The sequence below is a fragment of the Scardinius erythrophthalmus genome, assembly GCF_964197995.2.
Source record: "Scardinius erythrophthalmus genome assembly, chromosome: 5".
NCBI lineage: Eukaryota > Metazoa > Chordata > Actinopteri > Cypriniformes > Leuciscidae > Scardinius > Scardinius erythrophthalmus.
This window is the reverse complement of record NC_138225.1, coordinates 20178311-20250399: the sequence shown is the minus strand read 5'-3', so window position 1 is coordinate 20250399 and position 72089 is coordinate 20178311. Positions and strand designations below refer to the sequence as shown.

At 40.8% G+C, this 72089-nt stretch overlaps 1 protein-coding gene and 1 long non-coding RNA gene across 2 annotated transcripts; one reads left to right on the top strand and one right to left on the bottom strand.

Annotated features, from left to right (window-relative positions):
• Positions 1-30077: 30077 nt before the first annotated feature.
• Positions 30078-51466, top strand: LOC308691045 (myosin heavy chain, fast skeletal muscle-like). Its single transcript, XM_081365899.1, has 41 exons — positions 30078-30104; positions 30232-30267; positions 31428-31646; positions 31745-31888; positions 31972-32128; positions 32235-32262; positions 32432-32534; positions 32711-32803; positions 32927-32990; positions 33084-33182; positions 33263-33366; positions 33445-33583; positions 33810-33928; positions 34021-34170; positions 34258-34428; positions 34521-34821; positions 34921-34985; positions 35084-35171; positions 35268-35385; positions 35468-35591; positions 35697-35833; positions 35922-36177; positions 36268-36510; positions 36617-36793; positions 36881-37026; positions 37117-37207; positions 37290-37679; positions 41475-41601; positions 41840-41958; positions 42039-42235; positions 42319-42502; positions 42608-42773; positions 49226-49350; positions 49468-49776; positions 49907-50110; positions 50193-50318; positions 50410-50580; positions 50665-50769; positions 50893-50988; positions 51085-51216; positions 51437-51466. The coding sequence occupies exons 3-41, from the start codon at positions 31440-31442 to the stop codon at positions 51449-51451; spliced, it is 5790 nt and encodes a 1929-aa protein (XP_081222025.1). The 5' UTR covers positions 30078-30104; positions 30232-30267; positions 31428-31439; the 3' UTR covers positions 51452-51466.
• A 13488-nt stretch (positions 51467-64954) lies between these two features.
• On the bottom strand, positions 64955-66090 carry LOC308690773. Its single transcript, XR_014030192.1, has 3 exons — positions 66041-66090; positions 65896-65962; positions 64955-65288 (listed from the first exon to the last, which is right to left on the bottom strand). It is a non-coding gene; the product is annotated as an uncharacterized lncRNA (long non-coding RNA).
• Positions 66091-72089: the final 5999 nt, after the last annotated feature.

Genomic DNA, 72089 nt, shown 5'->3' with positions numbered 1-72089 from the left:
ATGAAAAACATGAATATTCCTTTTTTGATGGATTTAGCGTTCTCCAGGGGTCACAAAGATTTAAATCTTTCATAAACTGTTAAATTTTTTTCCTGCTTCGAGAGTGAGAGCATAGTTATTTATTTATATTTTTCATTATATTTTATTATGTGATATTGGTTTGAGACTGAGGGCCCTATCTTGCACCCAGCGCAATTGACTTTGTACACCGACGCATGTATCATTCCTATTTTGCACCCGCGCAAAGCGCGCTTTTCCCTCCACAGAAGCACGTCGCTAAACTAGCGAAATGAACTTGCGCTCCCTGGGCGGTTCAGCGCAAAAAAGGAGGCGTGTTCCAGCGCAAACGTTCCTTCATGCTATTTTGCAAGTTTAGAAAAAAATTGCGCTACTAACCAGGAAAATAATTGCTTAAAGTCAGTGGCGCGTTGCGCATGTTATTCATATGCTATTTTAAGGGCGCATGCTTGGCCATAATCAATGTAGCGTGTGCACAACGCGAATGCACTTTGATTCTCTCATCTACACAGAAGCAGCAGTTTTCATTTTTGCAAATCATACATTATTACGATAGATAGATAGATAGATAGATAGATAGATAGATAGATAGATAGATAGATAGATAGATAGATAGATAGATAGATAGATAGATAGATAGACAATTTATTATGAAAGCATACATCTAGCTTACACATTTACCCAAATTATCATACGCCTTTTTAATCGAAGTTAATTTGGGTGTGTTTCTCCATCCCCAACGTCCCTGACGAGAACGTCGGTCTCCTCGGCTGTGAACCGCTCCTGGCGCGCGCCTGGCAAATCCGCCGTTATAATAGGAATCCGCTTTAGAAAAAGGCGTCTGCTCTTAAAGGGAATGTGAGATGACGCTCTGATTGGTTTATTTCACGTTACGCCCAAACCACACCTATGAATAATGAAGCTACTTCAGACCAACCCATTTTAGATTTGCGCCTGGCGCAAGAGTCATTTATCCCGCCGGGAAAATAGCAACAGCGCCAAGACCCGCCCACAAAGTTACTTGCGCTTTGCGCTTTGACACTTGCGTTTCAGATCGTTAAAATAGGGCCCTGGGAGTATTTTATTTAGTGGAGAACTTTGCAGCAGTATTTTATTTCTTATTCTTTTTTTATTTTATATATATTTTATTATATTTTATTAAAAAGTGTTTAAAAAAGTGTAAACAAATTGTTAAAAAAAAGTTTATAGTAATAAACAACCTGCAGTTTAATGTTTGCATTTCTTTCCCTTACTGTACCGAAAATGAACCGAACCATGACTTTAAAACCGAGGTATGTACCGAACCGTGATTTTTAAGTACCATTACACCCCTAACGTTTTGTATTGAAAGCACCCTTGCTTGCAAAGTGGGAACTTCCAGGTTATAAAACCTCATAAATGTGGACGGCGAGGCCCAGTCGGCTGCCGCACAGATATCTTCAATGGATATTCCACTTGACCAAGCCCAAGACGAGGCCATACCTCTAGTGGAATGAGCTCTGACACCTAAAGGGCAATTAAGGCCCTTAGACTCGTAAGCCAGCGCGATAGCATCAACTATCCAGTGCGATAATCTTTGCTTTGAGGCGGCGAGCCCTTTGGTGCGGCTGCCAAAGCATACAAAAAACTGTTCCGAATGAGGTAGAATGCTCCAGATAAACTTTGAGAGCCCTGAGGGGACAGATTAAATTTGTCTCTCCTCAGCGGTATTGGCCACGGGGCTGATTCCAGCAGTTGTGTCAACTCGGAGAACCATAACTGGGTCTTCCAGAGAGGGGCTATTAGTAGCACTGCACACTTGCTTTCCCTGATCCGTTCGATGACCTGTGGTAGCATCGTGACCGGAGGAAATGCATATAGCGGACTGCTCAGACAGTCATGGGCTAGCGCGTCCTTGTTCTTTGAGAAAAATGTTCGGCAACGAGCATTGTCTTCTGAGGCGAAGAGGTCGACCTCTGCCTCGCCGAAGATGCTTCACTGTCTGCAGGACCATTCTCCTGGGGGAACATTGTCTCTGAATAACATATCCACACCCTGGTTCAGAATGCCTGGCACATGCGCTGCCCTCAGCGAGCTCAGATTGTGCTGAGCCCATAGAATGAGACTCCTTGCCATGGCATGCAGTTTGCTTGACCTGAGACTGCCATGGCGATTTATGTAGGACACCACTGCCATGTTTTCCGTTCAGACCAGGACATGGTGGCCTTTTAGATATGGGAGAAAAGCTTTCAGTGATAGAGCAACCGCTCTCATCTCTAGACAGTTTATATGTAGGCGCTTCTCCGGGCTTGACCATAGGCCAGAGACGGGTCTGCCCTTGTAAAGGGCCCCCCAACCTAGGTTGGAGGTGTCTGTCGAGATCACTTTTCTCCTTGAAACCACACCCATACTCACGCCTGACTGATACCAGCTCTGACGTAAGGCGTGCTTTCATTTGTACAGAGTCTATTACTGTACCCAGGAAAGAAATACTCTGGCTGGGAGACAGTGTGCTCTTGGAAGCATTGATCCTTAGACCCAGGCATTGAAAATGGCTGAGGAGACAGGATCTGTGAGTTATCAGCTGTTCCTCCGATTGGGCTAAAATCAGCCAATCGTCGAGGTAGTTTAACACTCGCACTCCCCACTGTGTCAGGGGGGAGAGTGCTGCGTCTATGCACTTCATAAATGTACAAGGTGCCAGTGATAGGCCGAACGGTAGTACTGTGTACTGGTAAGCCTGCCCCTCGAAGGCGAATCTCAGGAATGGCCTGTGATGGGGCTATATTTGGATGTGAAAATAGGCATCTTTCAGATCCACTGAGAAAAACCAATCTCTTGGACGAATTTGCACAAGGATATGTCTGGTTGTCAGCATCCTGAATGGGCGTATCATAAGCGCTTTGTTCAGGTGTCTGAGGTCTAGGATGGGCCTGAAACCGCCATCCTTTTTCGGAACAAGGAAGTAGTGACTGTAAAAGCCTGACTCGCTTGAAAGAGGAACTGGTTCGACAGCTCCCTTTTCTAACAGTTTCGACACTTCGGTGCAAAGGATGTGCGCCACATCTCTTCTCACTGTCGCCTCGACCATGGCTCGAAAGCGCGGGGGTCTGCGAGCAAACTGTAGCGAGTAGCCTTGTTTTATTATGTTCCACACCCATACTGATATACCGGGGATGGTCTCCCAGGCCTTGACCCGCATAGCTAGGGGTTGCATGAGAACTGGGGACGGGCCGCTCTGTGACAGGGACCCGGTCGCCCAGCCATCTTGCAATGCTGTGTGAACAGCGCTGTGTGCAGGGGCGCGTGCTTTACAGCGGGCACACCTTTCATCACATTTCCAGCTGGAGTGAGAGCTGAAACTGTGGGAACAGTTTTCATGTGTAGGGGTGCGCACTTCGTAGTGGGCACACAACCTGCATTTATTACATCTCCCGCACGAGCTGGGGGGAGAAATGGTACTGTGGTGGCAGTGCTTATGTGTAGGGGTGCATACTTCATGGTGGGCACACGTGCTACATTCATCACCTTTCCCGTGTGAGCTGGAGGAAAGTTTGAATACTGTGGGAACAGTGTTTGTGTGCAAGGGTGCGTTCTGTGTTGTGGGTACCTGGCCTGCATTTATTGCATCCCCAGTGTGAGCTGGAGGAAAGGTTAATACTGTGGGAACAGTGCTTGTGTGTAGGGGTGCATACTTCATAGTGGGCACGTGACCTACATATGACACAGACAGAAAAGAGCTCTTTTCGTGCTTTATTTGCGTCGCTGTAAAAACAGTGTTTGTTTGCAGGTGTGCATGTTTCATAACAGACCCATTTACTGCAACATCGGTATTTCCAGCCACCTGAAACGAGGGGACTGGGAAATGTGTGAGACGCTTTTTGGAGAGTGGTCCGGCCTCGGCGGGACTCTTTTCCTTCCTAAAGCTAGGAAGGCTTACGAGGCTCGGGGTCCAACACAATCCTGGGTCAGGGTCCCCGCCTCTCAGGGAACTGCTAGCGCTTTGCAGAGCGAGAGCGGTGACGGACTTCAGCCGCTGGACGGGGCTGGGAGACAGGAGGCGCTGATTTTACCTGCTGAGGAGTTGGCGCCTTCTTGTGTTGGCTTGAAGCAGAGCTGGAGCGTTTAGGGAGAAAGTGGAGCATAGCCTGCAACGCTTTCTGAGCCTCAGTTTAGCGCTCCGCGAACCCCTTGACTGCTAGGCCGAACAGACCGGTGGTGGAGATAGGGGAGTCTGCCCTATCTGCGTCCTTCATATCAGTCTAGTTAAGCCAAAGGTGCCGCTCGAGCACCGTCAAGCTGGCCATGCTTCGTCCAATCGCCTGGGCTGTTGACTTTGTTGCTCGCAGGGCCAGGTCTGTGGCTCTGCACAGATCCCTGAAAGCCTCCAGTTCAGGTCCAGACTCGTCCAAAGAGGAGAAGGAGGGCTTTAAGCAAGCTGAGTGTGGCACCTTCCACAACTTAGTCAGCCTGTCATGCACTTCTGGTAAGAAGGGGGCGGGTCTCTGCTGAGGGGCCTGGCGGCGCCCCTGCAGGAACCACTCATCAAGCCTGCTGCGTGTGGGCTCGTAGGGCGAAGACCACTCGAGCCCGAGGTCTTCAACGGCCTTGGTAAGCACACGGAGAAGCTCTGCGTCAATGCTCGTTCTCGTGCTGGCTTGTGTTGACGGTGCAGGGCCTGAAATGGAGCCCGCCGACTCGTCGCATTTGAATGCAGCGATGGAAAGGCCGTCATCCTTCTCGTCCTCCTCGTCCGATGCCCCAAAAGAGACGAGACCTGACGCCTGCATAGAGGGGCGCTGGTCTGCCTGAGTAAACAGGACTGGCGAGGGAGTTTCTCTAGGAGAGAGCGAGGCATGCTGGGACTGGGCCGGCGTGTGTTTCCTCGCATCCATCGGCTCAGGCATCCTTTGTGAACGACACTTCTTTTTGCGCGGCTCAAGCAAAGGGAGAGAGGTGGGAAGAGCGGGGTCATCGTCGGAGAATTCAGCCAGTCGAGCCCGCAGGGTTTATTGAGTTTGATAATATCATTTATTTCTTTTAATATCAGTCTACTGCATTAAGCCATGTTAGCGTTACAGATTGCCCCGAGGACGCGGGTTTCGTGACATCATTGTGTACAATTGAAGTCCCATTTCATTGGCTAGGCGCCAACCAATAACACAGCTCCTTTGAACACCCCCGCTCCTGCCCCCCCTTTCTCTCTCACCGCCACTGAGTTTCAATTTCACAAGTTAGTTTTGCTAGCCTGACGTCGTCATACTCAGATTCTAGTCAGAATATGAGTCTGATACTGCTCTATTGGGCTGTGATTATGTGGCGTGTTTCAAGAAAAGAAAAGGAAATTAAGAAAATGCCTCTGCACTCAATTGGATAGACCTACAACCAATAAAAGCAACGGAGTAAGTGACACATGTTCTTCATTCATCTTTCCGATCGACAAATATCTTGATCGCGATTCTCTGTTCCTCTTTTAAAATTAATGCGTTGTCGATATATTCTATAACAGACGCGATGGCGGAATCTACACATCTCAATTCTCCAGCAACAGACGTCTTTGTTGTAAACGAATTCAGCCCAATTATGTTACTGTTGATCATCTGTCCATCATCGTATAAAGCCCGCCCTGACAATTTGATTGGTCCGAACAGATCTGGTTTGAGCATAGTTGCTCCACAACGGATCAAGTCCAGACCGAACTTCCCGACCTCAAATGTTGTGGGCAGGGCTAATTTCAGCTGGCATCTAGGCTATAGTTTTGCACCTAATATATCGTGAAAAGAGTAGCAAAAGTCAAGGCACGAAATTTGAAATTGCAGCTACAGATTTGAGAAGTTGCAAGTGCCTAATTGAGGTTGTACTGCGAATGTGAATGTAAGATTAAATGCAAATATATATTACAAGTTTGTGTCTGTCATTGTATTTCTGTGAATGGCATTTTACACATTTGTGACTACTTGTCTGCAGCTTCAAAATCAGAATACAGGTTTGTGACTATTGTCTGCGAGTGCAAATTTCAACATTCAACTTCAGAATTTTATTTTACAGGTTTTCACATTGGAGCTGTGAGTGTAAATGTTCACGTACAAGTATGAATATTTATTGAACAAGTTCTCAAATTCACATCTACGTGCTCTTGATTTTTGATACTCTTTTACCTTCATACATCAGAGCCAGCGGCAAACGTCAGAAGGACTAGCCGAGGTAAGGCTGTTCCAGGCAGGGTACATGAGTGCTGAGCGCCCGGTGATCGCCTCGATCTCACAACTCCGAAAACGTCAGATCAAATTTTTAAATAGGCGCTATAAATAAACCACAGATTTGAGCTTTAAACAACTATATTCTCGACTGAAAAACTCTTAAAACTACAATAACAGTAGTAGCCTATTTTTTTATTTTGTGGCCTTTCTCCTCTGCTATTGACGCAACTGTAAGAATTGTGAAATTAGAAAATGCCGGACAGTCTGGTTGAGGAGCGACCAGACCCTGAGAAGACAGGATTTTACTGGAAATTACCATTTGAACTCACCATTTGAGACAAAAGTCTCACCTCAGAATACATCTCTTTCCCTCATCCCCCACTCCTCCCCCATGCGAAGATCACCAAAAACTCACCCAAGAATTTAAATGGTTTAATGTGAATGATTATCATCAAGTATTATACATGTTTAGTATCATTTGAAATGTTTCAGTGCAACTGGTACAAATGTCTCATTTCCAAATAAGTAAAACAAAAGGTAATACGGTTTTTAAGAGTTTAGAGACAACTGGCACACAAAGGAAGGTGGTTTCCTGGCAAATGGTCTCATACCCCCAAAAGGTGTAACCTCTGAATGCAAATTTCCATTGTTAGCACATGTTTCCATGTGAAAGAGGTTCTGTCCATATAATGGAATGCAGCAAAGGGCTCTGCGCCTTTTTGTAATTCAAGTTGGCCCATGATGCTAAGAGTGACCAAAAACTCTTAGCATTATGTATTTTAATGTCAGGTTCGCATCTCTTCTCTTTATTCCAGAGCATTTGATGTTTTGTATCGATTATCTTTGAATTGATTATGAAATTGGCATGATACATTTACCAGGCATAATAAATTATTACATTTGATTATTCTACTGACTTTGACATTATTTTCATTAAAGAGTTAAAAGAATAGTCAAACATTCGCTTACATTTAATGATGCACAGATATCATTAAAACCTTTTCATTTATGGAGTCAGATAAAATAACGAGAGAATACATATTCAAATGTATTGCATTTAATCAAAAAATACTTTGCCACGAGAAAAGACAGGAACACGTAAAGACCTTCCACGCTAGTCGGATGCCTGACTTTGGGCCGATCGAGCGCGAGCTTACACAATCTACTATGAAAAGTTATAGAAAATATATATTTGTACTAATTGGAAGTCAATTTTTAATATTTATCTAACTCTACTTACTGGAGTGGACTTCCATTAATATGTCTTGTCTCAGTTCTTACTGGTTGTATATAGGGCCTACATTGTGTAGGAATTATTATAGGATTTAAAGTATTACAATTCAGTGTAGTAATGTTTCCGAGACAAACAACCTCCTGATATTTGTATCGAGATTCGAGAATGTTGCTATTTAAGCTCCCATTACACCCCTTGGCAGAATACTACTTTGTCTGTCTTCCCATTAGAAATGGTTGCTTGAGAGTAACATTTGCCATCCAGTTACACTAGTTGACCATGCACACGCAGGGATGGGCAGTATTTCAGATACATGTATTTAAAATACGTATTTGAAATACAAAATACTATTTTGTATTTTAAAGCCTTTGGAAAAAATCAAATGTAATTTGTATTTAAATGCATTTAAGATGAGTATTTTTGTATTTTTAAAATACATAAAACATTTTTTACCAGTCAACCTCTTTATCAGGGTACTGATTTTGTTCATCAACTAGTTCTGACATTCACTAGCTCAGCATTGGATCAGCGATTTTTATAAGGTGAGAATGTCATGATCAATTCTACTTGTTGATTAAAGTTAAAATAGTGCATTATTCACTTCAGTTAACATGAAAGAATAAAAGAGCAATTAGTCTTGACTGGTTGTTGATTTTTGTTCAAGTAGCTTGTCAAATGTGTTTAAAGCATTACTGCATGTTAGGGCTGGATGATATGACACTACATATCATAGCGATGATTTAAAGTTTGAATTGATGGAACTTTTTCTAAATCGTTTACATAGATGGGCCTATTTGTGGGGTAAGCAAATTTATCCGTGCAGCTTTTAGTGGGCAGGAATTATTGGAACGTTGGATTGGAGAAAGAAGCACTGATAAATGATACACCACAAAAATCTTTAGCTTTTAGTTTTATTGTACATAAAAAAATAATAATCAAAAAGGGGTAAACAGTGTCAAATGAATCTAAATTCTAATTTAAAATTTTAGATACACTTTCTAATTTTAATAAACTTATAGAAACAAATAAACTTTACATAAAATAAACATAAAATTACTTAAAAAGCATTCGACTACCTGAGAAAAAAAAAAAGAGTTTGAAATTCAGTTTATGCTGTGGAATCAAAAATGATATTGAGAATTGTGAAACCATGATATTGTTACTGTGAAGTAAAATTTAGATTTTGGCCATACCGCCCATCCATATTCTTTGCTAGATAGCAGGAAAGGTTCCCACAGTTTTACATACAGTATGAATTTTTTAATAGTGTTTACCACAAGTAATAGACTACATTGTAACCAGAAATAAGTAGCCTATGTAAATGGCTGCTATTTTGCATAAGTTTATTTTTAATTGCCAGAAAGAAAGAAAGAAAGAAAGAAAGAAAGAAAGAAAGAAAGAAAGAAAGAAAGAAAGAAAGAAAGAAAGAAAGAAAGAAAGAAAGAAAGAAAGAAAGAAAGAAAGAAGGCAGAGATGAGGTTAGGAATGAAAAGTCAGTAGGCCTATGTAGTTTCTTCATTCACTGTGACCTATACCTGCACTGGATGGCTAATTTCACATGTATTTTGTGCATTTTCAAAATACAAAATATGTATTTTTATTTAAATAAAAAAATTTCACACAGTATTTTGTATTTGTATTTAAATATTTTTTTCCCCACAGTATTTTTTATTTGTATTTTAAATACATTTCCATGTATTTATGCCCATCTCTGACCACACGAGGGAGCACGCTAAGATTTCTAAATAAAGAATGTGTATATTTTTGAGTCTCTTTTACAGTTCCAGCCAAAAGTTCTGATACACTGCATGTTTGAAATAATCTGACCCTTTACTTCAGTGCTTGAAATTTAGAATTATTACAAATATAAAATTAATTTAAGTAATAATTAAATAGTTAATTTGGACAAGAATGAAGAAAAAGCACTCATAACTGACCCATTACTTTAAAGAATCTAGTTTTGTGATTTTAATACACTGCATAATAGCCTTCTATTTTTTTTCTTTTTTGTCTTTACTATTATTCTAAAATGTGGTCTAAATGTATCAGTCAACAGGATGTATGAAATCAAAATTGCATTCAAAATATAGAATAATAGTCTAAAATATAGACTGACATTTGTTATGAATTCATACACCCTTGTTATTTAAAAAATCATATGACCCATGAGTCATAATAAGTAATTCATTTACACAGCAGTAAAGACACTATGAAAAGAAGAGTAATCTTTAAAGTCCTCCATTAGAGAGGTTTACTCTTAAGCAATTCAGCAACATATGATTCTGATTAATTCAATACACACACAAAAAAAAAAGCTACAATTAAATTAAACGTTACCTTTAGGTTGGTTATCAAGAAAGTGAATTTATGAAGGCCTCAGACCTAATTTGCCATAACATGTGTTGCTATTAATAATTTATTTGAAATAAAATATTTAATATACAAATATACAAAGCTCGAGACTGCAGTTAACTAAATTATGCCAGGTAATTAGTTGGTGCTGATGCTGATCTAAGCTTGCAGCTGTTTGTTCGAACTCCTTATGGTCCATGTTAGCAGTTGGCATGGTCAGAAATAAATGTAGCTTTGACAGCGGAAACCAGATAGATGAATGTGGGTGTCCAGTTTAGACGCTTTTCACGTCTCAGGACAGGAGTCTTTTGAATGGGGTCACTGCAGCCAAGTGTCATAATTCAGGACCTTGTATGGAACAAGATGACTTGATAAAAAAGTATTAAACATTTTTCCTTCATACATGATAAACAAAATAATCAAACATTTCTGGCTTAAAGAAAATGTAGATTGAAAAGATTGTTCTTTCTATTGCAACCTTATGCAGCTGAGTTATTCAGTTTGTGGATAATTTAAAATGTTAACTTTGGTTAAAAAAGTTAGAAATCATAACAAAGCAAAATGGTTTATATTTATCAAGTCTAAATGAGGGTAGATCAATGAGTTTTGACATTTCACGTGTTAAAACATTTAATGCACTTTAATTTGTAAAATGTATTTTTTAGAACTCAATATACAGAATATATACAATATACAATATATAGAACACAATATATGCTGTGTGTAAATCATGTTCTGCTTTATCTGTTTATTTCTGAGCTTGTAAGAATTGAGAAATTAGAAAATTCCGGACAGTCTGGTTGAGGAGCGACCAGACCCTGAGAAGAGAGGATCTTGCTGGAAATTACCATTTGAACTCACCATTTGAGACGCAAAGTCTCACCTCAGAATATATCTCTCCCCGTCTTCCCCACTCCCCCTCTCTCACGCTGAGACCACATGAAAATTACCAAAAAATACATATGGTTTAATGTGAATAATTATCATCGAGTATTATACATGTTTGGTATCATTTGAAATGTTTCAGTGCGACTGGTACAAATGTCTCATTTCCAAATAAGTAAAACAAAAGGTAATAAGGTTTTTAAGAGTTTAGAGATAACTGGCACACAAATGAAAGTGGTCTTCTGGCAAATGGTCTCATACCCCCAAAAGGTGTAACCTCTGAATGCAAATTTCCATTGTTAGCACATGTTTCCATGTGAAAGAGGTTCTGTCTATGGAATGCAGCAAAGGGCTCTGCGCCTTTTTGTAACTCAAGTTGGCCCATGATGTTAAGAGCGACCAAAACTCTTAGCACCATGTATTTCTTAATGTTGGGTTCGCATCTCTTCTCTTTATTCCAGAGCATTTAATGTTTTGTATCGATTATCTGAAATTGATTATGAAATTGGCATGATACATTTACCTGACATAATAAATTGTTACATTTGATTATTCCAACTGACTTTGACATTATTTTCATCAAAGAGTTAAAAGAATAGTCAAACATTCGCTCACATTTAATGATGCACAGATATCATTAAAACCTTTGGTAACACTTTATAATAACGTTCAGTTGTAAGTCATTTATAGTAGTTAATGATGAACTAATCATTTACAGAACATTCATAAATGATTAGAAAGTGATATACTAACATTTTATGTTTGTTTTGTAAATTCCGTTACAAGTCATTTACTAGTGATTAGTAAATGATTATTTAATTATTAACGAAACATGACTATGCGTTCATAAATGATTAATAAGTGATATGTTCATTATTGTATGTATGTTTTGTAGATTCAGTTAGAAGTAATTTACAATTGATTAGTAAATGATTAACTAATCATATACAAATGTTTAATAAATATACAAATGTTTAATAAATAATGTATTTTTTGTATGTATGTATGTACCAATTAGATGGTGCAAAAAGTGTTGTAAATGCCTTGAATACATGTACAGATCATTTGTAACATATTTACGAGTGATGAATAGTTTACACTTTAGATTAGGGGATGCAGAAAGTGTTGTAAATGATTTATAACACATTCTGCATCCCCTAATCTAAAGTGTAAACTATCCATCACTTGTAAATGTGTTACATATACATTCGTAGATAACATTCGTTGATCTTATGCCTTTTTGATTCTTGAAGTGGTAATCTACGAATGAAGTGTAAGACATTTACAAGTGATGAATAGTTTACACTTTAGATTAGGGGATGCAGAAAGGGTTGTAAATGATGTATTCATGCGTTTACACATCTATAACACCTGTGTTGAACACTGTAGTGTGTAGTGTAGTGTAGTGTGTACTGCAGTGTAAGTGCTTACTGGTGAGGGTATAGACAGCTGTCTTCTGTAGTGTGTAGTGTAGTGTAGTGTAGTGTAGTGTAGTGTAGTGAACTGTGTACTGCAGTGTAAGTGCTGACTGGTGAGGGTATAGACAGCTGTCTTCTGTAGAGTGTAGTGTAGTGTGCACTGCAGTGTAAGTGCTTACTGGTGAGGGTATAGACAGCTGTCTTCTGTAGTGTGTAGTGTAGTGTGTACTGCAGTGTAAGTGCTTACTGGTGAGGGTATAGACAGCTGTCTTCTGTAGTGTGTAGTGTAGTGTGTACTGCAGTGTAAGTGCTTACTGGTGAGGGTATAGACAGCTGTCTTCTGTAGTGTGTAGTGTAGTGTAGTGTGTACTGCAGTGTAAGTGCTGACTGGTGAGGGTATAGACAGCTGTCTTCTGTAGTGTGTAGTGTAGTGTGTACTGCAGTGTAAGTGCTTACTGGTGAGGGTATAGACAGCTGTCTTCTGTAGTGTGTAGTGTAGTGTAGTGTAGTGTAGTGTGTACTGCAGTGTAAGTGCTGACTGGTGAGGGTATAGACAGCTGTCTTCTGTAGTGTGTAGTGTAGTGTGTAGTGTAGTGTAGTGTGTACTGCAGTGTAAGTGCTTACTGGTGAGGGTATAGACAGCTGTCTTCTGTAGTGTGTAGTGTAGTGTAGTGTAGTGTGTACTGCAGTGTAAGTGCTGACTGGTGAGGGTATAGACAGCTGTCTTCTGTAGTGTGTAGTGTAGTGTGTACTGCAGTGTAAGTGCTGACTGGTGAGGGTATAGACACCTGTCTTCTGTAGTGTGTAGTGTAGTGTGTACTGCAGTGTAAGTGCTGACTGGTGAGGGTATAGACAGCTGTCCTCTGTAGTGTGTAGTGTAGTGTGTACTGCAGTGTAAGTATAATAGTGCATAATAGTCTTTTTTTTAGTCTTTACTGTTATTCTAAAATGTGGTCTAAATGTATCAGTCAACAGTATGACTGTTGTTTTAGTCTACATTAAATTTTCTTAAACATTTTCATGTTAAAGTGAAAAATTTAAATGATAGCATTCTAAAATATAGACATTTGTGAGGAATTCATGCACCCTTGTTATATAAAAAAATCATATGACCCATGAGTCATAATAAGTAATTAATTTACACTGCAGTAGTAAAGAAACTATGAAAAGAAGAGTAATCTTTAAAGTCCTCCATTAGAGAGGTTTACTCTTAGCAATTCAGCAACATATGATTCTGATTAATTCAATACACACACACACACAAAAAGCTACCATTAAATTAAACTATATGTTACCTTTAGGTTGGTTATCAAGAAAGTGAATTTATGAAGGCATCAGACCTAATTTGTCATAACATGTGTTGCTATTAATAATTTATTTGAAATAAATTATTTAATATACAAATATACAAAGCTCAAGACTGCAGTTAACTAAATTATGCCAGGTAATTAGTTGGTGCTGATGCTGATCTAAGCTTGCAGCTGTTTGTTTGAACTCCTTATGGTCCATGTTAGCAGTTGGCATGATCAGAAATAAATGTAGCTTTGACAGCGGAAACCAGATAGAGGAATGTGGGTGTCCGGTTTAGACGCTTTTCACGTGTCACGACAGGAGTCGTTTGAATGGGGTCACTGCAGCCAAGTATCATAATTCAGGACCTTGTATGGAACACGACCAATAAGCAAACGGATGTCTTGATGACTGTCTTGATAAAAAAAAGTATTAAACATTTTTCCTTCAAACATGATAAACAAAGTAATCAAACATTTATGGCTTAATGAAAATGTAGATTGAAAAGATTGTTCTTTCTATTGCAACCTTATGCAGCTGAATTATTCAGTTTGTGGATAATTTAAAATGTTAACTTTGATTTAAAAAGCTCGAAATGGTAACAAAGCAAAATAATTTATATGTATCAACTCATAATTTATATGAGTTTTGACATTTAACATGTTAAAACATTGAATGCATTTTTCTTTAATTTGTAAAATGTATTTTTTTTAGAAATCAAACACAATAAATGCTTTATGTCATGCTTTATGTCATGCTTTTAATCATGTTCTGCTTTATCTGTTTATTTCTGAGCTAAACACTATATCCCCTGAAGGTATTTAGGGCTGTGAGTGATGAGAAGCTTTATAGTTGTTGGCTGTTTGTGGCTATCAATTATTGCTGTAGAGAAGCCTTTATGAGCTGCTGAACTCAAACTATTTACACAATGAGAGCTATTCCAAAACAGTTTAAAACACAGCAGGTGTGAAGTTGTCAACCTCTCATCTTAATGTGTTTTAAATGTTAAAGAGTCTATGAAGCCAAGCTGCATTACTGCATACTTCTCTAATGTTTTGGCACGTAACTGACAGTACTTTCATACAGTTCATTCACTCTGAGGGCATTGCAATGTAGGCCTGAATATACTTTACATACACAACTATGTACAGGTCATTCAAAATACTGTCCCTTACAAACATGTTGCCACTACCATACACTGAGAATGTCTCATATATTTCTCCACTTTTTGTCTCATATAAAGAAAAAAAGTGCCTTTTAATTTAGTTTCAGGCAGGGTTGTAACCATTACTGACATAAACAACATTCAGAATAGCATTTGATTTTTAAACATATGTTTTTCCTTTTATTTTTCTATAGGATTATTTACCATAATTGAACAAGGATTGACCCCACCCTCTGAATTCCTTTTTAGCCACTTACATCACACAGACATATATAACACGTCCTGTAGGAGAAATGACCAAGAGAGCAAGTATATATATATATAGTACATGTTTCTGTAGACTGTTTGGCTCGGACAAGACTGAGCTGCAGGGCACAACAGGGCAGTCGTCACGGTTGGCATTTGGCAATATTTGCAGGAACGTGCAAATAGGATGCCAAGCAAGTTTTGAAACATTAAGGAAATGGCTTTGAATGCGGTAAAGACCTTAAAGCATAGCAGATTTAATTTCTTCAATAACATCCGACTTTTGCATGGAATGACAAATCTAATTTATTACTCAAAGCCAATTAGTATTGAATGCATGATGGAAATTGGCTACTAAAAATGTACGACTACTAATTGGCAGTAAATATTGAACATTTATCTAACTGTACATATATATATATATATATATATATATATATACATGCATATACATATACATATATATATATACATACATATATACATTGTATATTATACATAATAGCTTTTAAGTGGTGTATGGGGAATGTTGACACAGCAAACTTTTTTTTAATGTTTTTTATTTATGAAAGGTTTTAGCAATATTTTATTTATTTATTAAGTCTATTGTGGAAATATATTTAGTAAAAGCTCAAAAATGGAAAAAGTATCAAAATGTCAGTGGTGCATGCCCATGCAAACTTGTTCTGGGTGCTTGCAATAGTGTTACTATCCAGTTGCTAATGTGTCTTCAGTGGTTGTTAGCATATTGCTATGCTGTTTCTAGAGTGTGCTGGGTGATTGCTATGTGATGAAGTACTGGCCCAAGTCAAATGAGCCCAGCCCAAAGTCTCTATGAGATTCATTAGATCTTGCTCTGACCCCTCCTTCATTGCAAATTTATGGGGTAGGGCCTATATTGTACTGTTTTATTTATTTTGAAAAGTTTTAAATATGAGCCATTGTTGTGAACACTGAAAAAAATAAATCTGAGTGGATGTAAATGTTAAGTAATTAAAATGTGTGATATCAACAATAAAAGGTTAAGTTTGTATATTTACATTAATATATCTAGTTTTGAATTAATCTGCATTTGTTCAAAACACAAGACAATGTGCATTTTTTCCTTTACAAAATTAATCTAAGTAATCCCAGCCAAACTTTTTAGGTACACACGCACAACAAACAATACCTTGTTTTATTTACTCGGTACAAAAAACCCTCCCCTTCCTGATTCGTTGGTCTGGAAACCCCTTGCAAGTTGCAATTCCAAACGAAGACGAAGACGCGGACTGAACTTAAGGTAAGAATAAAGTTAGCAAATTAACAGTTAATGTTACTTGGGTTGGTACATTCTTTAGTTTACAGTTTTCAAATTGTTGTACAAAAACGAGGTTTCAAATGTAATTTGAAGATTGTTGTATGTGGATTTTCTAATTAGCATTAGCCTAGGCCTAACTTACCATGTGGTTACGCTGATAGGTTGCTTTACTTGTAGCTTAACGGTAGGCCTAATTGAAACTTTGCAAGTGGTGATAATAAAATAGTTTGTTCTAGTGTAATTTGAAGCTCACATTAGAATACACAGCCATGAAATAAGGGATGTAAGTTAGTGTAAGCACGTGGATTTTCAAAACATCCATGAATAATGTAAGGTAACGTCATTTCTTTTCAATCTGGGTCTTATTAAAAAAAAAATGTTTTTGTGTTTAAGTGACTGATGGGAACAACAATCTTTGTTGGCAGTTTGCAGAGGCGAAAAAAATAACAGTTGGCCTACGTTAATGGGCAATTGCGTATCTTTAATTTACATCCACAAAACCTGCTTATTCGCCACTGACATGCTCAGATTATTATTCTAAGACTGTCTGACAACATTATGGAACGGATCCCTACAGAAGTCGACATACATGTTTGTTATGATCCTTTTTATTTAACCCGTTTACGTAGGAAGATTATTGTTCAATATTCACTGCACCTTAAAACATTTACCTGATCGTACTCCAGATATTTGGACACTATTTATGATAAAAGTTGTAGTGACATTAATTTATTAATTTGTCAAATATTGCAAATAATCCATTTATTTGTTCAAAAGATACAATTGACAGCGTCCATTAGGACTCTTCCAAGCGTGCGCGCATTTGTAGAAATATCGATTTAGTTTTCAAACGATTTCGTCATACAGAATGCATACTCCATTTACCACTGAACTACGCGAGCTGAAAGAGCGCTTACAATTGTCAATCATCTTACGTGACCATAATCCTGCCTTCTGCATGACGCATTCCCTGTACTCTTTTCTCATAGCTCTGAGAGAAAACAAACACAAAGAAACATTTGATATGAAACTAAAGACAATTAACTGTCTGATCGGCAGGTCAACTACCTGCAGTGTTTGTGGAGAGAAAAAAACGTGAAACTATTTTTTTAATTCTAGTTATAGTTAAATGATTTGCTACGATTTGGGTTTCTTGCATTGTTCAGTTACTAACCATAACACTGTGTCCTTACCAGGTTATTCTACTGACAAGTTGACTACATTGGATAAAGGTATGTAACTTTCAATATATTATATTTAAATTCTATAATAAATGTAGTGAGGAAACTAGGGGTGAAGTTATAACTCAGTTAGCTCATGGGCCAGACAAATTTTTTCATTTCAAATGGCAAAGTTCCAGTTGTCCTGTTTGTTCTTTTTTTTTTTTTTTTTTTTTTTTTTTTTTTTGCATTTCACAGAACAAATTTATAGTCCTGTCAAATTTCGTCAAAAAAGTGACTTATTAACGTGTATGCACCATATGTTGATGGCTGCTCAAAGTCTGCCATTGCATTAGTTGCATTGCATTGCATGGTAATCTATTTTTGTCTTTCCAGACATCAGGCCACCTAAATGTTGTTCCTAGTGTTTTTCTAGGGTTACTTTTTCTAGTTGGTATTCTGTTTCTGTTTCTTTTTCACTGTGTCTCTAATTCTTTCAGTATCTCATGATGTCTCTCCATCTCTCTTGGTCTCTTTCTCAGATCGAGGAGGAATTCCGGAGGATCACACTGAAGCCACTACAGTCCACATTCTTTGGGAAGTTGGACGAATACACGCCTAAATTGTTGAGACTCTACAGGGGGACGGGAGGAGCTGTAGGGAAGAAACTTGATGAGACCCTTGAAATCATGAATGAGGCATGTACTTTTAAAATTGTAGGAGTTACTTTAATGTTGTAGCATTCCGATATCTGTACTTAAAGGGTCAAACAAAAAATGAATTTCTGTCATTAATTTCTTACCCTCATTTCGTTCCAAAATCGTAAGACCTTTTTTCATCTTCGGAACACAAATTAAGTTATTTTTGATAAAAATCGGACAACTTTCTGACCCTCCATAGACCGCAACGTCATTGCAACTTTTAAAGTCCAGAAAGGCGGTCAAAACATCGTTAAAATAGTCTATGTGACTCCAGTGGCTCAACCTTAATGCCATGAAGAGGCGAGAATACTTTTTGTGCACACAAAAATAATGACATTATTCAACTATTTAATCTCTTCTATGTCAGTCTCCTACGCTGTTCACGTAGTAAACACAGCGTTGCCTTTCCGTGTTCTACTTCAAAACGCCGGCTCAGTATTGGCCTCTGGTTGGCCAGCTCCTGCGTCAGCATCACATGCATTTATCATTGTGCTTACGTGAACAGCATCGGCCAGTATACTCGTCACTTCATCATATTAAGGTTGAGCCACAGTAGTCACATGAACTATTTTAATGATACTTCCTTTCTGGGACTTGAAAGTGGTTATGACGTTGCTGTATATGAAGGACTGAGACAGCTCTCAGATTTCATCAGAAATATCTTCATTTGTGTAATCTTACGGGTTTAGAGCAATGAGGATGAGTAATTGACAGAATTTTAACTTAAAGGGTTAGTTCACCTGGAAATGAAAATTCTGTCAGTAATTACTCACCCTCATGTCGTTCCAAACCTGTAAGACTTTCGTTCTTCGGAACACAAATTAAGATATTTCTGATGAAATCTGAGAGCTGTCTCACTCCTCCATAGGCTGATTGGTAATTGCATCTATCAAGGCCCAGAAAGTTAGTAAAGACATTGTTAAAATAGTCCAAGTGACTACAATGGCTCAACCTTAACTTTTTGAAGCGACAAGAATACTTTTTGTGTGAAAAAACCCCCACAAAAATAACATCTATATTCAGCTATTTATTTTCTTCCGTGTGGGACTCTGATGTTCACGAAAGCCCCACGACGCATGCGCGAGAACGTAGATGACGTCCTGACATAGCCGGAAGCACTTCACTGTCTGTTTACAAGCAGGGGACATACTGTGTATGTAAGCTATTTGAATTCGACATTGATTATGCTTTAGGTCTCGATGTAGTGTATAAAATGGTTTTTAAGAGTTTGAAATCTGCAGACATATTTACAAAGACAAAGTTACAAAGTTTTATGTACAGTGCGCATCATCCTCTGCTTGTAAACAGACAGTGAAGCGCTTCTGGCTATGAGGACGTTATCTTCAGCATCTTCTCAGTTCTTGCACATGCGTTGTGATGCTCTCATGAACTCACGTCAGAGTCCCACACGGAAGAAAATAAATAGCTGAATAAGGTCATTTGTTTTTGTTTGTTTTAGCGCACAAAACGTATTCTCAACGCTTCATAAAGTTAAGGTTGAGCCACTGTAGTCACTTGGACTATTTTAACAATCTCTTCCTTTCTGGGCCTTGAAAGTGGTCATGATGAGCTCTCAGATTTCATCAAAAATATCTTAATTTGTGTTCCGAAGATGAACGAAAGTCTTGCGTTCAAATCAATGTGAAAAAAATTGGGCTGCTCAAAACTACCACAGCAACCACGTAATCCCACCCAAATCCTGACAACATGCAGCAATATTCTTCAAGTGACTTTCGTTCTTCGAGTGACTTTCATGCACAATTTTTACATAAGTATATGGATCAAAACTACCACAGCAACCACGTAATTCCACCCAGATTTCTGTTCAGAGGGAGAGCAAAGAGCTAAATGCATTCTTCACATTAGCAAACAAAAAGTAGGTAAAATTCTCTCTGGTATATTTCACAGGTTTGTGATGACGACGATGCTGCAGCCTTCCAAGAGGCCATCACTTCATTTTTGCTCGACATCTTTGTGATCAGCAAAGCCAGAGATGGTGGTCTTGAGAAGCCAGAAGATTGTGTGAGCGTGTTGTTTTAAAGTCTTAGAGTATGTTACTGTACAGGACTGAAAAACACATCTTTATAGAAAATATTATGTAAATGTTTATTTTTCTGAAGACAATAAAGCCTTGTGAACTTTCACATAATGAGTTTTCCTCTAGCACCACCATGAAGCACAATTTTCTGTTGTACACAATGTCTCAACCTGTGAGATGAATATATTTTATTATACTTTTTTTATTGTCAGTTTTTACTATCAAATGGCCACATGTCAGCTTTATGTAATGTAATAACTAGATTTTCATATTTGATGAGTACATTCCACATTCATACATTCCAAGTACCAGTGTTGAACTTACTATAGTAGTAAAAAATGTACTATTTGCATTTATACTTTCAGTAGAAATACTCGTAACACTCGTACTTGTAACTTTAAAATACACTAACAAATTTTGAAAACAGTAGATCCCACTTGAAATTTGTAATCTGGAAATGTAAAAATTAAGTTGGATTCAATCAAAAGTAAACATTTAGAACTCTTAAAGTTATGTAGATCACACACACAAAAATGACTAGAGCAATGCTAAAATTAAGTTAACTTTATGTACAAATTTTAAGTTAATTAAATAAAAAAATTAAGTTAACTTTATGTACAAATTTTATTTTAACAAACAGAAAAGTTAAGTAGTTTGTACAAAGACTAGTCTTGTTGGATCTACGTAATAAAATTATGCAAAAGAATTCATCATATTTTTTAAGTAAATCAAGCAGAGAATTTTTATCAGTGAACTTGAACATTTTTAGTTATTGATTTGTATAAAAATACAACATGTACAACAGAAACAATCGATGTGACGTAAGAACAAATTTTCAGTTAAACTTTTCAGGTCACTGATATAGTTGAGCATTGCCTTAAGTTGCGTGTCCTTTTGATTTACTCTAATTTACTCAATGACTGATACAAAAAAATCATAAAGAGATGTTTAAATGTGACAAAAAGGTGTTTGAAACCAACATAGATAACATTGCTAGACAAAAAGCTTTTATGCAGAAGGGCTTGTCCTCTGTCCCATGAAAAGTTTGCTCTGTGAATGCAATAATATGCATTTTCAAAAACTGGGTACAATGAGATGATATTATTCTACTCACCCTTCAACCATCAAACATTAAAAGTAAATTTTAAAATATTTCAATAATAAAATATTTCATTGTAGTAATATATGTATTATGTAACATATGTTGCCTTTATCAAAAATGTTCATTAACTGGAACATTAAGTGATAATATTTCAGTGATTTCTGTAATTTTGACAGACAATAAATATTGTGTTTCCTGCTTTAGAAGCATCAGTTTTAATAAACTGATTACAAATTATCATTGTGTCATTCCCTCCAAATCATAACTAAACTTTTAATTTAGGAAAGCTAATTAATTTCCCTGATCATGTTCACAGTGTGTATATCTATTGGTTGTATAAGCTGAAGTTTGTTCAGCAATGTACATAACATCCTAAAGCCTTCTTTTGCCTTATAAAACAACCGTTAAAAACAATGTAGGCCTATAAGAAAATGAAACACCAACATGAGTATATTCCTGTATGTGTCTAAAGAACAGAAAGTGTTTTCCAGGCACATGTTTTTGCTAGAGTGGTAGATGAACTAAAATCACTTTACCCCCCTTTACCATTTACCCTGGCCTCAAGTAACATCAGGTCATTTTTACCATCATGCAAGTCCATCATTATGCAAGTCCAATGTCCCCTTAATAGTCCTACTGGTTACATTTCTTTCACATGTCATGTCCAGACTCTCACTTGATGCTTGTTGATTTAGCTATTAAAAGACCCACTGAATATTTACATGACCCTTGATATTGTAATTACGAACAATAACTTAGAATTGATATTAAAATACTTATTTTGTGTGGGTCCCATTATATTGTTAGTCTTAGCCTTGCAGTTCAGTGCAAACTCACTAAGGGTCTGTGTGCAGGGTTATTTACACCATGCGTATTCCTTGTCGCATTCAGCATTTGTGCAGGAAGGTACCTCACAAAACTGGCATCATAATGGTTTGGTGATCTACAACAGTATAGAGAGAGCTTTGGTGATAACTAAGCAAATATTTGATTACTACAATTCTAATTTCTCGCTAGAAATGACAAGAAGTAGACAACATACATTTACACACAAACTGACCACCAACTGCGACTTTCAGACATTATTTTCATTTTTTAGCTCAACTGTCACAGAATGGAACACACAGAATTGTGGGATATCAAAGGCAGAGAAGGATACATCTATGGTGCAGTTCAAAAATCGATCAGATGAAAGTATCCATTACAGTTCCCCTGTACTTTCCCAAGTGTTCTGTTGCCATGGTTACTAATTACCTGCACCTGGTCCTCACCAAGACACTAATCAGCTCCCCTCCTAAAGGTACACACACTCACTCAGTCTTATAGTATAGGTATGTCAGAAATGAGTATTTTAGAAAAGAAAATGAAGACTCAAAAATATTATGAGTATTGTCTATTATAAAAAATAAAAATAAAACTATGCAGAAAATATGATATATAAACTTTCTTTTAGTTTATGTAATACACAGACAGGTATATAGGCTAGCACTATACCAAATCAAACCCGAGTGTGCATTTTATTTTATTTTTTTATCCGCAGAATTTGCTGTCTTGTAAACATATCGAAACATATCGACTAAAACAACATGATCGGAAATGTTTTTTTGGCTGTGTTTGTTGTTTATAATTTACATGCAAATGTTGTACACCTCCCCCAAATGACCAACTTCTAAAAACAAATTTATAGTTGTCTTTATAAAAAAATGCTCGCTTATATGTAGCCTTGGAGCCGCTGCATGACACAAACACTTCCAGTGTGAAAATCTTGCAGTGTGAAATGGCCGTTAGGCTACGTTTACACTGTTAGTAAAAATCAGATTATTTGTGTGTCCGATTGGAATCTTATCTAAAATTACTTATGTCCACACTGTGTATCGCAACAGTTCAAATCTTATTTGTGTGTCCATGACGCTCTTTCATTTTCCGGATTATCTGAATTGGTTTCTATGGCAATGAAGTTTTTAGGTAGGCATACGGCAACAACAACCGCAACATGGAGGGGTTTGCAATACAGATGTTGTCTGATTTACAACATGGCAATGTGTTGCTACCGCACTGGACTACTGTCTTCTGAGGCAGCGGCAGAACCGTAGGAGGCTAGTATGAGTGGCTTTATTCCGTGCTGTCATCTCCACCGTTTTCAAAAAAATCTCTGTTATATTGTCATTTTCTGCTCGTCCTGCACTTTAAAACAACACAACCTTGTTTCTGCAGTGACTTTCAGCATGTTTCCTATAACAACATCTGACATTTGCATTTTACGTAACGTGAGAAAGTTACATTAACCACGCGAAATCCGTTCAGAACGGTCTGACTGAAACGGATTTCCAGAAATGCGATTTTAATAGTATTTCAAACCAAATATGAATGTAGCTCGAAACTGATTTGTAAAAAATGTGTGTGATTTTTGGCCGATCACACTTATCATCTTATCATCTAATCGGATTTCAAACGATATGCACAAAAATCGGATTTGGACTGACAGTCTGAACGTAGCCTTATTTCTGGCCTCATCAAGCACTCAGACTTCCTTACTTGCAAACTTACAGTAACTTGTGGATTTATCTCCTGTGTAGCATATATATTGTCCTGCGATCCCCTGTGTGGATCTGTAATCCTGTGTCTGTGCATGCTGCTCGGGACCTAGTAAGATAATAAATCGCAAGTTATTTATCTGAATATTACATTGAACTGTTCTTCTTCAAGATTACTTGCCTGTTTCACCTGTTCCTGCACATACTGTTCAATAAATTAAAAATTAATGACCTGAAACTGAGTTATACCACTCCTTGTCTCTTGAGCATGGTAAATACTGACTGAAGGCCAGAACTCTTAAAACAAGTACTTTGCAGGAACCGGTATGACTCCAAACCGCCCAGCCGACCTGTTGTTCTCCCTTTCCCAAAATGGCCACCAGATAGAGGAGAATGCATTAGAATTCTGAGAACTGTCTTCAGCTGTGTATTTTAATGATGTGACATTAATGGCTCTTTTCCATGAGGGCTTGGATGAGCCTTTGTTTCCACAGATGTCCTAGGAGACAAACAACTGCACACTGGATCAGTATATCCTCCATTCCCTCCTAAGTGGATCCAATTCTGTGAAATCACTCCTCACGCCTGCCCCTGAGTCTCCAGAGTCCGTTTCAGCCCCGGAGCTCAGCCTAGAGTCTGTTACAGTCCCAGAGCTCAGCCTAGAGTTCTCTTCATCCTCCAGTTTGGACACCAAATTGACTCCAGCACAGAGAGGGAGGCATTTGGGGCTGGCATCCAAGTTGGCGGATGTCGGTTTGTGCGTCTATGAAAATGTTACTGGTGGTCCCAGAGCTCCCCAGTCAGGTGGTCCCAAAGCTCCCCAGTCCAGTGATCCCAGAGCTCTCCAGTCCAGTAATCCCTAGTCTAGTGATCCCAAGTCCAGTTGTCCTGGTGGTCACGAGTCAGGTTGTCCCGAGTCTGGTGGTCCCGAGTTCGGTGGTCACAGACGTACTTCCACCGTTGGCTGTTCTTCCTGTGATGGCAACTGCCTTCTCCTACTCCTCTCGAGGTGACAGCAACACTACAGCTCCTGCCAAGGTGGTTATCAACTCTCAGAAAAGTTATTTTCGTGGCAACAGAAAAATATCTTTCTTACGGGGTACAGTTACTACTCATAGGATGTAGCTGTGATCGCATTGTCAAAGGGACTTTGTTTTGCAAGCAGTGACCAAAGTATCATTACAAAGGTGAATGTTCACAAAAGTTTTATTCAACTTAATCATGAACATTAATTTAATTTAATTAATCTTAATTTAAAGCACCCTGTTATCAAGGGGTCTGCCACTTAGACTAAACCTCTGTTAAACCTTAGTTAAATGTGGGATACTTGCAATGCCTTAGTTGTTGAACCAGCATCCAGATGCTGTCTTGGAGGAAAGTCATCATGGTTTATTACTTCGATGGTGGTGAAGTTGCAATGGAACATGGAACATGTTCTTAATGTGTTGAGGCCCTCCATGAGGAGTCCCACGGTGTTGCAGAGTCCCAAAGTGAGGTCCCACGGCATTGCGGTTGGACCGGGTGTCTCCACTCTTTTCCAACACTCATTAAATGGTTTTACTTCAAGTTTACTTGCATGTTTCTGTTTCTGCACATACTGTTCAACAAATTATCTGAAACACTTTACACCTTTTTTTAATTTCTTGAGTCTGGTAAATCCTGACAGTATCTCAGGAGACACAAAGTGAAGCTAATATTGGAATTGAACGTGGCTTGATTCCTTCCCACCTTGGAATGCAACTTCCAAAGGCAGCGTTTTTATGATTTAATTCGCAGCCACTGACTATGCTCCTGTCTTTTGGATTAGGCAGGATTTCCACACGATTATTTTTGGTCAATATTGAAATCACGATTATTTAACATGATTATCGGTGGGCGATATGATCAAAGGCTTATTATGAGTAATCCTAAATATCAGTGAAATTTCACAAAACAATTACATTAGACAAGTAAACATTCAGCAATTCAAAAATAACAAAGAAGCTAATTACAAACAAAACAGACAACTAAATATAATGGAACAAAAATACAAATGAAATAGTGTTTTAAGTATTTCAGGAATATGTACTAATGATGGTATTCAGTTAAGTAATAGCCTACAACAACAAAAAATGAATATTCAAAAAAAGTAAAATAACACTGCATAGTCTCATTGTACACATTAAATATAGATGAAGCCTTATTAAAGCTAATTAAGTTATTCAGTCAAGATCAGTGATTGATTTTCCTTTGTCATTTGTTGTTTGATTATCATTAATGACAGACTGCAGCAGGTATATTAGGCTGCTGTCAAATTAAGAACTAATGTACGGATCCAATATACTGTTACACATGTGTTTTCTTTCTCAGCTGTGAACGTTTACTTAAGACATAACCCCTTGTGTTTACTTGAATACTCTCAAAAATAAATTTTTACATTTTTGTGTATACGTATTTAGGCTCGTATCCGAAGCCATTTGCTTATCCGTGTTGAGCTCCGACTCTGAGCGCGCACAATGAAATGCGCTTTTTAATGTGTTTTTAATAACACTGTTTAATATCAAACATGTAATAATAATAATAATAATAATAATAATAATTCGTTATATTTATATAGCGCTTTTCTGGGTACTTTACATGGAAGGGGGAATCTCCTCAACCCCCACCAATGTGCAGCATCCACCTGGATGATGCGACGGCAGCCATACTGCGCCAGAACGCCCACCACACACCAGCTTATTGGTGGAGAGGAGACAGGGTGATGAAGCCAATCAGTATATGGGGATGATTAGGAGGCCATGATGGCAAATTTGGCCAGGATGCCGGGGTTACACCCATACTCTTTTTCGAAGGACATTCTGGGATTTTTAATGACCACAGAGAGTCAGGACCTCGGTTTAACGTCTCATCCGAAGGATGGACGTACCGCAGTTTAGTAAGAGTAGACAGCATTTTACAACACAAACTTATCTGGCTAATTTGGGTGTTAAGTTTGGGCTTTTAGAGAGAAATGCAAGTGCACCACAGTGAAAGATTTGAACTAGTTTAAATACAATCCAATTATTAGGGTCCATGTAAAAGCAGCTTCTGTCTCCACCTTAAAAGGGATGATTATCAGCCCATGACCTAGACACACATGAAAGACAATACTTATTACACTCAAGAGAACCGCCAAAGAGAAAATGTCAACAAAACTACTTCTCACTGGCAACAACCTTTGTGGTAACATACAAATCTGTTTAATCTACTTGGGAAAACAATTTCAGAGTCAGTCGGAATAAATCAAATGTAACAATTTATTATGTCAGGTAAATGTATCATGCCAATTTCATAATCAGTACAAAGATAATAAATAGAAAACATCAAATTCTCTGGAATAAAGAGAGAAGATGCGAACCTGACATTATAAAATGCATGATGCGAAGTGCTTTGCATACACTTAGTATCACGCGCTAATTTGAATTACAAATCGCCCCGAGCCTCTTGTTGCAATTCATTATATACCCAGACCAAGACAGAAACTTCTTTCACATGGAAAGATTTGCTAACAATGGGAATTTGCATTCAGAGTTTATACCTTTTGAGAGCAGGAGGCCATTTGCCTGGAAGACACAACCTCCTCTGTGTGCAAGCTATCTCTAAACTCTTAAAACCGTTCTTTGGGAATGAGACATTTGTATCAGTTGCACTGAGACATTTCAAATGATACCAAACATGTATAATTACTTATTGTACACATTTAACATTGCATAGGTTTTTAGTGAGTTTTAGGTGAGGAGGAGAAGAGTGGGAGCAGGGGGAGATGATGAGACTGTAAAAGTGAGGTGTGAGCTGCACTGTGTGGTGCATCTCGGATGTTGCTGTTACATATGCAAGAGAGAGTTCAAATGTTAATTCTCAGGAGAGCCTTTTGCTTTCTCGCGTGGTAGCCCAGACTTACTGGCACCCGCCTTACGATAGGTTGTCTTGATGACACCCAGATCAGTACAACCATCCCTTGTCTTTGCTCATAAATACTTTTCATATACACAGTTGCACAACATTAAACTTCAGGTTAAATGATGAAACTTGGGTGTAAAAATAAATAACCTACAGTATATATATGGCACACATACAGTACGTGGCATACAGCTGATAACATATGTTAAAGCAGAGATAATCTCTCTTGAATTTTTTATTAGGTTAAAGGGCATACTATGGGTTAGATCAGTCCAAAATGACCATGTGTGTTTCACAGGCTGGAATAGAAATAAGATTTTCCAGCATCAAAACTCATGTTGCCATTTAAGAAAGTCCTAATAGAAAATAACTAAAAAGATTTAATTACCAGATATGCATCTTGAGATGTGGAAAACTTGTTGAGGAGGCTGAAATTACAGCTTGGTTAACTGAAAGGTCAGGCTAAGGGGAATGACACTGAGTATTTGTATAAGGTAAGCTTGCCAGCAGGATCAGGGGAAGGTACTGTATCTTTTGGTATAGAGTGTTATAAGTGTACATTTTTGTTATGAAAAGCAGTTTAGATCAGTTCATAAAATGAATATATGATCATCATCGTTATTCATATATGCTTAAATGATTGGAAAATCTGGTAACACTTTATTTTACATTGTCATTGTTACACATGTTGTAATAACTATAAATTATGCATACATGCAACTAACCCTACACCAAACCCTTATTCCTAACCCTAATTACATGTAGTTAATTAGTATTACTCTTTACTTAAATATATAATTATAGCCTACTGTAACAAGGACACCTTAAAATAAAATGTAACTGACAATCCTCCTCTAGTAGGCTTTTAGCTGTGTCCAGAAATGACATCACTCATAGTTCTGTCATGACAACTCTCTGGAGATTGGCATGGTAATGGATATAGCAATGTTAATGTATTTGGTCTTGGCGGAAAATATCTGCTACGCTGCTGCAGCAGAGCAAGTACTGAGACTTGCTACTGCGAACACCTTCACAGACATTTCTGTGAGCATTTAAGACATGCTGCTGCTGCACATGTAACATGAATTAACCCCGTAGCAGATCTATGCAGGTGGAGCTGGGGAAGGTGGAGGGTTCTAAAAGTGCGCTGCAGACTTTAACAGCAAACAATGCCAACTATTTGAATGTTTGAGCAGCAAGCTCATTGGCCGCTGATGCAACACTATCTGTGCTATTTAGATAACAACATGATTGCTACCAATAAGTTAAAGACCTATCAGCCTGCACCATTCAGAGTTTCATGCCAGAGCTATGTAATTAGAAGTCACAGAGGAAGGCAAAGAGTGCTGCCAGTGAGAGGATGGTTGTAGTCACACCTTTGACCATTGGCACTTTTAATTAAGTCTAGTGGGCTTCTGGGTGTTTAAATTAGAATTTTTGTCAGTTGGAGTTTAAACAGTCTATGGGACTTTTCCGAGTTTTGATCATCATTTTAGGAAAACCGAAAGTCCAATAGAAAAGATATAGCAACCCGAGTCAGAACAGTCTGAAGGTCTGAGCCAAGTTTGGTGGATGTAGCTTTAAACCTCTAGAAGGAAGCTTTAAGGCCACCTAAGCACTGCAGCTAAATTCAGCTGTCAGTTCACCTTTTAGTGCTCAATCCTGTTCTGTACACACACAGTTGAGTAATTTAAGATAGTGACAACTGCATTTACAAAAAAATTACAAAAACTGAACATCTAGTTGTTAATGACGTACAACGAGAGATATGAGAGACGACAGACAAGATATTCTGTTTACTGCATGGTAATTAGCATTATTTGCTGGCTTTGACCACTTAAGTGTGAACATGTGGCTGAGGCTTAGACTGTAGCTATTGAAGACCAAGAAATGTCTACAATCTTTGAATATTTGCAGAAATTATAACAAAGGGATTTTTGCAGGATGGGAATGTGCCATTTTAATCAGTACTGGCTTTCTTCTACAAAGAAAAACTGACACTTGTTGTGTGTTTTCACTGTATTAGACATATTTTACAGTGTTTTTCTATATTCTTCTATATTCTTGAACAATATATATTGTCAGATCTGTAACATATTTTATTGTTTAGCCCAATTGCTGCCATATTAGCCTTCTACAAGAACTTCCAAGGGTGAAAAGGTGAAATGTTTTCTGATTCAAAAAAAGGGGAGGGGGAGGGGTGGCTGAATGTACCCTCATCCCAAAAAAGGATTTATTTACTCCAGTGTGTGTCATATGTCAAAGTAAGATATTAATAGACTAAAAATAAATAATTATAATACACAAGAACTTTGAAATGGAAGTTGTGATCTATATAGTTTTGAGCAATAAAGGTTTGACTTATAACTGATTTCATCAGGTAGGATGTCTGTCAGTCTGTCCATACATTTCTTATAAAATGGGTCAAGAAAGCTCATCATATATCAAAATATATGAGGTTGCCCATGTATAGATTCTGCTTAGTGTGCATGATCAACTTCTATAAAAGCCAAGAGGGTAGACCAGAAGAGATGCAGAGAAGACCTCAGAAGTTCCATCAAGTGGTAAGAGCTTGTGCTGACTGTGACTGAAAGGAATTTAACATCATCACTTATGCGTCTGTACTCAAAATAATTGTGTTTTTTATTTATATTAATACATTGTAATGATTTTTTTACATTTTTATCCAAGGGTAGTGAACATTTCATCTGGTCTCAAGGACAAAAGGCAAGTGAGTTTATAATTCAGTGTGTGGATTAGGGTAGAGGAAAACAGTTGTTATAGTCTGTATTATAGACGGAAACTGGTGAAGCATGCTGTTTTTAAAAACCTGTAATTTATTTACAAAGAATTGTGTTTGAATTTAAGGAAGGGGTCCCATTGACCCTTTATTTTGGGGCCAAATATACCAACTATTGTATTCGCTTTTATTGTGTTGTATTGTATTATGTTTTTCTTCTTCCACTTTTGAGACTATGAGAGCCCATAGAACCCCTTGTGGGAAAGTTATACAAATTTGGCCCAAATGCAGAGGACATTTGACACATTTATGTGCAGACTCAGTCTGAGGAAACAGAAAAAGAAGCGGGAAAGGGCCAATTGATGATGCTATATAGAGCAAAACATGAAATTGGTTCAAACTACAGAACTGATGGTCTGATTAAATTCAAACTTGGGATGCAGTGTTGCTATCATAATCCATCATGAGATTTGCATACATATAAATCATTAGAATAGTTAATATAATGAAAACAAATCTGTGACATAAATTTCTTAATATTTGTCAGGAAATATTTGTCTGTTTCATACATACTCATAGCAGGAGGATGCACTCAGGCAGAGAGACCACAAGTGAGACTCATAGTCGGCAGTGAAAATCTCTGTATTGTCCTGAAACTTCATATACACTCTCAGAAAAAAAGGTACAAAAGCTGTCACTGGGACAGTACCCTTCAAAAGGGTTCTAATATGTACCATTTAGGTACTAATATGTACACTTTTGGTACCAATGTGTACCTTTGAGGGACTAATATGCACTCTTTAGGTACCACCACAGTGACAGCTTTTGTACCTTTTTTTCTGAGAGTGTATGCCACAATTCATATTGTACTGTATGTGCCATCCCCTGACACCAGCATTTCAATTTCATCACCAGAAAGACATATTCAATCGACATTTTTCCCATTAATGGGCCCCTTACCTGCTTTTTGCTTGCTATTTAAATGTTTATCTAGTATCTTTTTATGTGTCTGTATTCATGTGTAAGCCTACACTTAGGAATATGCCTCTTTCCTAACACAATTCATGTGTTTTATATTTTATGTGTCTTGCCTTTGTCAAATATTTATGAAATTTGTAATGGATAAGTTTATATTTTCTCTCTTTAGTAAGCCGCCACCATGAGTACAGACGCGGAGATGGCCGCTTATGGCAAAGCTGCCATTTACCTTCGTAAGCCTGAGAGGGAGAGAATGGAGGCTCAGGCCAAACCGTTTGATGCCAAGGCTGCCTGCTATGTGGCTGATGTCAAAGAGTTGTACCTCAAGGGAACAATCAAGAGCAAAGACGGTGGCAAAGTCACAGTTGTGTTGCTTGACACTAAGGAGGTAAATTTGAATTTCCATTTCATGTAGATGCTCATTAAATTACTTATTACATTGTTTTCTTTTATATCAAATAAAAATCTAATATATCAAATTTATAGGAGAGAGTTGCTAAGGAAGAAGATGTCTACCCAATGAATCCTCCCAAGTATGACAAGATTGAGGACATGGCCATGATGACCCATCTCAATGAAGCCTCTGTGCTGTATAACCTCAAAGAGCGTTATGCTGCATGGATGATCTACGTAAATTCTGAAATGACATATAAAGCATTTAACTTATTTTTTTCTGTGTTGTTGCAATCTGACCACGTCTCTGCTCATTTCAGACCTACTCTGGACTCTTCTGCGCAACTGTGAACCCCTACAAGTGGCTCCCAGTGTATGATGCAGAAGTGGTGTCTGCCTACAGAGGCAAAAAGCGTATGGAGGCCCCACCCCACATCTTCTCTGTCTCTGACAACGCATATCAGTTCATGCAGTGTGGTAAGACATTATGGAATTAAATTCTACAGAATTAATTAAGATGAAGTAGATGTTGCTGTTAATATAATAAATATTAACTGGATATTTTACAAATTTCAATCAACAGATAGAGAAAACCAGTCTGTCTTAATTACGTAAGTATTTTAATTTAATTTCAGACCATGACACAAATGAAAAGTATAACAGATGGAAAATTTATGGAGATATTTACAAAACAGAATTTAAGACTGAACAAAGATTGAATATACTTTGAAAAGTCTACATGTCTTTCAATCTTCTGTCTTCTAATCTCTCATAAACCAGTGGAGAATCTGGTGCTGGAAAGACTGTGAACACGAAACGTGTCATCCAGTACTTTGCCACAGTTGCAGTGTCAGGTGTCAAGAAAGAGGCCAGTAAAATAAAGGTACGAGATATAAAACTATGTCATATTATTTTAAAAGATGATGATTTACACTCATCTCACAAACTATATGATTTGTGGATTTGTGAATTTGTGAAATGCCTATAAATTGTGTTTAGTCATGAAATAGAAAAACATAAAAAAAATAATAATAATTGAAAACCCTTCAAACCTCACAGGGCTCTCTTGAGGACCAGATCATTGCTGCCAACCCTCTGCTTGAGTCTTATGGTAATGCCAAGACTGTGAGAAATGACAACTCCTCTCGTTTTGTAAGTTAACCACTGTTTATTTACAGTACAGATGGTCAGTTTTGTTCAGTTTTACTGTACAGTTTTCTATAAAGAGATTATAATAATTATTATTTATGTATTATACTGTTATGATTTAAACAGGGTAAATTCATCAGAATTCATTTCGGCACCACTGGAAAACTGGCTAGTGCTGACATTGAGACATGTAGGTGGACATGATTTAATTGATCCATCCTGAACAGTTGTCTTTATCTGTCACTCTTCAGATGATTGTGACTCAACTACATTCTCTCAACAGATCTGCTGGAGAAGTCTAGAGTGTCATTCCAGCTTCCAGATGAGAGAGGCTACCACATCTTCTTCCAGATGATGACCAACCATAAGCCTGAGATTGTTGGTAGGTGCACATATTTCATTAATTCAATGTTTCAGATAATATTGTAAGATGCTCTTTCATAAATGTTGTGTATTTTACAGAAATGTCGCTCATCACCACCAACCCCTATGACTTCCCCATGTGCAGTCAGGGTCAGATCACAGTGGCCAGCATTGATGATAAAGTTGAGCTGGATGCTACTGATGTGAGTCATTGCTTGAATACTGAAATATTCTATTTAAATAGGGTAATCATATATTTTATTATTCTCTGTAATTTACAGGATGCTATTGACATTCTTGGTTTCTCAAGTGACGATAAAATGGGCATCTACAAGTTCACTGGAGCGGTGCTTCATCATGGCAACATGAAGTTCAAGCAGAAGCAGCGTGAGGAGCAGGCTGAGCCTGATGGCACAGATGGTGAGGCTTGTGTTATCCTGGGCTTTAAAATAGTAACCATTGCACCGACTTAGCTGATAACAGAAACTGTGTATAAAATGTTTAGTGTAAATATAAACTAGAAGTTGCGTGCACATCAATAAATCTAAAAATGAAAGGGAAAGGGAAAGTAGTGCCTGATTTATTATAATTTTACACAAAAGACTCTATAGAGCAAAGATAATTTATTTATAAATGTATTTAACAGAGGCTGACAAAATCGCCTACCTTCTGGGTTTGAACTCTGCTGATATGCTGAAGGGTTTGTGCTACCCCAGAGTCAAGGTCGGAAATGAGTATGTGACCAAAGGCCAGACCGTACCACAGGTATAGTAACATTAATACATATGTGTTTAACCTAAAATTCTGGCTAATTATTGCAGAAGCAGAATAAAATATCCACTCTATTCTACTTACAGGTGTACAACTCTGTTAGCGCCTTGGCCAAATCTATCTATGAGAGGATGTTCTTGTGGATGGTCATTCGTATCAACCAGATGTTGGACACAAAACAACAAAGAAATTTCTACATTGGTGTGCTGGATATTGCTGGCTTTGAGATCTTTGATGTAAGAATGATTCTTTTATCTCTTTTTATGTCAAAATGAATGATATTCAGAAGGTAGTAAATGTTTCTGTCATTTTTTGCCCTCCAGTACAACAGCATGGAGCAGCTGTGTATCAACTTCACCAATGAGAAACTGCAACAGTTTTTCAACCACACCATGTTTGTGCTGGAGCAAGAGGAGTACAAGAAGGAGGGCATTGTTTGGGAGTTCATTGACTTCGGCATGGACTTGGCTTCTTGCATTGAGCTCATTGAGAAGGTTATCAATGGTTTATGAATTTATTAATTTCCATTGATCCTATTCTCCAAATCTCAAATTTTTGATAATAAACAAATTTTTTTTATAAACAGCCGATGGGTATCTTCTCCATCCTTGAAGAGGAGTGCATGTTCCCCAAGGCTTCAGATGCTTCCTTCAAGAACAAGCTATATGATCAGCATCTTGGCAAGAACAAAGCTTTCGAGAAACCAAAGCCTGCCAAAGGCAAGGCTGAAGCCCACTTCTCCCTGGTTCACTACGCTGGAACTGTGGACTACAATGTCACTGGCTGGCTGGACAAGAACAAGGATCCACTGAATGATTCTGTTCTGCTGCTATACCAGAAGTCTTCTGTCAAACTGCTGGCTACTCTCTACCCACCTGTTGTTGAGGGTAAAGAAAAAATGTATTTAACAAAACTTTGATTCAGTTTTGAACTTTCTTTCTTGTTTTTGCATTTATACATGTTACTTTGTATTTTTATCTCAATAGATACTACTAAAAAGGGAGGCAAGAAGAAGGGTGGCTCCATGCAGACTGTGTCCTCCCAGTTCAGGGTATGTATAGAGATGACATCACAGCAATATTGCTTTATTTTAGAAAAAAAGAAAATAAAGAAATACAAAGCATGCCAAACTTTTTCTATTCTCCACAGGAGAACTTGGGCAAACTCATGACCAACTTGAGGGCCACTCACCCTCACTTTGTGCGTTGCCTGATTCCTAATGAGTCCAAGACTCCAGGTAAAGTATTTTTTTTAAAAAGTACAGATATTTCGGTTCTCAATATATATGATGAAGTTAATTTACCAAGTTCATGATGTAAACTGTTCGTTTTAGGTCTCATGGAGAACTTCCTGGTTATCCACCAGCTGAGGTGTAACGGTGTTCTGGAGGGCATCAGAATCTGCACAAAGGGCTTCCCCAGCAGAATCCAATATGGTGACTTTAAGCAGAGGTAAATGGGACCACATGAAAACAGCATTTCCTAGGAGGCTCCTAATTAAAAGATATGAAGTATTTTGATAAATTTTCCACAGATACAAGGTGCTGAATGCCGGTGTTATCCCAGAGGGACAGTTTATGGATAACAAGAAGGCCAGTGAGAAACTCCTGGGATCCATCGACATTAATCATGACGATTACAGATTTGGACATACAAAGGTTTATTATTTAGCTTTACAAATTTCAAAGCTTCATTGATCATGGTCATTTAGCTTATACAGTTTAAATCAATATATTTTGATTTACTGTTTTACATAAATTCAGGTGTTCTTCAAAGCTGGTCTTTTGGGTGTTCTTGAGGAGATGCGTGATGAGAAACTGGCTGCTCTGGTCACAATGACTCAGGCTCTCTGCCGTGGCTACGTGATGAGGAGGGAGTATGTGAAAATGACGGAGAGGAGGTGAGTATTGTCATGAGTAAAGATGACATCAATGATAACTGTGCAAACTTAATAATGATTATGCCATTTAATGATGAATTATTCATAGGGAGTCGATTTACACCATCCAATACAACATCCGTTCATTCATGAATGTCAAACACTGGCCATGGATGAAGGTTTATTACAAGATTAAGCCTCTGCTTCAGAGTGCAGAGACTGAGAAGGAGCTGGCAAACATGAAAGAGGACTATACAAAATGCAAAGAGGCTTTGGTTAAGGCTGAAGCCAAAAAGAAGGAGCTTGAAGAGAAGATGGTAGCACTGTTGCAAGAGAAAAATGATCTGCAGCTGCAAGTAGCATCTGTGAGTATATTTTATAATTAACTGAATTTTGCCTACATTAAAAATGAGCAAGGTTGTTTCCTATGAAATAGCAATCTATTTTACTAACAGGAATCTGAGGGTCTCTCAGATGCTGAGGAGAGGTGTGAGGGTCTGATTAAAAGCAAAATCCAGCTTGAAGCTAAACTCAAAGAGACAACTGAGAGACTGGAGGATGAGGAAGAAATCAATGCTGAACTGACAGCCAAGAAAAGGAAACTGGAGGATGAGTGCTCTGAGCTGAAGAAAGACATTGATGACCTGGAGCTCACCTTGGCTAAAGTGGAGAAGGAGAAACATGCCACTGAGAATAAGGTTGGAGATTGAGTTGGTTTAAGATTAGATTTAATCTCTATTTTATATATTGATATAGAATATGAATTGTAATATTTAAGCTTATTTGGAACAAAAAATCCTACAGGTCAAGAACTTGACTGAGGAAATGGCAGCTCAGGATGAGAGCATTGCTAAGGTTACGAAGGAGAAGAAAGCCCTCCAAGAGGCACATCAGCAGACACTGGATGATCTTCAGGCCGAGGAGGACAAAGTCAACACCCTGACCAAATCCAAGACAAAGCTTGAGCAGCAAGTTGATGATGTGAGTTGATTATGTAAATTGATTATATTAATCATCAAATCAACTGTTTTCTGCTGTGAACATATTTTATATATCATTGTCCTGTAGCTTGAGGGTTCCCTTGAACAAGAGAAGAAGCTCCGCATGGACCTGGAGAGAACCAAGAGAAAGCTTGAAGGAGACCTGAAATTATCCCAAGAGTCCGTAATGGACCTGGAGAATGACAAGCAGCAATCTGATGAGAAAATAAAAAAGTAATTAAAGCAGGAAATCTTTGAAAACATTGACATTTTTTATTGTTGTGTTATGTTTTTTTTTTTTTACATCTACTTATTGTTGAACAGGAAAGACTTTGAAATAAGTCAGCTGCTCAGCAAGATTGAAGATGAACAATCTCTAGGTGCTCAACTCCAGAAGAAAATCAAGGAGCTTCAGGTATTTTGAGATTTTTCAAACATTACATCATTATGATCAAATACAGATATCCAAAAATCTAATTAACTACTTACCACCATAGGCCCGCATTGAGGAACTGGAGGAAGAGATCGAGGCTGAGCGCGCTGCTCGTGCCAAGGTTGAGAAGCAGAGAGCTGATCTCTCCAGGGAACTTGAGGAGATCAGTGAGAGGCTTGAGGAGGCTGGAGGAGCCACTTCTGCTCAGATCGAGATGAATAAGAAGCGTGAAGCTGAATTCCAGAAGCTGCGTCGTGATCTTGAAGAGTCCACCCTCCAGCATGAAGCTACTGCTGGTGCCCTCCGCAAGAAGCAGGCAGACAGTGTGGCCGAGCTGGGAGAGCAAATCGACAACCTGCAGCGTGTCAAGCAGAAACTTGAGAAAGAGAAGAGCGAATTCAAAATGGAGATTGATGATCTTTCCAGCAACATGGAAGCTGTTGCCAAAGCAAAGGTTGGGAAATATTTTAAAGAATATATGTGACCCATGCTGGCAAAATGAGTCGGAATACGCATGTGCTAATTATGAGCTACAGGCAAATGTAAATTTTGGTCGAATTTCATTTTCATTCACAAAAAATGGTTCATTAAGCCCTCTTCTAGCGATCCCAATGCTCCAAATAGTAATGAAACATCTAAAATGATCTTTATGTTTACGTTTTTGAGAGGTGTACCTTCCTAAATCTTTCCCTTGTTTTAATAATCCATGAAAAATTGCCATTTTTCTTTACTCGCAACAACTGCACAAGTTTTAATATTCATAGCGAATTCTCGATGGCGTAAGCCTGAACCAATGAAATATGATTTTTAAACTCATGCTGATGTAAACAAAACTATCATACTCGGACTGACTGACAGATCAACACAAAGCACAAAGCGCAAACCTTATCTGTTATGCCTTAAGTGAACGTTTGGTTAACTGTTGGGGAAAAACATCTGATATGTAACATTATATTAGATTATGTGCATTATAGTAGGTCTCAATATACAGGCTGCTGTCTCATTAATGTTAATCAAACAATTGTGGTATCATGGAAAAAAAAAATATATATATATTTTTCCTATAGATATTTGGTTTTGATTTGGTGTGTGCCAAATTTGGTGGTATTACCAGGGATTTTAAGGTATGGTTGCAAGGTGATTTTGTTTTGGATCCTTCAGAAAACTTTAACTAGATTTTTCTCAAAATATACTTTGCACAGTCCTTGTCACGAATATACACAGGAATCAGGAGATCCAAGAGCAGTATGAAAGTGGTGTTTATTAAAGGGTAATCCAACTCATAGTCGTCCAGGCAAGGTCAAAATCCAAGTTAGCAATCCAATACAAATAAACAAAACAAGAAACAAGCAAGAAAGACAGACCTCAGAAGTGTGGTGACCATATACAACGACTCCGTGACCAACACTAAAACAGACAGGGTATATATACACAAGTGCTGACAAGGTGACGAGAAACAGCTGAAAGACAATGAACAATCAGTGACAGACAGGAATTGTGGGAAATGCAGTTCAGAATAGTGACAGACACCGTGGGGAAGGAGGACATCTAGTGGTGACCCAGGGAACATAAACCAGACACTGTGACATAACCCCCCCTCTACGAAGCGGCTACCAGACGCTCCAAGACCCACAAAAAACAAACAAAACAAGAGCTCAGGAGGGAGGTGGAACGGTGGAGGATCAGGGGGAGGGATGGGGGGCCAGGTCCATGAAGGGGAACAGGAACAGAGGATGACGGTTTAGCCAGCTGCCAGGGCGAAACAGACAGTCCATCGGACGGCCAGGATGAAGCAGACGGCCCATCGGGCGGCCAGGGCGGAGACTTTCCTTCAGGCGGCCAAGGCAGAGCAGATCGTCCATCGGGCGGCCAGGGTGGAGACTTTCCCTCGGGCGGCCACGGCGGTGAAGACCCCACTCGGGCGGCCACGGCGGTGAAGACCCCTCGGGCGGCCACGGCGGTGAAGACCCCTCGGGCGGCCACGGCGGTGAAGACCCCTCGGGCGGCCACGGCGGTGAAGACCCCTCGGGCGGCCACGGCGGTGAAGACCCCTCGGGCGGCCACGGCGGTGAAGACCCCTCGGGCGGCCAGGGCGGTGAAGACCCCTCGGGCGGCCAGGGCGGTGAAGACCCCTCGGGCGGCCACGGCACAGGAACTGGAACAGACACCAATGGCTCAGGAACTGGAACTGGCACCAACGGCTCAGGCACTGGAACTGGCACTGGAACTGGTACCACCCGCTCAGGCACTGGAACTGGCACCACCGGCTCAGGCACTGGAACTACTGGAACTGGCACCACCGGCTCGGGCGGTGAAGACCCCTCGGGCGGCCACGGCACAGGAACTGGAACAGACACCAATGGCTCAGGAACTGGAACTGGCACCAACGGCTCAGGCACTGGAACTGGCACTGGAACTGGTACCACCCGCTCAGGCACTGGAACTGGCACCACCGGCTCAGGCACTGGAACTACTGGAACTGGCACCACCGGCTCGGGCGGTGAAGACCCCTCGGGCGGCCACGGCACAGGAACTGGAACAGACACCAATGGCTCAGGAACTGGAACTGGCACCAACGGCTCAGGCACTGGAACTGGCACTGGAACTGGTACCACCCGCTCAGGCACTGGAACTGGCACCACCGGCTCAGGCACTGGAACTACTGGAACTGGCACCACCGGCTCGGGCACTGGAACTGGCACCACCGGCTCGGGCACTGGAACTGGCACCACCGGCTCGGGCACTGGAACTGGCACCACCGGCTCGGGCACTGGAACTGGCACCACCGGCCTGGGCACTGGAACTGGCACCACCGGCTCAGGCACTGGAACTGGCACCACAGGCTCAGGTTCAGGAACAGACACAGACACAAACACAGACACAGACACAGACACAGGCTCAGGCTCAGGAACAGACACAGGCTCAGGCTCAGGAACAGACACAGACACAGACACAGACACAGACACAAACACAGACACAGACACAGACACAGGAACAGACACAGGCTCAGGAACAGACACAGGCTCAGGAACAGACACAGGCTCAGGAACAGACACAGGCTCAGGAACAGACACAGGCTCAGGAACAGACACAGGCTCAGGAACAGACACAGGCTCAGGAACAGACACTGGCTCCGGCTCAGGAACAGACACTGGCTCCGGCTCAGGAACAGACACTGGCTCCGGCTCAGGAACAGACACTGGCTCCGGCTCAGGAACAGACACTGGCTCCGGCTCGGCAGCGGCCATCTTGTCCAAAGACCCAGGCTCAGCGGTGGCCATCTTGTCCAAAGACCCAGGCTCAGCGGCGGCCATCTTGTCCGAAGACACAGGCTCGGAAAATGTGACGTGAACAGGCTCGGCGGCGGCCATCTTGTCCGAAGACACAGGCTCGGCGGCGGCCATCTTGTCCGAAGACACAGGCTCACCAGCGGCCATCTTGTCCCCTCTCCGTCTGCGACGGCGAGACGGTGGCACCACTTGATCCTCCACCATCCCAGAGTCGAAGGGGGGCCATGGTGGAGAGCGGTGCTGGACTCCCCCTCGACCCACCAGTCCTCCGCGACCTCCACGGGTCCCACGGAAAACTACCAGGCGGGTTCCCCTAAACAAATCTCTCCTCTCCCGCGCGGCGGCCGGGGAAGAGAAGCCCGAAAACATACCGCTGGATCCTTCTGTGACGGAGTCGTTCTGTCACGAATACACACAGGAATCAGGAGATCCAAGAGCAGTATGAAAGTGGTGTTTATTAAAGGGTAATCCAACTCATAGTCGTCCAGGCAAGGTCAAAATCCAAGTTAGCAATCCAATACAAATAAACAAAACAAGAAACAAGCAAGAAAGACAGACCTCAGAAGTGTGGTGACCATATACAACGACTCCGTGACCAACACTAAAACAGACAGGGTATATATACACAAGTGCTGACAAGGTGACGAGAAACAGCTGAAAGACAATGAACAATCAGTGACAGACAGGAATTGTGGGAAATGCAGTTCAGAATAGTGACAGACACCGTGGGGAAGGAGGACATCTAGTGGTGACCCAGGGAACATAAACCAGACACTGTGACAGTCCTTTTTTGTCTCATTCCAACAAATCATACATCATAAATGAAGGTTTTTTAATAACAATAAAAGTAAATAACTCATTTTTGAAAATGTGCTCATTGTGACTAATTTTGCCAGCACGGGTCACATACAACAAGTCTTGAAGTTCTTTCAAATATCTAATGACTTTTGTATTTGCAGGGCAATCTTGAGAAGATGTGCCGAACACTTGAGGACCAACTTAGTGAAATTAAGTCCAAGAATGATGAGAACATTCGTCAGTTAAATGATCTCAGTACTCAAAGTGCAAGGTTTCAAACTGAAAATGGTAACTCATGAACAAATTAATATTATATCAAAAGTAATTAATGTCAATAATTAACAATAATTATCAACAATAATCAATATTAATTATCAACAATAATTAATCAAAAATAATAGTGTATTAAGATTATTCAGCTGTACATTTCTGACTGTGATACTGATAAAATCTTACATCCATTTGTTTTTAAATAAACTGAGAGAGACATAGAAAAGTCTGACACAGTGAATCTAAATCTATACAGGTGAGTTTGGCCGTCAGCTGGAGGAGAAGGAGGCTCTGGTTTCTCAGCTCACCAGAGGCAAACAAGCTTCCACTCAGCAAATTGAGGAGCTTAAGAGGCATATTGAAGAGGAGGTTAAGGTAATACAGCATAATCAATTCATGAATTACTTTACTGTAGAAACAATAATACAATAATATTATGCGACTTTGTCCTTTAGGCTAAGAACGCACTGGCCCATGCTGTGCAATCTGCCCGTCATGACTGCGACCTGCTCCGTGAGCAGTTTGAGGAAGAGCAGGAGGCAAAGGCTGAGCTGCAGCGGGGAATGTCAAAGGCCAACAGTGAGGTTGCTCAGTGGAGAACCAAATATGAAACTGATGCCATCCAGCGCACGGAGGAGCTTGAAGAGTCCAAGTATGTATATTATTGTATAATATTCCTAACTCTCACAACTATTTTATAGATTAGAATTCAAAATAATATGTATTACTTAACAGGAAGAAGCTGGCTCAGCGTCTGCAAGAGGCAGAGGAACAAGTTGAGGCTGTGAACTCCAAATGTGCATCTCTGGAGAAGACCAAACAGAGACTCCAGGGTGAGGTGGAGGACCTCATGATCGATGTGGAGAGAGCCAATGGTTTGGCTGCCAACCTTGACAAGAAGCAGAAGAACTTCGACAAGGTAAACAGTTTTTGTCATATTATATTATCTTTGTAAAGTATTGCTGGAATGGGCTTTGTTCAACATTTTTTAAACAAACTCTATCCTAAAATATCTCCACCAAAGGTCCTGGCAGAATGGAAGCAGAAATATGAGGAAGGTCAGGCCGAGCTGGAAGGTGCCCAGAAAGAGGCTCGTTCACTCAGCACTGAACTGTTCAAGATGAAGAACTCCTATGAGGAGAGCCTGGATCAGTTGGAGACCCTCAAGAGAGAGAACAAGAATCTGCAGCGTAAGAATGAAACCGTTAAATTAGAAAAAAATCTTAAAGGGATCATTCAACCCAAAATGAAAATTATTTTACTAATAACTGACCCTCATGTCGTTCCAAACTCGTGAGACTTTTGTTCATCTTCGGAACACAAATTAAGTTCCCTTTCGTTGTCACTCCGAGTTACGTCGGATGACGACGAATGGGGTTTCGCTTAGAAATCCTATCATCTTCGAGTATTAAAACACGAGCCAATGGCAAAGAAATGCCATGGGTCTGCGGAATTTGCATAGCGTAACTCCGCCCCACCCTGGGGGTATATAAGGAAGTCGCTGGCAAGATGCAGATATGTTTTCGCTTCGGAGCCAAGTTGATCTACTTCACTCCACAGCCAAATCCTGAGTTCATCTCTTTATCTCTTCGAGACGAGCCTCTCTCCAGGTGTTGGTGTGACAGCGAGTTCCAGCGAGTGCACATTCCCTGCTGATCTGTGCAGTGATTTGCCAGAGTTTGTGTGTTCTCTCCCTGGTCGCTTCAACACTCTGCGGAGAAATCTCCTTTCACAAAAGAGCATTGCACGCGGCACGTCTTTTTAAAGATGCCTCGCCCGTGCACTTCTGGTTGCGGTCTATTTGTATCTGACTCTGATGGGCACAATCGCTGTCTTGTGTGTCTGGGTGTCGATCACGCCAAGGCAGCGTTTGTGGATGAGTCATGTTCCCACTGCGGGAACATGCCCATCGCACGGTTGAGATCGAGACTCAATGATCTTAATGTGAGAGTCCCCTCATCCGCACCCCGATCTACTGGTCCCGAGAGGGCTGGTACTTCGGCTGGCGGCCAGGGTGATCTGAGGGTTACAGTGTGGAACAAAGCGCCGACTATTCCACGCTCCACACTTCCCTCTGTTCCCGTGCAACCCGCGAGTGTCCGCGTGGAAACCGCTGTACAGTCCTCTGACTTGCCGCGAGTTTCATTCGGCGCTCCAGAGGAAGACTCAATGTCGATCGCTGCATCACAAGGTGGGCAGGAGTCCTCGGGAAGTGAGGATTCGGCTGTGCTGCCACCCTCGGGTGTCCCAGCATTGTCCGAGTCTGATCCCGAGATGACGGCCATGCTTTCCCGGGCAGCCGCGGCGATCGGTCTTGAGTGGTCCCCGCCACCTGGGCCGGTTCGTTCGCGGCTGGACGATTGGTTTTTGGGTGCGGCTGCTGATCCTGCTTTGGCGGCCAACCCCAATGCCTTTTTTCCCGGATGTGCATGAGGAGGTCACAAGGTCCTGGAAGGCACCATTGTCTTCCCGTGATCGCTCGGCGACCGCCTCCGCCTTGCCTCCCCTTGATCAGGCGGCCGCCAAAGGGTACACTGGGGTTCCCCAGGTTGAACGCTCTGTTGCGATGCAGTTGTGTCCTCAGAGTGCTTCTTCCCGCGGGGACCCAAAGCACCCCTCCAAGGCCTGTAGGTTCTCTTCCACCCTTGTGGCGAAGGCCTACAGAGCTGCGGGGCTGGCGGCCTCCTCACTGCATGCCATGGCGACTCTGCAGGTCTACCAGGCCCAGATGTTGCGTGACATGCACGAGGGGAGGTCTGACCCAGCACTCTTTGATGAGTTGCGTGCCGCCACCGACCTTGCTCTCCGAGCGACGAAGGTGACCGCACGCTCGCTGGGTCAGGTGATGGCCACTTCGGTGGTCCAGGAGCGACACCTATGGCTAAACCTGGCTGATATGCGGGAGGCCGAGCGGACCCGGTTCCTCGACACCCCCATATCCCAGGCTGGCCTGTTCGGCGGTGCAGTCGAGGACTTCGCCCAGCAGTTCTCGACTGCCCAGAAGCAGACTGAGGCTTTAAAACACGTCCTGCCCCGGCGGCCCGCTGCTCCGGCAGCGCAGTCGTCGGCACAGGTGCCTCAGCCCGCTCGCCGCCGAGGGCGCCCTCCTACGGTTCCCCCCCCTCCCGATCGGCCCCAGCAGTCCGCTGCTTCCGGGTCGCGTCGGAGAGGAAGCCGTAGGAAGGCGCCACAGCCCTCTCCCGCCCCGTGCCCCGCTAAACGCCAGGCTAAGCGGCGCTCCTGAGACGGGCTGCTCAGAGATGGCGTTGAGTTCTGTTCAGGAGCCGGTTGCAGGGCCGCTCCTTCCCCCGGTGGAGGGCCGGGGGAGAATCCTTGGTTTTCCCATTCCCGCTGCTCGTCCCACGACGGGCAGCACCCTAAAATGGTTAAAGAAAGAACTCACTACCCCATCTCTGAGCACACGGAGTGTGCGGATGAGAGCACGCGCCGCCCACGGGCCACGCTCCTCTCGTCCCCCTCTGTCGCCAGACCCCTGCCAGAGCACGCCCCCGTGGGACGCTGGTCCTCCCCTGGCCTCCTCTGGCAGGACGCGGCTAATGACCGTGCCCCCGCACTGGGCCGCTATGCCACCCACGCCTGGGCCGGTCATTCCGCCTCGCTGCACCCCCGACGGAACGTCTGTGGTTCGTATGACCCCGCTGGTGCACTTTCTGGAAGCCTGGCTAGAGCTTCCCAGATTGTCCCGCTGGGTCGCGAGAACCATCAGGCTCGGCTACGCGATTCAGTTCGCGCGATCTCCTCCCCGCTACAGCGGAGTCCGCTTCACTATGGTCGGTGGCAATGCCCCTGTCATGAGAGCGGAGGTCGCCACCCTACTGGCGAAGGGTGCGATCGAGATTGTCCCTCCAGCCGAAATGAGGTCCGGCTTCTACAGCCCTTACTTCATTGTTCCGAAGAAATCGGGTGGGTTACGACCGATCCTGGACCTGCGCGTCCTGAACCACTCCCTCCACAGGCTGCCGTTCAAGATGCTCACGGCCAAACGCATTTTCGAGTGTGTGCGGCCACAGGATTGGTTTGCAGCGATCGACCTGAAGGACGCCTACTTCCATGTCTCCATTTTACCTCGACACAGACCGTTTCTACGGTTTGCTTTCGAGGGGCGGGCATACCAGTACGCGGTTCTCCCTTTCGGGCTAGCCCTGTCTCCTCGCGTCTTTACGAAGGTCGTCGAGGCAGCCCTTGTTCCCCTCCGGGAACACGGGGTTCGCATCCTGAACTATCTCGACGACTGGCTGATCCTAGCTCACTCTCGAGGCCAGGTTTGCGAACACAGGGATCTTGTGCTCCGGCACCTAGCTCGTCTGGGCCTTCGGGTCAACTGGGAGAAGAGCAAACTCTGCCCAGTGCAGAGGATCTCTTTTCTCGGTATGGAAATCGACTCGGTCGCCATGTGCGCGCAGCTTACGAGCGAGCGCGCGCAGTCACTGCTGACTTGTCTTCGCCAGTTCGAGGGCAAGAGTGCGGTCCCACTGAAACTTTTTCAGAGGCTCCTGGGGCATATGGCATCCGCAGCCGCAGTAACGCCGCTCGGATTGCTTCATATGAGACCGCTTCAGCTTTGGCTTCGCGATCGAGTCCCGAGGTGGGCATGGCAACACGGCAAGCTCCGGGTCCCAATGACTCCGGCCTGCCGTCAGACCTTCACCCCGTGGTCGAACCTCAGCTTTCTACGGGCCGGAGTGCCCTTAGAACGAGTTTCCCGGCATGTTGTTGTCACAACAGATGCCTCCACCACGGGCTGGGGCGCCATGTGCAATGGTCATGCTGCCGCGGGCTCCTGGACAGGACCCCAGCGCCTTTGGCATGTCAATTGCCTCGAGTTGCTGGCTGTACGTCTCGCCCTGCACCGTTTCCATGCGTTGCTCAGGGGTCAGCACGTACTAGTCCGATCAGACAATACCGCAACAGTAGCGTACATCAACCATCAAGGTGGTCTACGCTCCCGCCGTATGTCGCAACTCGCCCGCCACCTCCTTATATGGAGTCAGAAGCATCTGAGGTCGCTTCGAGCCATTTATATCCCGGGACACCTGAACCAGGCGGCCGACGAGCTGTCTCGAGTTCAGCCTCTCGCTGGAGAATGGCGACTCCATCCCCGGACGGTTCAGCTGATTTGGGATCAGTTCGGCGACGCACAGGTAGACCTGTTTGCCTCCCACGACTCGTCCCATTGCGACCTGTTTTATTCCCTGACCGAGGGCACGCTCGGCACGGATGCACTGGCGCACAGCTGGCCGAGGGGCCTACGCAAGTATGCGTTTCCCCCAGTGAGCCTTCTTGCGCGGACCCTGCGCAAGATCAGGGAGGACAAGGAGCAGGTTATATTGGTTGCCCCATACTGGCCCAGCCACACCTGGTTCTCAGAACTCATACTCCTTGCGACAGCACCTCCCTGGCCAATTCCTCTGAGGAAGGACCTCCTTTCTCAGGGACGGGGCACCCTTTGGCACCCTCGTCCCGGTCTTTGGAACCTCCACGTGTGGCTTCTGGACGGGACGAGGCAGGTTTGAGTACCCTACCACCAGCGGTGGTGGCTACCATCACTTCCGCTAGAGCATCGTCCACGAGACATGCCTATGCGTTGAAGTGGAACCTCTTCGTCAACTGGTGTTCTTCCAAACAGCAAGAACCCACGAAATGCCCGATCAGTGTCGTGCTTTCCTTCCTGCAAGAAGGGTTGGAGCGAAGGCTGTCTCCCTCCACCCTGAAAGTGTATGTTGCCGCCATTGCCGCACATCACGATGCAGTTGAAGGTAAGTCTTTGGGGAAGCATGACCTGATCATCAGGTTCCTGAGGGGAGCGAGGAGACTAAATCCTCCTCGCCCTCCCCTCGTACCCTCTTGGGACCTCTCAGTGGTTCTGACTGCCCTGCAGAGTGCTCCATTTGAGCCTTTGCAATCAGTGGAGCTTAAGTTCCTGTCAATGAAGACAGCGCTCCTGGTTGCATTGGCCTCCATCAAGAGGGTAGGGGACCTGCAGGCATTTTCGGTTGACGAAGCGTGCCTGGAATTCGGGCCGGCTAACTCTCACGTGATCCTGAGACCCCGGCTTGGATATGTGCCCAAGGTTCCTACCACACCCTTTCGAGATCAGGTAGTGAACCTGCAAGCGCTGCCCTTGGAGGAGGCAGACCCAGCCTTGGCACTGCTCTGTCCAGTACGCGCCCTTCGTGCTTACGTAGACAGAACGCAGTGTTTCAGGACCTCAGACCAGCTCTTTGTCTGTCATGGTGGGAAGCTGAAGGGAAAGGCTCTCTCCAAACAAAGGTTGTCTCACTGGATAGTGGACGCCATTGCTTTGGCTTACCAGCAGCAAGGTCGACCGTGCCCCCTTGGTGTGACGGCCCACTCCACTCGGAGTGTGGCATCCTCTTGGGCTCTAGCGCATGGCGCCTCGCTAACAGACATCTGCAGAGCTGCAGGCTGGGCGACACCTAACACATTTGCGAGATTTTACAATCTCCGAGTAGAGCCAGTTTCTTCTCATGTACTCGCTTCAACTAGCCGGTACTAGATTCTGCTCAGGTGTCTTCGCTTGCTCGCCATTCCTCTCCACGGACGGGATACGTGCGATATTTCCTCAGGTGAGCCTCATAAGCCCTGAGTCTCCTCCAGCACTGATGACGTCAACGCCAGAGTTATGCCACGGGCAGCTTTCGCGCTTGGCTAGGTGCCACCATGTGCATGGTTCCCTTCGGGCGACCCCCACATGTGTATTCCACTGTAAGCCTCTTGAGCATGTGTCTTTCCCTTGGCAAGCCACCTTGCCACCCCTGGGGTTGAAATATTCCACCTGCGGCTGGACACCCCAGTGTTACTCCGTATGCAGCCCTTCGGGGTCATATGTGTATTCCAAGTCCCCCCCTTCGGGTTGGGCATGATTGCATATTTCCACTGGATATGCTTCCCAGTGTACCTTGGTATTCCTGTGTTAAGTAGGACTCCTTCGTCCGTGCTAGTTTCACGACAGGGAGCTCAGACTTACGCAGGGCACTGGTAGACAGTCGAGAGGTGGCGTGATTATACGGGAACCCCATTCGTCGTCATCCGACGTAACTCGGAGTGACAACGAAAGGGAACGTCTCGGTTACGTATGTAACCCTCGTTCCCTGAGTAGGGAACGGAGACGTTACGTCTCCCTGCCACTTCCGCTGTACCGCTGGAACGCCTGAGTTCAGTCTCGGCTCCTCAGCGAAGACATATCTGCATCTTGCCAGCGACTTCCTTATATACCCCCAGGGTGGGGCGGAGTTACGCTATGCAAATTCCGCAGACCCATGGCATTTCTTTGCCATTGGCTCGTGTTTTAATACTCGAAGATGATAGGATTTCTAAGCGAAACCCCATTCGTCGTCATCCGACGTAACGTCTCCGTTCCCTACTCAGGGAACGAGGGTTACATACGTAACCGAGACGATCTTTTTGATGAAATCTGACAACTCAATTCATATGAATTAGTTTTATGATCTTTTTATAACCTTTTTGAAGTGTCAAAGAATCAATTATGTAGCTGTCTATGGAGGGACAGAAAACTAATTCTCAGTGAGCATTAAAAAGTAAACACCTATGATTAATGAATGTGCATTATGATACATATTATATGTTTTTCTCTCTATAGAGGAAATTTCAGATCTGACAGAGCAGATAGGTGAGACTGGTAAGAGCATCCATGAGCTGGAAAAGGCCAAGAAGACAGTGGAGACTGAGAAGTCAGAGATTCAGACGGCCCTGGAAGAGGCTGAAGTGAGTATCTGGAGATCAATATGGAATTCTTGCTAGAACCATCATACAGTGTTGTATTCATCAATACACTGTGTGTATTTTCATTCTTATATTTAAATGTTGTTTTATTTTTTATAGGGTACACTGGAGCATGAGGAGTCCAAGATTCTTCGAGTCCAGCTTGAGCTAAACCAGATCAAGGGAGAGGTTGACAGGAAGCTTGCAGAGAAGGATGAGGAGATGGAACAGATCAAGAGGAACAGCCAGAGAGTCATTGAATCCATGCAGGGCACTCTGGACTCTGAAGTCAGGAGCAGGAATGATGCCCTGAGAATCAAGAAGAAGATGGAGGGAGACCTTAATGAGATGGAGATTCAGCTGAGTCACGCCAATCGCCAGGCTGCTGAGGCCCAGAAACAGCTCAGGAACGTTCAGGGACAACTCAAGGTATGCATAATGAATTCTACTTTTTGACTTTGGGATGTATTCAGATATTTTTTAATAATCTAACATATGGTAAGTACAGCCTAGCAGAAATCACATCGAAAGCTCATTCTACAGCTATTGTTATGTTCAGGATGCCCAACTGCACCTTGATGATGCCCAGAGAGGACAGGAAGACATGAAGGAGCAAGTGGCCATGGTGGAGCGCAGAAACACTCTGATGCAGTCTGAGATTGAGGAGCTGAGAGCTGCTCTGGAGCAGACAGAGAGAGGCCGCAAAGTGGCTGAACAAGAGCTGGTGGATATCAGTGAGCGTGTTGGGCTGCTCCACTCTCAGGTAAGGGCATATTGTTTCCCTGAAATTAAGGGAATTGAGAGCATCATTCAAAATGTTTAAACTGTTGCTTTCCCTTTTGTAGAACACAAGTCTCCTGAACACCAAGAAGAAGCTTGAAGCTGACCTTGTTCATGTCCAGAGTGAAGTTGATGACACTGTACAGGAAGCCAGAAATGCAGAGGAGAAGGCCAAGAAGGCCATCACTGATGTGAGAAACAGTAGCTGCCAAGTGTTTCAAAAGACACTTGTGTACTTGAAAAAAAATGTGGATCTAATGACTTTCTGTATTAATGCAAAAGGCTGCAATGATGGCAGAAGAGCTGAAGAAGGAGCAGGACACCAGCTCTCACCTTGAGAGGATGAAGAAGAATCTGGAAGTCACAGTGAAGGACCTGCAGCACCGTCTGGATGAGGCTGAGAATCTGGCCATGAAAGGAGGAAAGAAACAACTCCAGAAGTTGGAGTCCAGAGTAAGCCTCTTTATAGTTATGATATGGGCAAGGTGAAGTATGTTATATTATGATTTGTTTGAATAAAAATAATATGTTCTTTAGGTCCGTGAGCTTGAGGCTGAAGTTGAAGCTGAGCAGAGACGTGGAGCTGATGCTGTTAAAGGTGTCCGCAAATATGAGAGGAGAGTGAAAGAGCTCACTTATCAGGTATGACCATATTCCTCACAAGTTTGTTCAGACAAAAGAGTCTGTATAATAGTGTATGTACTGACAATGCCAATTTTTAGTAAAGGATCAATGCTTAATTTTGTAAATGTGTATTTTCTGAAGACTGACGAGGACAAGAAGAACATCACCAGACTCCAGGATTTGGTTGACAAACTGCAGCTGAAGGTCAAAGTCTACAAGAGGCAGTCTGAAGAGGCGGTATGTAAAATCTAATATTTTGACACTGTAATTATTTATATTGGAATTCTAATTTGATGAAACATGATACATGAACCATATAAAAAAAACCTTTAGGAGGAGCAAGGCAATGTTCACCTGTCCAAGTTGAGGAAGGTGCAGCATGAGCTTGAGGAGGCTGAGGAGCGTGCTGACATTTCTGAGTCTCAGGTCAACAAGCTCAGAGTTAAGAGCCGTGATTCTGGAAAGGTTAGACTAAGTAGATGAGTTTTTTTGCATTATTTATTCAACTTGTTTATCCAAATACATGAACTACCTCTTAGAAGAAATAGTGGAACTATAATAATTGCATTTTTTTCTGATGTTACATATCCTGTATGACATTTGCACATCTGTATTCTCTTCATTATGTAAAGTGAAGAACATTTTTGTTAATAAGACTAATATTTAACTCTTCCTTCTTTCCCAGGCCAAAGAAGAATGAATCTTTAACACTTGAAAGGAGCATTTACTGAAGTCATATAATATGAATGTTTATTGTAAACGTACCTTTCTTAATAAACCTGTTTATTTCAGCAAATAATTAGCCTTTGTGTGATTTTTCAAAGAGATACACTATTACAACATTAATATCTGATCTGTATGATTACATTAAACCTTATTATTCGCATCACAAGAGTGCTGAGTATCAAAAGTGTCTTGAATCCAAATTTGAACTTTTAAAGGTTCCATAAAAGTTCAAAAGGTTTCATAAATTTTAATTCTCATGTTTACTGAATGCATTCGCTCAAACATTTTTGCTATAAGGTTTCCACCCTGGACTGATGTTATTGACAATTACAATATTCTGTGAACTAGCCTTCCAGTTAGCACAATTAAGCCTCTACAGATGATCCAGAGATCTAAAAAGTAAATATAATACCTGGAAAAAGCTATCTGTAACCTATCACATTTATAATTTTCCTTAAATTAAATTATATTATATAATATATATTTAATATAATATATATTTATTATAATTATTATATTTAATATAATATAATTTAATTAATTTATAATATAATGCATGCATTTATAATATAATACCCTATAATGAGCAAGCAACAAGGTGTTTTTCTGAAATACAAAAATATGACACGTGTGGAGTACTATGATGTATCACACAACGCTCCCACAACAAGCACTGAATGAGCCAGAGATGGCTCAGTCACATGCAGTGATATCTCGCAAATGTTTGCGGTGATGCCCAGCTCGCCGCAGCACAAATGTCCTAAATAGAAACACCCTTGAACAGTGCCCAAGAGGTAACCATTCCTGGAGTGAGCTTGAAGCCCTGATGAAGATTGTACATTTTTGCGTCTTTGTAACACATTACAATCGCGTTTACAACTCAGTGAGAGAGTGGTAAAACTAAATGGGTCCCCCCTTATAATTGTCAGCACAAGAGGCGAAGAGCAGACTGCTCTTTCATAACAAACTCATCCTCTGCACATTGACTTTGGGAGCAAACTCCGGATTAGTTTTCAGTGTAACTTTCGATCCACCCACTAAAAACCGCATACAGTGAGAATGTACAGACAAAGCATGTAATTCACTCACCCGCTTTGATGTGGTTCAATATGGGGCTGGAAGAGCACATCCAGAACTACAGATAAATCCAAGGATGGGATCACAGACTTAGTGATCGGAAGTAACCATCTCGCCCCCTCATAAATCGTCTTACTGTATTAAGGGGTGCTGGCTTATTGTTTCTGAATCCAGCCCCACATGACAAGCTGAGATGAACTTTAACTGTTGAAAAGGCTCTACCTTTTTCTAATAGTTCCTGCAGAAAGCAGAGAACATCTGATTACGACTGTAACAGGATGGTTCTTTACCCTCCATACTCCCTACCACCAGGATGGTCCCTGTCCATACCTCCCAGGGGGTAGGCTGCGCTCCACCTTCATCTTCAGGCAAGAAATGCAGATTCTGTACCCTCTGATTACTGATTGCGACTCGTACTATGCCAATAATATTTGCTTGGGCTGTTAATAAATGTACTTTTTTAGGTATTTTGCCTCTCGAGTCTTTCTGGTAGAAATTAATCAACACTGAACTTACTTAAGCTGGACAATGACACTATTTTCTTCTAGAGCTGCTGTACAACCAAGACTAACTTTGTTGCATTATTTTCCTGTTATCTCTGTAAAGCTGCTTTGAAACAATCTGTATTGTAAAAAGCACTGTAGAAATAAAGGTGACTTGAAATAATTTTGTCAGATAAATACCTTAACTAAGTTTAGTGTTTTGTTCTTACCTCATATTTTTTAAAAATATAAATATAAAAATATTTTCCTTATAATTTGATGGTTTAAGCAAACTTGTAGGGTAATAAAAAAAAAAAACCCTCAACACATCACTTTTGGCCACTACTGTATATTTGGTGTGGTCAGTGCCACCGTCATCATTTAACTCCAAAACATCATATTTTCGTTGAAAAGTGCGTGACCGCGTCCTTTCCGCTGCCATCTTGTTACTCCTAACTAGGTTAGGAGGCCTCTCCAGCTCTCTTAAATAATTTACGAGCTGAGACCAAGTCTTAACACTTAGGAACCTTTATGAATCACACTTATTTTTAAGTTTAGGTATAAGAGTAAAATTATGTCATTCTTAGAATTTTGACAGACTTGAGACTAAAATTTTACTCTGAGTGGCTTTATACATACGGTCCCTGTTCTCAGGAAATAAGGGTTACAGTCGTAACCTGAGACGTTCCCTTTCAAAAGGGAACCCACACTGCGTTCTGAGGCTAGCCTGGCAAGCCAGACCTACATCAAGATGTTAAGTCTGGCAACTCCCCATAGACACGGCTCAATCCGAGGGGCGGGATAAACGGCTGTCTTTCAAATTCCCTCTGCACGCAATAGGACAGCGCTTCAACCAACCAGTATGAGGCGCCGTCTACGACTTAAAGGGATAGTTCGCCCAAAAATGAAAATTCTGTCATCATTTACTCACCCTCAAGTTGTTTCATACTGAACATGCTGAACACAAAAGAAGATATTTTGAAAAATGTCTGGAACCAAACAGTTGATGGACCCCATTGACTTCCAAAGTAGGAAAAAAAATACTATGTAAGTCAATGGGGTCCATCAACTGTTTGGTTACAGACATTTTTCAAAATATCTTCTTTTGTGTTCAGCAGATAAAAGAAATTCTTACAGGTTTGAAACAACTTGAGGGTGAGTAAATGATGACAGAATTTTCATTTTTGGGCGAACTATCCCTTTAAATCAAACTTCATTCACGCACACATAAATGAAACGCTTGCATACACATATACTAAGTAGTCACACATACATGTATACTGCTGAATGCTCAAACTAATACATATGAAATGCACAACGTCACACCCATAGACAGTATAAAAAGTGGACAGAGCCATCTCATTGGATCTCAATTGAGACAAGTGAAGCCCATTTTTAGCGATTTCTTAGCACTTCCTTTCCTGACGCGCAGACTCAAACCGAGCTTGACGACGTAGATGTGACATGAGCAGCCCGTCTGTCTTCTAGTAGCTGTGCCAAGAGAAATCTGAATCATTCCCTTCCGAATCTTGCAGAGACGGAGAGTGTGAGTAGGAGGTGCCCATGAGCTTGGAGCAGGAGCAACTTTTGCTAGGTATTCTGATTAATTATTTTGTCATTTTGCCTCCACGTCCCCCCGATTGCCCGCGAGCTTCTCCTCCCGCCCATACGGTAATCTCTCTACTGTGCGACAGAGAGTCGCGTGGTTATGACGCAATCGTTAGCCTACTTTTGAAGGCCGGCTTCAACTTCCGGTCGACTTCCTTCCCGCTTGGTCACACCTAAAGTCACACACATGCAAACTCTACACACACGAGACGTGCGGAACTCTCCGCGTATACTCATCTGAGACGCGAACACACACACACACACACACGAAAACTCAGATGAGTATGTGCGCGGAGAGTTCTGTGCGTCTCGTGTGTTAGTACTACTTAGTATATGTGTATGCAAGCGTTTCATATATGTGTGCGTGAATGAAGTTTGATTTAAGCCCTAGTTCGCCAGCAGCAGCTGCCATTCTTTGTTTTCAAGTAGCAGGGGGAACCATCGCAACTCTGTCGTCATTATGTTAAGCCCGCCCCGCCTACTCTATACACGATGTGATTGGCCTGACCCAATTTAGGTTTTTGCAGCTCGAAAGTCAATGGAGAGTTGCTAGACTACCCTGGCTGCAAAATACATTTTGCTGCCACTAGGATGCGTCTAGATTTCTAGGCTATTCTGAGGCAATTTGGGGAACAAAATAACCATGCTGCCTGCCATGCTTAGGGGATGTTTGCCAATCATGACTGTGATAACACATTTAACTCAGTTAAATCTCCCTACTGGTACGCTACTGTTTTAAATGTAGTACATCACTTAATGTTACCCTTTTGTTTGTTGAACTGTTGTATAAAATCAATGTCATATTTGAAATTGTGTGGATATTCAGGAAATTATTTTTATTTTTTTCATTTTTGCTCATAAAATATGATCAACATTAAAAACACTGCTGGATATCAGCCTGCGTTTTGATCGCAGTTTTAGTCGCACAAACAGCGCAAGTGGCTCGTGACAGTCCATATGGAAAAGGTTTGCTAAAATCTCCTGTGATTCTTATATGTTCCAACAGAATATTGTCAGGGACATATATGCTGCAAAAACCACATATATAAATTGTATAATATTAGTGTATTTTTAATCATATTATGTCATATATGTCCTACATACAACTGAAGCCATATAGATTTTCATGATGTAAAAACATAGGAAAATAATGCTAATTTAATATGAATGTCCAGCATGGATGTGTATAAAACACAGTGCTGTTTATCAATCAGTGTAAGGCTGTACTTCACTCATGCTTGTTCTTATCTTGTCCTAAGTCGAGCCCTATGCCTGTAGTCAATCTATACTGTATAATCAGCCTTAGATGAAACACAACATTTAAACTACACACACAAGCACACATTTGAATTACAAAATTATTTATTAGAGTGTGTTCTACAAGATACAGTTGCATATTTCACATATAAATAGTTTTCATTTTAAATCCTGCATCACCAGATTTCATTTTCATTTGTGACAATTTCTCTTTATCACAGTACAACTATGGTATAGGCCTATACAACAGTTCTGTTCTTAACCAACAAACATAAAACTTTCCTAAATGTCGAAGTGATTCTTATGAGTAAAATAAAAAATAAATTCTAAAAAATCTAAAAAAATAATTCAGCGGCTTAGTAAATATCACAGCAATAATTAACTTTATTCACTTAATAAAATCTCTGAATATCATTTACTTGATTGTTTGAGTTGAACATACCGAAATAATTGACTAAAACTCCAACAATTAATTTTGTCTGAAATTTACAGTTATATTTAAGTTTGAAGTTTTTCACTAAAATAATTTAGTATTTGACTAACCAATTATTTATTTAAAATACACTGAGCTAATATATTTGTGAAATTTCCATCACCATATTTGAGAATGGATAATTAAACTGATCTGTTTCAAGAACCACAAATATTGCTTAAATAAAATCAATATTAACATAAATTAAAATAAATATTTAACACGCATAAGAAATTAAGTTTACTCAATTAAAGGTCCCGTTATATGCCCCTTCTCACAAGATGTAAAATAAGTCTCTGATGTCCCCAGAGTGTGTATGTGAAGTTTGAGCTCAAAATACCCAACAGATCATTTTTTACAGCATATTTAAATTGACATTTTTTGGGGCTCAGAAAAACAAGCTGTTTCAGTGTGTGCCCTTTAAATGCAAATAAGGAGCTCGCGCTCAGTCTGTCAGGACAAATTCATCTCACGGAATGATGATAATATCAGAAACTCTCAGTAACGGCGTTCATTTCGAGTCGGACAATAATGCCTACAGAGTCAGAGTGCTGTATAGAGATGAAACAGGTATGGTTTAGTAGTTTAATTACGGTTATTATAATGTATTTGTCATCTGCTTGTATGTATCCATTATTTATTAACAGCCCACAAGTCTGCTGTTTCGGACCAGGTCCGAATGATGATCAAAGATGTACTGATGAGTTTAATAAAGTTTATTGTACATCACACAAAAGTTGAAGCGTCAGTTTTACTTCAGAAAATAACCGTAAGAGCTGAGTAAACACAGTAGCCTAAGTTATAAGAAGTGTGCAAGTAGCCAGTAGAGTTGAGGGAGCATTCCTGTGGGCGGAGGTTAGTCTAAACACGGTTCTGGTGATGTCACTAATGAAGGAAGTAGAGGGATGTAGTCCAATCGAGCCGTTTTATGTAGTCAACTTCTGTTAAATAAAATATCTTGCTTGGCATTGAACTTTGAGCTTTATAATTTTACAGATATTATTTATACTCTAACAACAACATTACACACTAACTAAAGTTTGAAACATGGGATCACGTAACGGGACCTTTAAAACAATGCGCACCTCCCCCTCCCCCCTCCACTCTGAAGTGACGACAGCTCAACGGCGCAGCGCGCGATGTTTGAACTCTCTTCAGTCTCCAGAACAGTTCTCCTCTTCTCTCCTCAGCGGCGCAGAATTGGTGCATTTCCTCTGTGAAATTCAGGTGTGTACATGTTTTATTTTATCTATATAATCATTAATGTGCTTTAAATCATTTTATTTAATGTGAAAGAACATACAGAGACGCAATGTTACTCACCTTAAAGTCCACATGAAATCAAAATTGACCATATTTACTTTGTTTGCCTAAATTGATCGTTTTGTGGTGAACAATTCATCCATGCAAGTCAATCCACACAAAAAAATGTTTTGGCTTCATAATCTTTAATCAAAATCTGAAAATGCCCCTCCCCTCTGCATTGGAGGACCTTCTCTGATGACGTAGGTTTGAGGAATTGGTTTGGGAAAAGCTTAACCACTCCCCTCAAACCGTTAGTCTGTTATGAGCAGAGATGGAGAGGAGGAGCGCTAGAGTAAAACCCTGCCCTCTGTTCAATATTCCGTTTCACTGGGAAATGCGTCACAACACTGGAGAAAAGTCGTTTGCAACTTCCGGTTCACGCGGACTTTAAAGTAAACGAGTTAAACGAGTGTCGACTCGCGCCTGTCTTTTCGCATGATTGTAACGCCTTGCATAAAAACACACGACTATATTCCTAAAGATAATGAATATAACTAATTTGGATGATAAAATGTCCTCAGAACTGTGCACTGTTTGTTTATTGGCAGGTTATGGAGTCAGTCGCGTCACAGCATCTTTCGGCTGTGAGTGACGCAGGACGGCGGTGTAAAGTTAGAAGTTCACCCGCAGAGGCGAGTCCATCTCCGGCTTGGGAACCAGCGCTGATTCGGTGGATACTGGATAACAGACCGGTTGATTACACTTGAATTACTTGAATGTTTAGGCCTAAATATTTAAGTTTTACTTCGAAAATGTTTCTTACATGAGTTTAAATGTAGGCAATATTGTATATGTGTTAAAAATAGTATAAAATATGCTGTATTGCTGTAGGCTACTCATCGACAATAAAGGCCAATGAATGTCATGTAATTATACCGGTGGTTGTATGGAATATTTTTTACAAAGGTTTAGAGGAAATAAAAAAGTTAATATTACTGGCATATAAACACAGTTAATATTACTCATAAATATTTGTTTTTAAATGTTTTCCCCCCAATTATTTCTACTCAATTTTATTTGTTAATGTACCAAATGCAGTTACTCAGATCTATTTAATTAGTTTTACTTACATTTACTCAGTTAATACAGTGTATGTATTTTATTTCACTGCTTAAAAATCTAATTAATATTCTAAGTGTAAAAATGTTTCACCAAACACAAATCATATTAAAAGTTTTTAGAGTGCATCACCACCAGAGTTCATATAGAAAAACATATTCCAGCCAATTTTCAACATTTTAATCACTGTTCTAGAAACATATTTGACTCAACTTTGTTCATTTGCAATAATATGTAATGATTTGTTCACAAACAACAGGCCCAGACAGTTCACAATTAATGTAAATACACAGTCTTACAATGTCATTGCTTTATTCTGCTCTTTCAAATCCTGTAGGAAAATTAACAGTCTTCATAAAGGTCAGTGATATTCTGACAGCTAGTAATCCTCGAACCGGCTTCTGCACTGTAGGCTACAATTTAAAGGGATACTCCACTTTAAAATGAAAATTCTGTCATCATATACTCACCCTCATGTTGTTTCAAACCTCTATGAATTTCTTTCTTCTGCTGAACAGAAAGGAAGATATTTAGAAGATATAATATCAGTAACCAGACAGTTTCTGGTCTCATTGACTTCCATAGTAGGAAAAAAATATACTAATGGAAGTCAATGAGACCAGACACTGTGGTTACTGATATTCTTCTAAATATCTTCCTTTCGGTTCAGCAGAAGAAAGAAATTCATAAAGGACTGAAACAACATGAGGGTGAGTATATGATGACAGAATTTTCATTTTAAAGTGGAGTATCCCTTTAAAAATTTGCCAACTGCATATAAGTGAATCAGATGTTGGTCATCAAAACATGAAATCTGTATGAAACACATAAACAAATGACACAAAACGTGTATAAATTCTATATGACTTTAATTTGACTAGCATATGATTCAATATAAGAACTTTAAATGATTTATATATGAATTTTATATGAGTTTTATATATACCATACACATTTTGTCATGTAAAACTCATATAAGTATTTTAACTGTATTCATATATAACGCAAAAATCCCCTACAAGTTGTATGTGTGCTATTTAGTATGAAAGTGGCCATAATCAGTCTGATTTTGTATAGGACATGTATTGGCCTTATATGAAACACAGAAGGTAATTCTGGCCGATTTAAGTAAGGAAGATATATGGTTGCTGTATATGAACCATGCAGGTTTTTTTCATATGGGAGAACACAGTCCAACTGAATGAGACTTTAATTTAAGAAGAACTTCAAATGAAGATCGCTGAACTCCAGCTTACTTGTCTGTGTTTTCAGATCATCCGCGCTTCTTCAGCAGTGTCGAGAGAGCGCGCTGTTGAAAACTTTTTCTTCGTCGAAGCAAGAGACCAGGAGACGTTGGGGATCACGTTCAAACAAAGTTATTCTTTATTGAGGACTTCGCTGTACGCGGCTGCAGTTCTTCCCAAATCATTCTAACTAACATACTTCATATGGTTTCTTTATAGGCCTTTCAGTGGGCTGTCTTTAAAGGTGCTAAACATACACACAGCCTTAGAGGTAACCACTAAATCTAATCATCTAAAGACAATAGAGGTAATTGCCCCCAACTGACTTCCCCAAATGTTATAAACACAAATGGTCCCGAGAACTAAGACTAGGTAACATTCACACACAGTCCAACTCTTAGTTGGAAGATCAAAGGCTAACAAAACCCCTGACTATTACAATGTTTAGACAGCTGACTTAAAGCTGACTTCTGATCAGTAAATTGATGCCATCATGTTCACCTTGAATGCCCAATACAGTGTAATTCACCTTAGTTTTTCATGTGATGTTATGTAAGGAAGTAAGATCAGCAGATCTTAAACATATTCTTAAATTTGGATTCTTCAGTCCCCCGTTTGAGAGTTCTTAAAAACTCTCACAAAATACAAATTTAAACACATAAAGTTAATTCTTGTAACTGGTGTAAGTTACAGGCACATCGCATATGTTCATTCTTGTAACTTGTGTAAGTTACAGGCACATATAACTTGCTCTGTGTTGTTCATCTGTAATTGCATGTTGACACAGAAACAAACATGCACTTAGGGCCCGTGAAATCTTACGGGTGTGCTGGACGTGAGTCATTTGTTGGTTGACACACTTGATACTAACAGGTTTCCGAACCATGAAAAGTTATCTTCAGTCATATTAACCAGGTGCAGCACTCAGATAATGGTGCAGGCTTGTAGTCTTGATCATATCGATGGATGACTGAAGGTTTTGTATTTCTGCGTTGTGTATTTTTTTTCTTCTTTTTCTTTTGTGATTGGCTCGTTCAGCAGTGGGAGTAGTTGTCTTCTTGAGGTTGTGGCTTCATATGCAGGTGAGACGTCGTTGCATATGGATTTTTGGAAAAAACCATCAAGTTTTATCTGCACACTGTAAGACAGAAAACAGAAAAACAGAGAGCAGTATTTCTTCAAAACACTACGGTTGTAGCAGTTTAAACACTATGGTTCTATCGTTTTCAGAGTCTACTGTTGTCGTTTCATTCTTTCCCTATTTCTTAATTGATTTGACACCTATGGACCAGTGAGGTAAGGATGGACTAAATGGGGAAAGGCCTATGAGGTAGTGTCTTCACCCTGGATTGGCCCCCGACGCCTGTTGCGTCAGTTCTTTCCAGGGCCCTCACTGAACCGTGTCCTATTCTGTCCCTGTTGTGTGCACACTGTACAGTGTGTGAGAAAATTGGCACATCTCCATTCTCCAGTGAAACATCAGTCCTAATAAACATCATTAACAGAGGATGGTTGTCTAACTGCAATATTCTGTGGTATAACATTTTAAGGCTGTGAGTTTTCTGAATGTCCCCCAAACAAAGACTGTGACAGTCACTTTTCTTTTGTTCTATTAAACAAAAATAAGTCTTTCATCTTTGTTGTAAGTTACTGGGGAGATTAAGCAATCACAGCCCAAATTGTTAACACCTCAAAAAGCTTACCCACGAGTCCAGTGACGAGGGGAGGGGTTGCTTCAAAGTTGCAAACAAATGTAGTAAGAGCTGCATAACATTGTTAACTTGTCTTAAGTTATTTTTATTTTTTCGACATTCTTTTCCAAAATGTCCGTGCTTGCCACATTAAGAACAACTGGCTTCTCTAGGACTTTTGCGTTTCTTTGGCTTCTCTGAGTTAACCTTAAAGGATGCTGCTGCAATTTTTACTCTTGCCTTGACATCAAAGTCTCTTTCCCAAATAGCTAAACTGTCCAAGTTGTCTTGCAGGGTTCTATTTGACCATGTAAGATCTAAGAAAGGCAATGCATTTCTATGTTCTGACAAAAGACCATCGGACCATGTGCGAACTAGAGGACCATTATGACCTAACACTTTCTCTGGAGTGTCGGCAATTCCGCTGTAAACGGCAGCGATCTGACAGAATCGTTCTGTGTACTCACAAACAGTTTCATCCTTCTTCTGTACACAATTAGTGAGCTTTGACCAGTCCACTTTCGGTCCAACAATGTTCTTTAACACTTTAACAACTTCCTCTCTCAATTCATCTTTACTGGCCTGTTGCAGTTCAGAATTATTTACAGCACTTTCAAAATCATTGAATTCTGACTCAGTCAAGATCTGTGATATTAGCTGGGTGACTTCAGCTAGAGTCATATCATAGAGCCGCATTTTGCTGATCAATGCTCTTCTAAACTTAGAAAAATTTCTTTGCACTGATGGCAAACTTTCAGCAATTCTCTCAATCTCTTTAGGACCTAAAGATGTTTTGATTGCTTGTGGCTGCAATATGGGGGTTGCACATGGAACTGTATCAACACCTTTTCCCTGAGGCTTTTGTCTAGCTACGCACACTTCAACTGCATTTACATCTGCATTGACATTGTCCTCTATACTATCAAAAGACTGTAAATCAGGATAGCTTTCATCTGACTGTTGGTCTTCTAAATCACATTTGGTTGAGGCTTTGTTATGGCCCACCTTTGTCTTGAGACAGGACATGTGAGTCTGCAATTGTTTGTTCTGATCGTTTAACGTAGCAATACAACAAGCTTGTTCTTGTGCAATGGATAAGCTAAATTCTCGGTAACAACAGATAATAGCTTTCATATCGTTCTTGCGAATACTTGCTCCTAGTACCTTCTTACAATCTTCAAATGACCAAACTTTGACTGCATCAATGCCAAATTTCTTTGTTAAATTCAATCTGACTTCCTCAGTCACGATTGAGTCCATGCATTCTCCTAACAAGGACTTAAACTCATTGTCTGTCCATAACGGGCTAGCTAATCCACCTTTCTCTGTCGTGGGTATCAGCCTAGCATTCCTTCTAACCATTTTGTGACTTCCTTTGTTACTTAATCACAAAACACTAAAAAAAACTTCTCTCTACTGTCTTGCAAACAGAGGGTACAATCTTATTAGCACATGAGGCTAATCTAATTCTAAAGCTAATTCTCTAGCTTACAGATAGGTCTTCTCTAGCAAGAGCATACACACAATATTAACATGTAACTGTTAATCTTCCCTGCCAATAACAGGGGGTAAATTTCATCTCTAAAAGAAAAACTTTTTAGAGGCTTATCTTTAGTTAACCAAACTCTACAGCTGTTTGTTAACTACTTCTCTGAACGGCGCAGAGGAAAACATTTGTACTGGTCTGCATTGGTTCTTTTAATGGAGTGAAACTCACCGAGTCTTTCATTTGTAGAGAAAGATTCCGTCTGGAAAAAAATCAGTCTTTGAGATCTTTTTGGAGCTTGAAGTTTTCAATCTGGATTCAGAAGATTCAGTCTGGAACTCAGTCAGCTTCGTTGAGATCTTTGAGCTTGAAGTTTTCAAGGTTCCGTCTGGAAAGTTCATTCTTTGTTGAGTTTCAGTTTCTCCATCCGGGTCACGGCACCAAATTGTTGAAAACTTTTTCTTCGTCGAAGCAAGAGACCAGGAGACGTTGGGGATCACGTTCAAACAAAGTTATTCTTTATTGAGGACTTCGCTGTACGCGGCTGCAGTTCTTCCCAAATCATTCTAACTAACATACTTCACATGGTTTCTTTATAGGCCTTTCAGTGGGCTGTCTTTAAAGGTGCTAAACATACACACAGCCTTAGAGGTAACCACTAAATCTAATCATCTAAAGACAATAGAGGTAATTGCCCCCAACTGACTTCCCCAAATGTTATAAACACAAATGATCCCGAGAACTAAGACTAGGTAACATTCACACACAGTCCAACTCTTAGTTGGAAGATCAAAGGCTAACAAAACCCCTGACTATTACAATGTTTAGACAGCTGACTTAAAGCTGACTTCTGATCAGTAAATTGATGCCATCATGTTCACCTTGAATGCCCAATACAGTGTAATTCACCTTAGTTTTTCATGTGATGTTATGTAAGGAAGTAAGATCAGCAGATCTTAAACATATTCTTAAATTTGGATTCTTCAGCGCGCGCATGGCTGCCAGATACTATTGAAAAGACCGGATAAAAAACGTGTTCTTTTAACATAAAAGCTCTGACTGGGGGTTTAAATTATTGAAATCTGGCAACCGTAAGCATGATGCTCGTAAAAACAGTCAATGTGTTGATGTCTCCTTTATATGACAAAAACAAGTGGTTTTGGTCAAGTTTTTATTTTTTATAAACACATTTCAGTCTCGTCTTTTTTCGTCATCGATATTGCATGTGTTGATATAGTCACAATTATTGTTTAATGACGTGGGTGTCTCTCTCATCGTCTTGTCTAAGTCAGGGAAAAACAGGTCGTCAACGAAAAATTTTCGTCATAGGTTTTGTTAACAAAATTAACACTGCAGCTTAGCAATGAAAAAGTACATGCAGCACCTTGGCAAGAACTCTACAGGGTCCATTATATCAGGGTCAAAAGCACCCACTGCTGTAACAAGACTTTGAATGTCCATAAAAGTAAGCTGTCAAACAACAAGGCCATTTTCAGTTCTTTGATCAATAACCCTCTTATTTTCACTTCCAGTCTGTCTTGTTTGTACTGGTGCTATTTGGAACTTTACACAAGACCTGATTATGACCCAATCTAGACCCATATTTCCTGATGCACTCGTTACATCATAAGAAGAATGGCGTCTATGCTAATGTAACCCACTTCAGAGTATGTACACCCTAGGTTCGTAGGAGCTGAGAGTACAGTAATAACCAAGCAACACAGGTGTAACGTTTGACATGTGTAAACTTTTAGTTCAACAAAATATTTCAACACTTCACAACAATTTTTGTTCACAATACCTATGGGCCCAAAATAAATTTAGAATAAAATAAAATAAAATGTCCTTTCTTTGTTGAAAATGTTCCTTGGAAATTTTCCTTAGGAATTCCAAAGTTAAATCCAGAATTCAAGTCAGTTAGTCAAGGGAAATAGTCAAAGTCAAGGGAAAATCTCGTTGGTGCCGGTTAGTTGAACTGACACAATCCTACCACAGGCTTCCGGAATGCTGTGGTGGAGATTCATGGCTCATTGGGAAGGCTCGCCATCTATGGATCCATGGTTCACCTGGTATAATTCAAGGACTGGAGCTTCTGGAATTTCTGCTCACCTCATCAAAAAAAGACCTGACCTGTATATAGAACAGGTTCAGTCCAAAATCAATTATACCAAATAGTTCTTAAAGTATTGTACAACGTTATATTACTGTTAGAAAATATCATAGCATAGTTCACGGGAAGAAAACAATAGCTATTTTAACTATTTAAATCAGAATATACCATTTTAACCTTATGTCATTAAAATGAAATGTAATTATAGGGACACATTGTACTAATGAACTTTTTCTCTCTGCTTTTAATCCCTTTTTACATAGGATTTTTTTAGATTTTAAATCAAAATAACGAAATACAGTTTTACTTGAAAACCCATTTACATGAATTTACAGCATTTGCTGATTTAACCACTTTAACTAACTTAAAATGACATTTTATATTCTTCTGTCTGTAACTTAAACCTTTAGTCACATATATATCACAAAGTAAAAATGTTACAAAAGCATCTTTTTTGTAATACATACCAAATTAGTTTACATTTCTCCTTAAACCATGAAATAAATTGTCTTTTATCATGTTACATTCCTTCAAAACAACAGAAATGTTTGAATAATCACTAATTGAAACTAGCATAGCTACCTCGTGGGTTTTTTTCACACACCATCATTGAACACTTTAGCTTACCAAGAGAGGATTTTCAGTATGAGAAGCCAGGACAGATAAAAGCGATTTCTGGACGGCTCTCCAACTTCTAAAACAAGTATACAAATGTTTGCATAATGAACTGAATCATATTTAACTGCTAGCAAAAATAGACAGGTTTTCATACCTTTTCTTCTCAGTTTATTTGAACTCGCGGGAGAAACCGAAGCAGTGCTCCATCTGATTTTAGCGATGTGAAGCTAGCGGAAGTATTTTAGCGCGCTACTTCCGGTTTCCCACAAAATAAAATATATTTTTCAAAATAAAACCCCCATTACTCATAAACGTAAAGTATGGATAAATAATGATAATAATTACACACAATTAACTGGTTACCCTTTTTAGGTGGGTTACACTAATATTAGTCTCTCTGTTTATCCCGAGGTTTACCGCAGTCCGCCGTATCCAGGCCGTATCCAGATCTGATGAAGGACCTGCGCCTGGACACACCGACAACGCAGTCCTGAAGTGTCAACTAGTCTCTCCCCTGTGAAAGCCCTCCTTCTCCTTCCCTTTACCTCTGTAGAGATAAAAACATTGTCAAAATAGTTCCGGTTCACCAGCCCAGAGCCTGGTCAGTACGTATCAGGATGAGCATAGTGTTCCAGAATCTGAGGATCACTCTGTTTGAATACTTAACTCCCCAAGTCTGGTTCGGAAGGCCGAAGGACTCTCACGAGGCCTCCCTGTTAGATCAGCCCAAGAGCTGAAGGCGCCCCCCTTATTAGGGTCCCTTTAGAGTGCCCAGCAACCACAGGGATTTGAAGCACTTTGTAGATCAAGGATTGAGTAGAGTTAGGCTGAATCCCAATTCTCTGTCTTACCCCTTCCCCTCCCCCTACCCCTTCGTCTTACCCCTAGCCCTTGTCCCTCAAAACCGAGTGGTAAGCGCTAGGGGTGAAAACATACCCCTATGAAATGAGACGCCACTTGGTGTCATCATACATCGTTACTAAGAGTGTACTAACATTGTTTTGAATGTCACTGATGTTCAGAAACACTTTCTTTGTTAACAAAAATCTGTCTTTATTGCCCAATAAAGTAAGCATAACAGGCAAAAGCATCAAATTAAAATATATCATATTACAGAACCAATAAAGCAAAAACAACATACAACAATGTACAGGTGCATGAACAGGAATGAATTACAAATGATTACAATAATACAATACCAATGCAATAATGAATAACTACAACATGAACGCATGTCTCACTCCCATAGTTGCTTTGCAGCATATTTTGATCTTAGAAACTTCAGCTTGTTTTCATCCCGAAAGTGGATCAGCTGCCGGGTTTCCTCCGGCGTCCCTGTGTGATACAGGACAGTATATGTAAAGCACGTATCGATGTCTCCAGGGTGACCATGCAACGTCCTCTTTTTCCCGGACATGTTGCCTGGATTTCGGGATCACCCAAAATGTCCGGGATTCGGCTTTTGCTTTCTGCCGTCGCTATGCATTATGTTTACATGCACAAGGTGTTGTTTCAATCGGACTGAATTCATTTAAATCGGTGAATCTGAATGTAGTGTTTAACGTACATGAACGCTAAACAAGTGATCGGTTTATGTGCGTTTTAGCATTGCTTAAATTCCTGTGTTTTCGTATCAGTCGGGATCCGTTTGAAGCTGAATGCATGACCTGCAAAGCTGGCACATACGTGTCAGTGTCAAATAATGTACACATAATGAATGGCGACTGTAGAAAGCAAAAGCCGAATCCCGGACATTTTGGGCGATCTCGAAATCCTGGCCGGACATGGCCAGGGAAAAGGAAATTCACTGCTTATGGAGTTTAGTTAAAACTGTAGACATGCATGGAGTCCATGCAAGGCTAGTCAGAGAAATGCGGGACTGATTGTGCAAACCAGCAATGTATCGTTAGCATAGCCTAGCGTAGCAGACTAGCGATTTTTAAAAACGTTTAAAAACGTTTCAGTTAACAACATGGTTGCAAATATATATGTACATGACTGTGTAGAGCACAAAACAAGACTGTCATAATTTTTCAATCAATCATTTAAGCCGAAAATACTTACATTCATGGGACTCTCTTGTTGGTATGCCCGCCGTTGTTGCCGGTTGCGCAGTGCATTTTGAGTACCCCTTGGTTTCAAGTAAGCTCGCGAAAATTCTTGGTTTTAAGGGGTATCTACCCCTTCCCCTTAGCCCTACCCCTAGATCAAAATGAGAATTGGGATAGCCCTTACTCTCACATGAACATGCAAATCTAAGGGGAAGGGGGAAGGGGGAAGACAGAGAATTGGGATTCAGCCTTAATCTTCTAAAACCCGTCAGATCGTCTGTTTAAGCCAGTTCTATGGAGCAGATTGCGCACACAAGAGAGCCCTCCGCATCTGGGCGGGAGCTGTTAGTGCAAGCAGAGTTAGCAGTGGCCGGAGAGGGGGAAGTGGAGGAGAGCGACGAGAATTCGCCAATGTTGAGGATCGCGGCGATGATGATAGTGATGAATAGGGTCCTTTTGTATCACATGATTGCAGTTGTTTTACAGGGTAGCCTTCATTCTTTCTTGTTGATGTGTTTCTGGCAACTAGTTCATAGGCTCGATGGATATTACCGGTAACTTGTATTGTTCAGCCCATGGCTGTCACATCGTTTCGTTTTTTATGCTGCCAATAATCTAAAGGGGGTCGCACACTGGACGAGAAGCGCAGCGCCGCGTCGCGTCTATGACAACTCGAGGTATCGCACACCGGACGCACACTTTGTCAGTTTATGGCCAGCAATATTGTTATGTTTAAGGATATTATGCAATTAAGATCATGTCTGTACTATGTTATGATTGTACTGTACAATTAAATACATTCGTTGCTTAGTCTGCAGTCTGAATTCACTTTACCTCAGAGCGTCCGTTAACTGAATGAATTGAGAATATCACCTGAAAATCTGATCACATCAGCAATTTTCATTTAAGCAGCTGATTTCTGTTAATGAATGTAAAACTGAATGTATATTGCAGCACAGGGTGAAGTCAGTATATACAGTAGGCCTACATTAACGACAATTTGAGACAATGTACACTCATAGAGAATAATGTGTTCGAATTTTAAAGACGTGGCGCTGCGCTTCTCGTCTGGTGTGCGACCCCCTTTAGACATACGGAAATATAGTAGGCTAATTCTTACATTAACTGATCAGGGCCCGGTTTCCCGATAACGCTCACTCTTAGCGCGCTAAGAGAGCTCGAAAGATATATCTTACCAAAGGTGTTTATGTTCCTAAGTGTGTTCCCCGAACCATACCTTAGGAAGCTGCTTAAGATATACTTTCTTACAGTACGTGCGACGTTACCCGGCGCTGTCCGTGGCGATGGTGCTGAATTGTTTGATATCGATGGCTTGACAATCAATTATTCTCTCGTGCAGGGGCTGTTTATGTGAGAAAGCGGTGATCTTTATAAATGAAGCACTTCAGAAATAGTTGAAATTGCAATTTATTATGATTATTGGATATTATAAAAAATAATCCAAACTATAATAGCCTATAATAGCCTAGCCTACATATTTTAAAATTGTAACATATATTGCTGCCACAATAACCTTTTCAAAAATTTACGTGCCTTCTTCTCTTTCCCATTTTTGTTCGCTGAGGTGGAGCTGCGATGAAATATTGTTCTTGTAAATACTGTCCAGCATTTCAGTAATAAAAGTTTACATCTTGCGTACGGTGCTCGGCAGTGATCAAAAAGGATTTAAACTGTGAATTTTGAATCTCTTGTAAACTCAGAGATGTGGATTCAGACGGCAATTAAATTACCACACAACCTGTTTGTCAAAAAACAGAAGGTACTAATTTGGCCAGGGATTTTTACGCGGGTTGGGTGAGAAAAACACTGCTATTATGGATTCGGACGGCACTAAAATCATAGACTTACCCCTGTAAATGTTTAAAATACCGGACGAGCCCATGAGAAACAATATAAGCGTCCGAATAGGACTTAACTGACAGTAGCCTATGCTTTCACTGGCCTTTAAAAGAGCGTTTTAATTAAATGAATAATATTGTATAATAATATAATTAAAAATCTAACAACAATCAGTGTAATGACAATTTTATTCTTTGCATGAAAACACTTGAATTAGCCTAATTTAATACTGTCTGGGTGTATTAAAACTTCAGAATTATATTCATATAGACTTGCAACAGTGATAAGGTAAAGCTAAGAGTGGTCCAGACCAACCTTACGAAAGTGTGACTTACAAAAGATATACTTAGCGTACGAACGTTTCGGGAACCATCCCATAAGGTTAAGAGAGAGGTTAAGGAATAGGTAAAGAACTACTTAGAGATAAGAACGCTTTGGGAAACCGGGCCCAGTTAAATACAAACACAGATTTGGCAACCTCCTACTGTCATGCTCATCTCAATACTAAATTAAAGGCCTTTCTCATATATAGACGCCTTTCTCAAATACAAGCCGGTGCAGTTTGGCGATTTGGGAAAATAAAATCCTGGGCTATTATTTGAAGTTTTACAGTAATGCATGCATTTATAATATAATACCCTATAGTGAGCAAGCAACAAGGTGTTTTTCTGAAATACAAAAATATGAGTGAATGACACGTGTGGAGTACTAATCACACAACTCTCCCACACCAAGCACTGAATGAGCCACAGATGGCTCAGTCACATCCAGTCTATAATATCTTGCAAATGTTTGCGGTGATGCCCATAGACTGTAAAAAATATGGACAAAGTGTCTGTGACGTCACCCATAGACTTTGGCTCAATCCCAATTCACCCCTTACCCCTACCCCTTGGCCCTACCCCTCCGTTTTGCGCGTTCCCGTGAAGGGGTAGGGCTGTCTCAATTCTCTTTTGGTTGGAGGGGTAGGGGTAAGGGGAAGGGCCAGATAGCCCTTGAAACGAAGATTTTTCGGGACCACACTTCAAACGAAGGGGTATGAGAAATGTACCTGCATACACCGGCTACAGAGGCAACATGACTGCCAGTAATCATTTTCTTTATGTCACATTCAATCTTGTGTTTACGGTCATGTTCTTCAAAGAAACGGTTGCAAAAAAATCGTTAAAGTTTGTTAACAATATGACGCGTGTAAAAAGCAAAGTTTGAAGTGAAGTGGACGCGCGAATGAGGGGAATTCGCGTCCACCGCGTCGCGCTAAACGCCTCATTCGCGCAGCAAGACCTCCAGACGCGCGTAAACGCGTCTTAACATTGAAATCACTCGCGCCAGACGCTCTATTCGCGTGTGTGAACGCAGCATTACGCCGGTTTCACACTGCACGCATTAGCAGAGCGTAAGCAGCGCAGGAGCAGTGCATATGGTGAGCAGGCGCAGGACATGAGCGTTTTGCTTTCACACTGGCAGCGTTTGTCACGCGCGGCTGAACCGCAGCGTGTGTATAGACAGAGTACTCTATAATCAGGGTAAGTTGGCATTGCTTTATTTCGTTTTCAAATACATTTAAGAGAAAAGACTTGTCAAGAAGCTTATTTTATTAATCATTTCATTTATATAACTTTTGATTCGTCTTTGTTTTTATTGTTCGGGCAACAAGTTTGTTTTTGGACATTTGTTTTCTTTTTAAATTGCTGTTGGTCATTTGAGTGACTGTTTAAAACACAATAGATATCATCAATGCGCTTTTGGGGTAAAACTGCGGTGTATTTTGGCCTTGATCAATGCGTGTCACTTTAATTCAGCGTAAGCGGCGCGTTAAAAATAGACTGGGCGCCGAAACTATCGCGGCACTGCTGTTCCTGCTCTGCTCCTGCTACGCACTGCCGCGCCGCTTCTGCGTGCGGTGTGAATGCACTCATTGATTAACATGGACGCTGAAAAAAATACGCGCTGCTCACGCGCCGCTGACGCTTGCGGTGTGAAACCGGCGTTAGGCGTCGAAGATATCGTCATCTCCGTTGTTTTCTGCAAACTTCAGAAGAAAAATGCAAAAAAATATATCTGTAACTCACGCAATTGTGATGACTACAGCTGACGACGGCATCTTGAAAGTTTGTGATAAACATTGGCGCATCTCCTGTGACGTAGGTGCTAACGACGACGTATAATGACGGTGTAGTAGTGGTGTCCCATTTCTTAGGGGAATATTTTCACCCCTACGCCTTGACACTCTGTTTCAAGGGGCAAGGGTAAGGGGTAGGCGAAAGGGTAGGGGTAGGTGAAGGGGTATAA

What these genes read in the sequence shown, in the direction of transcription:
- LOC308691045 (XM_081365899.1), top strand. Translation starts at nt 31,440, where the DNA reads ATGAGTACAGACGCGGAGATGGCCGCTTATGGCAAAGCTGCCATTTAC. An exon ending in CTACCCACCTGTTGTTGAGG is followed by an intron (nt 34,822 to 34,920) that starts GTAAAGAAAAAA and finishes TTATCTCAATAG; the next exon opens with ATACTACTAAAAAGGGAGGC. An exon ending in AAGGTTTCAAACTGAAAATG is followed by an intron (nt 41,602 to 41,839) that starts GTAACTCATGAA and finishes AAATCTATACAG; the next exon opens with GTGAGTTTGGCCGTCAGCTG.